We start from the raw sequence: 71212 nt of genomic DNA, 5'->3' as shown, positions 1-71212 counted from the left end.
CAAAGTCCCCTCTGGTACCCACTGCACAGATGGTGAAACTGAGGCTAAAAAGAGGGTGACACCCACCCCAAGGTGTGCAGCCAAGCAGCTCCGTTCACATTCTCTAACCTGCCGTGGTAGAGCAAGGGTAGGTGCTTGGAGAATTCATTCTCCCAGGCCTGGCCTTCAGAGGAAGGGGAGTTAGGAAACTCCCCCAGGTACCCCCGCGTGTGTATCAACGGGACCTGGGAACTGGGAGGACACAGGTGCCACAGCCCCATCCCCAGGGGAAGCCAGGGACCTTGAGGCTGTGGATGGGATGCCCCTGGGACCTGGGCACTGGGGATTTAGCAGGCCCCGCCCCCCTCCCACGGGGGACGTGGAGGGTGAGTGGCTCAAGCTGTGTCTGAATCCAGCCTATCATCAGCTGGGATTTAGCAGGCCCCGCCCCCTCCCCCCTCAAGCCCAAGGTGGAGGGTGAGTGGCTCGAGCTGTGTCCAAATCCAGCCTATCATCAGCCGGGATTTAGCAGGCCCTGCCCCCCCCCCCCCCCCACCACCGCTCAAACCTGACGTGGTGAGTGAGTGGCTCGAGCTGTGTCCAAATCCAGCCTATCATCAGCCGGGATTTAGCAGGCCCTGCCCCACCCCCCCACCCCCCCCCCCCCCCGCCTCTCAAGCCTGACGTGGTGAGTGGCTCGAGCTGTGTCCGAATCCAGCCTATCATCAGCCGGGATTTAGCAGGCCCTGCCCCACCCCCCCACCCCCCCCCCCCCCCCCCCCGCCTCTCAAGCCTGACGTGGTGAGTGGCTCGAGCTGTGTCCGAATCCAGCCTATCATCAGCCGGGATTTAGCAGGCCCTGCCCCACCCCCCCACCCCCCCCCCCCCCCCCCGCCTCTCAAGCCTGACGTGGTGAGTGGCTCGAGCTGTGTCCGAATCCAGCCTATCATCAGCCCGGATTTAGCAGGCCCCGCCCCCCCCCACCTCTCAAGCCTGACGTGGTGAGTGACTCGAGCTGTGTCTGAATCCAGCCTATCATCAGCCGGGATTTAGCAGGCCCCACCCACCCCCAAGCCTGACGTGATGAGTGAATGATTCAAGCTGTGTCCGAATCCAGCCCATCGCCAGCCTCAGAGGCCGAGGCGTCACCTCACGGCCACGCGTCTCCCCACGTGTCGGGAAGGGCCTGTCCCCTTCCCACCCCATCCCCACCCCGCTCGCCTTCTCGACGTTCCGTTGAGTGGTTTCTAATCCCTCTCCCGTGGACCCGGCGGCGGGCGGATGTGCCTCCAGGGAGCGGGCGAGGGTCCCAGCCCGGCTGCCCAGGGGCGGCCTGGAACTCAGCAGCCTTCTGTGAGGGCCCCGGCTTGGCCAAAGACCAGGTGGACGGTCTGAGGGGAACGTGCCGCCACCTGTGTCTGGGGATGTGGACCCCAAGCCTGGCACGGGTCGTGACCTGGAGCAGATCTGAGCTCCATGGGCTTCCTGCCCGCAGCCCGCCGTTCCGCCCCGGCCCGCCCTGGCCTCAGCTGCCCCTTAAGCAGGGGGATGCCCATCCTGACCTCCGGGTTCCCTGGGACAGAATGAGAGCGCGAGCGTCATCGAGGGGCAGCTCGCGGGAACTTGGCAGGTGTCAGGCCTCACGCCAGTGCCGCCCCGGTCAGGGTCCCAGCCACGGCCGCCACACTGGCTTTGGGGCCGACAGGGGCCCTGGGCTGGGGGTCGTGGCTCTGCCGGGTCCCTCTGCTCATCCTAGGCCCGCACATCCGCCAGTCACACTCATCACACTCATCCCCGTGGGCCCAGCAGGCCTCCCGCAGCCCCACCTGAGAGTGGGCACCACAGAGCCCAACCCGGGCCTCTTCTCAGGCAGAGCCCAGCACGGGCAGAGGCGAGCATAGCAGGGCAGGCCCCTGGTGCAGCCCGTCCCCACTGTGGCCACGCAGGACTGACTGGCTTGGAGAGACATGGTCGGAGACAGAAACCAGGAGGCGGAGGGAGAAGCCGTGTTCCTGAGCCCGTCGTGGGTCTCCCGGGCTGGGCCTCCGTGTAGGGCCCCTCCACAATTATGTACAATTCTATTTGCTGAGTGGAACCAGCAGCCTACAAAACAAAGCCCAAGTTTTCTAACATGTGGAGGAGATGTGGATGCAAATGCTGGCCCCAAGTAACTATTCTGGACCTGGAGGCCTCCGGTGCAGGAGAAGCAGGCAGCGGGCAGCAGGCTGGGCTTGCCCTGGGACAAGAGGAGCTCCAGCAAGGTGGAGGCCGGGGAGCGTGACCATCCCATTGTTCCTGGGGCTGCCCTGCATCCACGGCCCTGCTGCTGTAAATTCCTTCCTTCCTTCCTTGCTCCTGGGGAAAGGCAGAGGCCCCAGAGCCTCCAGTAGCCCAAGACCTGGGACCTTGGCCTCCTTGAGAGTCTCATTCCTCCTCCTCCGTGTGAGGCCCCCAACCAGAGCCCAGCCCCAGGGTCTCAGGGGTCCCCTGCCTGGTGCATTATTTTTTATACCATTTAAGTGACCACTTTCTTCCTCAGGAAGGAACTTCTAAAGTAAAAGCTGGCAAGACTCAGCAGAAAATAAATATCAAAGCTGCTTCTGCCGCCCCAGCTTCACTCAGGCCCTGGCCACTCCTTCACCGGTCTTCACTGCTGCGTCCTAGAACCACCGGGTCTGCAACCAGGTCTGATGTCTGGTGTGGACGTTCAGGGATGAGGTCCCCTGGGGCTAAATGAATGAACAGATTCTGAAAAGCAGAAGCTACATCCGAGGGGTCTCTGGGCCTCAAATTGTTCTCTGACCTGCAGCCATGAGGCGTGATGCTCACTCGGAAGCTCCCAGAACCTGGAGGCTTCCTTCTCTCAACACGTGAACAAGCAAGGGGCCAGGTTCAATTAAGCACCTGCCTGCCCAGAGCACCAGGCCCAAAAGCAAGCAAACAACAAACAAAATCAAATCAGGCCTTCACAACTCCCCAAATCATGTGTAAGTTTCTACAGAGCAGAAGCCAAAAATATATGTTATTTAACTGGATCCTATTTACATATATTTTTATGGCTGCTCTAAAAAATTATCACAAACATAGTGCCTTCACCCCATTTCCCCTGATGTGATTATTACACATTGGATGCCTATATCAAAATATCTCATGGACCCCATAAATAGCTACACCCTCTATGTACTCATGACACTTTTTTATAAAGAGAACACTTAGCTTCCAGTTGTGCAGGTTAGACGTCTAAAATGGTCTCCCTGGGCTACATCAGGTCTCGGGAGGGTTGGTCCCTTCTGGAGGCTCCAGAGGAGAAGCCATTTCCTCCTTTCCAGCTTCCTGAGGTGCCCAAATCCCTTGGCCCTCAGGCCCATCCTCCGTCTTCAGAGCCAGCGGTGTCTTGTCGCTGAGACCAGCTCTGCCCTGCGCCTCTATGTTGAAGGGCCCCAAGATTCCACTGGGTCCCCCCAGATAATCCAGGGTCACCTCTCCATGTCAGGTGGCTGACTGGCAGCCTCAATTCCACCTGCCACCCTCAGACCCCCTGGCCAGGGAGCCCATGTGTTCCGTTTCTGTGCACTGTGAGGTGGGCATGTTTAGGGGGCCCCCTTCTGCCTCCCATGGGTCTGCAGGGCCTGACTTTGTAACTTGAGATTATGCTTAGGGTGCCCAGATGCAAAAAACAAAAACGCAGCACACAAAAACACAGGGCGCCCGGCTCAACAGGAAGTTTGGAGAAGCGGTGACTGATTTTTTAGTGTAAGTCTGTCCCAAATATCGCAGAATCCATCCAAACGCTGCCGGACACCCTGTGTCTCAGCCGCGGGATCGCCACGCTGCGCTCTTAGTGTGCCTCAGCCGCGGGATCGCCACGCTGCGCTCTTAGTGTGGGCCCAGAGCTGCCGGTGCAGAGGAGGGTTTCTGAGTTGGAGGAATGGAGGTGCGTTTCCCCCGCAACTTCCTCGGGATGCCCGGTGTGGACATGCAGGGATGAGGTCCCCTGGGGCTAAATGAATGAACAGATTTCGAAAAGCAGAAGCTATGTCTGGGGGGTTCTGGGCCTCGAATTGCTCAGAGACTTGCAGCACTCGGGAGATGCTTTCCCTGCAGGCAGCAGGCTCTGAATTGTCCTTTAGCCCCTGACCTGGGATGCGCCGAGAAGGAGATGGAGGCAGGCCGGCGCGGCGTGGTCACAGACGGTGGTGCTGACGCACGGCTGCTCAGAGAGGACTTGGAACTCGAGGCCCAGCTCGTTATTCTGGGGGTGACTGGCTCCCAGTGTCTGGATGGGTCGGAGCCCCACCACAGCCGGCCTGGACTGGACTGGAAGCGGTACCCATTAACAACCCCTGGGCCACCCGGAGCCCCCAGCTCCCGAGACTCTGGGGTCTGGTTTGCGACTGTTTGTCACCCACGGGCCCCTCCACCAGTTCCTTTCGGTGAGTGTTGATTCAGGCAGAACCAGACAACCAGGCACTAGTTTGCTCTCTGGAGGAAAGCAGGAAGCTGAGAAAAGCACTTTGCCGCTGCCACACTGAGTGTGGACTTATTTCCTAGAGAAGCCTGTGTGTGCTGGTGCCAGCCAGGCCTCGGAGCAGCGCAGCCTGGGGGTGAGGCACCCTCCCCTCCGCGCGCCTACGGGGCTCTCCTTCGGAACCTCAGACCAGGGGAAGTTCTTGTCTCCAGAGCGGCCGTCTCGGCCTCCAGGCTGGAGTGTGGCTCACAGAGGCTGGGCAGCCAGGAGACAGCAGCCCTGGGATATTCCAAACATTCCTGGAGAGCTCCTGTGTGTTTGCAGGGAAGGACGGCCGTGAGCTTGAACCGAGGGTGGAGTCACCAGCCAAGTCTTCCAAGGAGGCTCCCTCCAGATCCACACCTGGGTGCAGCTTGTGATTTTTTGATTTTTTGATTTTTTTGAGACGAAGTCTTGCTCTGTCTCCCAGGCTGGAGTGCAATGGCGCCATCTTGGCTCACTGAAACCTCCACCTCCCAAGTTCAAGTGATTCTCCTGCCTCAGCCTCCCGGGTAGCTGGGATTACAGGCCCGTGCCACCACGCCCAGCTAATTTTTATATTTTTAGTACAGATGAGGTTTCACTGTGTTGGACAGGATGATCTCAAACTCCTGAGCTCAGGTGATCTGCCTGCCTCAGCCTCCTAAAGTGCTGGAATACAGGGGTGAGTCACTGTGCCCAGCCAGCTTTCGATTTTTCAGAGGCATCTGAGTTCTCCGGCCACCACAGCCCTCATAAAGAGGGGGGTTGAAGCTCCTTTGGCCACAGGGCATTGGAGTGTAACTGTAAGAAGACCTTCTCAGGGAACCCCCTAGTCCCGAATTCTCTCCCCTGATTCAGTAAGAAATTATAATTAATTTCTTTTTCAGTAAAAGGCAAAGCTATTTTTAAATTACAAGCCTGATTGAATTAACAAAACGTTAGACAATTAGCAGTCCTTTAAAATTTTTTTCATGTTGTTTAAAATGCATCTTGAATTTATTTATGTGTTTTTTTCTGTTTCCATCCTTTTCCTGTGTCCTGGATGTTAGGTAAAGAGTGTGGCCTCCCATCTACCGACCTCGTGCCATAAAGATGCAGTCAGACGGGGGCTCTGGCAGTCCGGAGCTCAGCTCTGCACCACATCCTCTGTTCCCCGTTTCCCAAGATTGCTTCTGAACACACCTTTCTCTCCCGCCCTATGGGGTACACCGCACCCATGACGGCTTCTGTGGGACCAGAAATGCAGGGGCGAGGAGGGCAGGAGGTGGAGGAAACAGATCTGGGTCTGGGTTCTATTTGTGGGTCGGCAATGTAAGAACCAGGCGAGCTGACCGGGTGGCTGGGCCATGTGGACGCAGGTCAGCACTGCGCCATGGTGCTCTCGGGAGCCAAAGATCCAGCCCACCTTGCAGGGCTGGGCCCGTCTGTTCCAGAAAGCACCTCTGCAGCCACACGGCAGCAGCTGCACATTGATGGCAGCGTCAGATCCTCTGACCACAGCTGAAGCTTTGACCAACAAAAGTCCCAGGGAGCTGCTCAGGGCAGGATCAGAAAGGAGGGTGCTTAGCAAGCCACGAACTGCTGACCCTCCCTGGGAGGCCCCGAGAGCTCTTCTCTCCTTCACATTTTCGCTCTGGCAGCCATCGTGGCGCAGACCTTGGAGCAGGGGCAGCTCTTCCCCCTGGGTCTGGCATCAGGAGCGTGTCCCACTGGCTCCGTTGCCGCAGACTCGAAACCCCACCTGGGGCAGCAGCCGGATCAGCACTGGGGGCACCGGAGTCCCTCAACCTCGGCCTCAGATCAGCATCCACCCAGCCCTCCTGCCCCACATCCGAGCCATTTCAAAGCTGCAGGGACATTGGGACGATAGGGAAGTGGGCCGAGGACAGCGCCAGGGAAGGCTTGTCTGAACTCCTCAAATCACGGGGTGCTGACATTTGGGATTTTTGCCTTCCTGGTGCAGCCCCGCCCCACATGCACACTCACGTGCGTGGCGTCAGCAGGATGTGGGTGCTGCTAGCAGGATGTGGGTGCTGCGGAGCTGCCCCCACTTCTGTGTCTCCCACACAGCCCCAGGAACCTGGGCGCCCACAGGAGCCAGGAGCTGCAGCACAGGTCGGGAGGGGCCCTGCAAACCTGCGGGGAGAAGGGAGCCGCCCCTGGCTCCCCTTCTCCAGAAATCCCAGACTGGGGGTGAAGGCGTCCGGTGTGAGTGGCCAGGAGTGGGTGCTGCACATTGAACAGTGTCATTTGGTCTCTGTCCGCTCATGCAGCCAAGGATCAGATTTGCACACCCCGAGTGCAAGGGGACACCTGGGGCACCCTCCGCAGTGCCTCCCTGTGGGGCAGCCCTTCTGTGGGGTGCTCTGTGAGGAGCTCTGTGAGGAGGGCCTGGGGTCCAGTCTGCAGGAAACTGGATGGAGCCGGCCAGGACCTGGCCATCTCCCCAACCACAGCCCCAGGCCTTCCCCTCCCCGTGCCTGTATGGGTGATCCCACCCGGCCCACCTGCCTTGCCAGTGAGGTTTGCACGGCCTTCTCTTCAAGCCTTTGAGTCGACTAATTTGTACAAAAAAGCCAGAATTGACAACCTGCAAGTGTGAGTTCCAAAAATTTCACTGGCTTTTATTACCTGCCCTAGGGCCGAGAAGCTTGACCTTTTATCCCCAACTGCTAAATTGCCAGTCCTTCGGAGCGAGAGTGTCCTCTACATAAAGGAGCAGTTAGACTAATTTGAAACAGTATTGACCTTTCCTTCCTGTCCTTTTCATTTTGACTAAATTACAGGGTGCGGCCCTGCAATTCGCCTTCTGGTCTGTGAGTGACCCTGAGTCAGCACCCACCTTGCTGTGCTGCTTAATCAAGGAGAGCGCTGCTGCTGGCGATGCAGGGCAGGGCACCATCCACCAACGTCCCGACCCAGGGTCTCTCGCGGGGTCAAGGTTGCAGGGAAGGCAGGCCGGGGCGAGGCCTGCCCCTGCCTCTGTCCACAGGCAGACACAGATGCCACGGCTGGGAGGACCTTCGTGGCCCTCTCCTAACCGAGGCCCCGAGAGAGGCGGAGGCTGCAGGGATCACCCAGCCCCTCAGGGCAGCACTCAGGCCGGCCTCGGGGCCGTCAGCCAGCCTGGCGGCATCCCTGAGTCTTACTTCAGGTCCCAACACTCCATTTCAGGGGGACGCTGGGCCCTCCCGACAACTCCCCGCCGTGTCCCAGGAGAGCCCCCGGCTGGCCAAGGAGCCTCACCTGGCTCACAGCTTTGTTCCCCTTAAGCTGAATTCGCAACAGGCCCTGGTGTCAGTGCAGCCTTGGCCCCCAAGGGTGACACGTCCGGGCCTTTCTGTGGATCCCAGGCTGTGTGGGGATGGTGTCAGGTGGGCAGCTTGGGCTGCCAGGACGGCTGGCAGAGGGCCTGGGACATCTAGGGATGGGAACGGGCAAGTGTCCTGGGGAAGGGAAGGATGGCCCGAGTGTCACTCAGGCCTTGAGAATGCCCTGAGCAGAGGGAACGAAGTGTCCTGGAGGGCGGCCCAGCCAATGCCTCCCCCAAGGGTCCAGTGGAAACGTAAAAGCAAGGCAGGGGGCTGGGCGCAGTGGCTCAAGCCTGTAATCCCCGCACCTTGGGAGGCCGAGGCGGGCGGATCACAAGGTCAGGAGATCGAGACCATCCTGGCTAACACAGTGAAGCCTCATCTCTACTAAAAATACAAAAAAATTAGCCAGGCGTGCTGGTGGCGCACTCCTGTAGTCCCAGCTACTCAGGAGGCTGAGGCAGGAGAATTGCTTGAACCCGGGAGGCAGAGGTTGCAATGAGCCGAGATCATGCCTGCACTCTAGCCTGGGTGACAGAATGACTCTGTCTCAAAAAAAAAAAAAAAAAAAAAACAAAGCAAGGCAGGGGCGGGGCGGCCTGAGAAACATGCTCAGCTCATGACAGGGCCTATGAGTCTCAGTGGCCTGGCATCAGCATCTACTACATGCCTGAGCATTCTGAGTACCTGCTGTGTGCCTGAGCGCCTACTGTGTGCCTGAGTGCCTACTACATGCCTGAGCACCTACTGTGTGCCTGAGCGCCTACTGTGTGCCTGAGCGCCTACTACGTGCCTGAGTACCTACTGTGTGCCTGAGCACCTACTGTGTGCCTGAGCGCCTACTATGTGCCTGAGCGCCTACTGTGTGTCTGAGCACCCACTGTGTGCCTGAGTACCTACTGTGTGCCTGAGCGCCTACTACATGCCTGAGCGCCTACTGTGTGCAGCCCCCTCAACCCCCAGGCATTTCCCAAGCAGAACATGTGATTGAGGGCTCCCAGATGTGGCCCCCGCTGCCTTGGCAGCTCACTGATGGCTTACAGAGCACTCCTGGTCTTGGCGTTTAATGTATGTAATGAATTCATAGCACCCAGTGTATATTGGAAATAGTTAAACTTATCAGATCCCTGAGTCACTCACAATCCCCTTTTTCAATTTCCTGAAGCTACTTGGTTTGAGCCAATACTCCAGTCGTGACCCAGCATGGGCAACCTTTTCCTGTGAAAGCCAGATCACCAGTCAATGTTTGTCCCCAGGGGACATTTGACAGTGTCTGGAGATATTTTTAATTGCTCTAATTAAATATTATAGGGAGAGGATGCTACCGCCATCCCGTGGGTGAGGCTGGGGAAGCTGCCACGGTGCCACAGTCAGAGCAGCCCCCACCAAGACCCCCTGTCCCAGATGCCGGCAGCGCACGACCGAAAGCCTGGCCTGCGGTCCTGAGGGCACACTGAGCTGGGAGCTGAGTGTTGCGCTGCAAAACAACAGGGGCTTTGGGTAAATCTCCCCAGCCTCTGTCTGGTGACCTGCACCCAGGGACGACCTCCCCAGCCTCTGTGCGGTCGCCTGCACCCAGGGACGACCTCCCCAGCCTCTGTCCGGTGACCTGCACCCAGGGACGACCTCCCCAGCCTCTGTCCGGTCGCCTGCACCCAGGGACGACCTCCCCAGCCTCTGTCCGGTGACCTGCACCCAGGGACGACCTCCCCAGCCTCTGTCCGGTGACCTGCACCCAGGGACGACCTCCCCAGCCTCTGTCCGGTGACCTGCACCCAGGGACGACCTCCCCAGCCTCTGTCCGGTGACCTGCACCCAGGGACGACCTCCCCAGCCTCTGTCCGGTCGCCTGCACCCAGGGACGACCTCCCCAGCCTCTGTCCGGTGACCTGCACCCAGGGACGACCTCCCCAGCCTCTGTCCGGTGACCTGCACCCAGGGACGACCTCCCCAGCCTCTGTCTGGTGACCTGCACCCAGGGACGACCTCCCCAGCCTCTGTCTGGTGACCTGCACCCAGGGACGACCTCCCCAGCCTCTGTCTGGTGACCTGCACCCAGGGACGACCTCCCCAGCCTCTGTCTGGTGACCTGCACCCAGGGACGCAGGCGGCATCTTGGACAGGTGTGGGTCATTGCAGCACGTGTGTGAGTGACTAAGTTCCAGGAGGATGCGGGCCTGCCTGCCAGATGCTGATATTTTCCTGGGCCTGGGGGCGGCATGACTGACACACAGGTGCCTCTCGCTCTTGTGGTTTCCCGTAGGGTCGCCATGAGGCCGAAGTGACAAGTGAGTTGAACAGCCTGGGGCACAGGTGTGGTGCAGGTGGCCCAGCCTGCAGGCCAGGTTGTGACAGAGGCAGTCTCTGCAGCCAGTTCTCACCCTAATGTGCCGGCAGCCAGCCCTGCTGAAATCCCAGAGTGTGAGGAAAAGAACCAACTTTCTCAAAATGTGCTTCATGCTCAAAAACGGGCCCCATCAAGCAGGTCCCCTGGTGCAAGGTCTCCTGGCGCCCTCCCTCTGGGCTTCCGGTGTTGCTCTCGGGGTCTGGCTGTGCTCGTAGGGAAGTCAGGGTCAGCTGTGGTGGGAGGCTTATCCCACAGGAGGCCAGCTACTCTCCCATTAATGGATAACTATGTGGTCACAACGGCTCCACGTTTGTATAGTAACTACCCATCCTAGGGTTTACCTGATGATTCTACTCGGAGTTAGCATGTGAATCAGGGTATAATTACCCTGCCTAATTGTTCAATCTCATAGTAACACTTTAATTTGCAAAGCAAAAATAACCATGTGATTACCCTGCAATTACATGATAGTTACTAATCAATTACTTCTATAGAGTTTGCGGCGTGTTTACAGACTGGCTAATGCCCATGTGCCCTTCCCTGAGTATCATGTTCTCAGGTGCCTGGGTGACTATTGCCTGATGAGCTGTGTCTGTCACCAGCAAAGCCCAAGTCAGCTCTGGGTCCCCGGCTTGGGACCGTCTCCCGGCAAGCTCCAGGGGCTGCCTGAGCCTCCAGCCTGCAGGTGCTGCCGCCTCACCCACACCGCCGCAGGCCTCGCCACCCCTCCCGCTCTCAGGATGCTCCGAGCCTGAGCCCGGTGCTGGGCAGGTGCTCTGATCTCACCTACTACACCACAGCTGCAGCCCAGGTGCTGGAGATGCTTGTCATTGCAGCAAAAGGAACAACGGCAACCTCTGCTTGGGGCTCCACGTGCCTGGTCCTATAAGGAAAGGCTTCCCCTGCAGGGGCTGCTTCATCTTCACTGACCTGTGATCACGGAGCTGCAGCCATTCTCATATGAAGGTGAGGAAACTGCGTCCAGACATGCACGCGTCTCCCAAGTCTACTTGGCTGACGCGAGGAGGCCCATGCCTGTCTAAATCCAGAACCCACACCCTGGGCCCCTGCAGGCTGAGGTTGCAAGGGGTTCCCTGGAAGGCACAGCAGGTAAACCTGGGGCTGTGCTCCCTCCTGTTGGGCAGGGGTAACCTCTGCACACCTTTGCCCATTTCTCCAGGGCATTTGGCTGCGCTGGCATGGAGCCACCTTGTAAGAAATGGAAGAGGACGCTGCCCAGGGGTCAGGCACAGGGCCCCGACGGTGACTGCAGCCCATGTGGACAAAGCCTGGGAAAAGCAGCTACAAGAGGCTGTGAGTGCAGAGTCGCCTCCTTTCCACCCTTCACTGATTTAAAAAACGAGTGGTACAGAATGGGCTCTGGGGCCGGTGGCACATGGAAATGGAACATGCGTGTCACGCACGGGCCTGGAACCACACAAAGGTGGGAGGGGGTTGGGCTGCACCAGGCCGAGGAATGACAATGGAGGGTGAAGGAGCAGCAGCGAACTGTGGGCTCGCGGCCTCGCCAGTTGGGATAGACACACCACACCACACAGACGGCAAGGGTGCAGGGACGAAGGAGCGGCACTTCCCCTTCCATGGGAACCCGGCTGATTCCGGAGAGGTGTCCGTGGGGCCCTGGCGCAGTCCCTGGAAAACAGCTCGGAAGGAAGAAGGGCCCCGTCCCGAGAGCCTGGTGGCAGCCAGCCGGAGGAGCAGAGACGTGAGGAGGGGCCGCAGGGTGGGGAGTGGGGACCCCCCCACCAGGAAGCCCACTTCAGACACGGAGATGAGGCTTATTTTCCTGCTCGCTGCTTCCTGGGCCCAGCAGGGTCAACCCCGGAGTCACATGGGTCCTGCGTCTCTTCACCTAGTGGGCTCGGACGCGTCTGCACACCCTTCCTGAGCTCTCGGCCCGATTTTTTCTGCCCTTAGGAATCAGTGCCTCACTCAGCCCGGTGTCTGCACTTGGCAATCAGAGTGAGCTCCGGATGCCACAGACAGGGTCATGCACCTGGTGCAGCCGGAGCTGGGCTCATCCCGGCCGACAGCATCCCCCCCTCACGTCCCTCAGCCCCTCTTTCTCCGCATGCAGCTGGGGCAGGGGAGGGAGCACTCTGCTGGCTCAGGTCTCCTCTAGAAAGACCCGGACGCCCACTGCAGGCTGTTAGAACAGCTGAGGGGCTCGGTGTCAGATTCACGCACACGCACACACGTGTGCACACACGCCCAGAATTGTGCCTCCTGTGGACACAGGCCTTCTTAATAAGTGGACGTCCACCCACGGGAACGCGGCTTGGCTTGGGCCCTGTTTTTGGCCGGTCCGCAGAGACAGGGCCTGATTCTGGTAAGGACCACATGGGCTGCAGGGCCCGGGACCCTCCCTGAGCAGTGCCAGGACCCCTAGCTCCTGCCAGGCCCTACACGGGCCCACGGTGTTGAGGCAGGTGCATGTGTCTTATCTGGGAGCAGAACGCCCTTGGCTGGACATGTGGTCTGAATGGAAACACTGGGCTGAAGTGAGTCAGGACGCTGTGTGGGTCCCCCCAGAGAGGCCGACCTGCAGACGTGAACGCAGGTGACCAGGTACCATGGGAGTGCGGGCAGAGGCAAGGGGGCTCTCGGTGAGAGGGAGAGCCGCCTTTGGGAAGGGCCCGGGGCACCCGGGAGAGGACCAGGGGAGCCTTAAACACGGCACATTCCCAGAGGGCAAGGCTAGGGTGCTGCATTCACCTTAAACCCCTGTCTCCACGCAGCCTCACAGGCAATCCCGGAGCTCCTAGCGGCTTCGACCGTCCTGGGCTCTCACAGCCCCTCAAGTGATAGCCAGGCACCTCTTTCTAGAGCCCCCTGGTTGAGCAGCTAGACTTGCATTTCAAACCATCTGAAATCCAAAATGAGAAATAATGATCTGTAGTCAGACTCAAAATAAATGACAGGATGAAACTCCGCGTCGTTCTGTTTTATCCGGTGGTTTCCTGCCTCTGCATCCAGGGCGGCAAAGCTCAGAGACTGTCTAAATCCTCACTTTAAATGAAGGCCGAACTGACCACAGGCTCCCACAGATGTTTCTTCCAATTTGTAAAAGGTAAATGTTCTGTGCAGTAGGAACACACACACACACACAGGCACGCATGAGACGCAGACACGCGCACGGGTACACACACACACACACACACACACACACACACACACACACACGGCGGGGAGAGGCTGCAAGGCCCTCGGATTCCAAGAGAAGCACATCCTTAATGATACAGATGATAATTAAAGAATACAATAAACACAATTAGCATACGTTTTAAACAGTTTATTAGTGAAGCTTACCATAAAATCAGAATAGAGTGCTCCAGGGTGGGCTGGGATAACAGCTTCTGATCCTTAGAGTCATAAAATCCCTGGCTTGGAAGAAATGGGCGTCTTCAAATGATGGAATCAGCAGGCCTGAGCAGCACTGCCGCCTGAATGTTACCATGCAAAGGTGACGTCGCTGCAAATCCAGGCGGGACGAGGGTGTGACCACAGGGCTGGGCTGGGCTGCGCCGTTCGCGGCTGGGGGCTGCAGGCAGCACGCATAGGGGTGCTATCGCAGGGTGGCAGGAGAACCATGAGCCCATGAGGGAACCAGGACACAGGCCTGGCTCAGTTTGCTGATGGCCTTGGCCAGGTGCACCCAAGGCGGTGGAAGCGGGTGAGGCAGAGACCCTGGTCCTCTGCCCGCGGGGTCTGCCCGTGGACACTGTCAATCGCCTGCTGCTCAGATGTCCTGTCCAGCCTCGGACTTGCTGGCTCCATGCTGAGACCCCCGTGGCCACACTCCCTCTGCTGTGTTTTCCTGAGATCCAAGTGACTCCAGGCTCAGCAGAGCGTCCGAGAAGGTGCTGGGCTCTGAGATGCCCTGCGGGTGAGGGCTGGGTTGGACAGGCCGAGGACAGACGAAGATTTGCCCCAGCTCAGACCAGCGTGGAGTGGATTCTCATCAGACACCATGAGTTCCTGCTTTGCAAAGCAGAGAGAGAGCAGCTGTGGAGCGCACGTCAGAACTCATTTCTGTAGGAAAATGGGAGCTTCAGGTGGGAAGGAGCCGCTCCGTCTGGATGAGCTTTGTGCCGGGCACAGCACTTCACACCTTCACTCCGGGCCTCCTCGCTCTACTTTCTGGAAAAGGCATTTTTGTTGTTTTCTCGTTTTGTTTTTGGCCCATCTTGGGATCTCCTGGAATTTCGGGTCAGTGGGACGCTGAGGGAAGAGAGAGCCGAGGAACTGATGCTGCAGATGTTGAAGCCTCTGGTGTTCAAAAATGGGTGTGGGCCGGCGTCCAAGCCTCCAGGTGTCTTCCAGGAAGCGGTGTGGGCCTGAGAGGCAGTGGGTGTGGCCAGGCCAAGGTTGAGCCCTGATACCTGCCAGGCACCGAGAAGGGACATGGGCAGCTGCATGCAGAGCTCATGACTGTCCCCAGACCAGAAGCTGCTTCCCCCACGGGGGTTCGTGATTTTAACATCTCTGGCTGAGGCTCGGTGATGAGGAACATCTCAGTGAAGGGACCCCCTCGGCTGGGGGTCCGAAGCTGCCAGGGCTCCAACCCCACACGTTGGGAACCATCCAAAAGGGCAAGGAACTGGCGCTCTCTGGCGTGGCACACGAATGTTTGGAAACGCCCAGGAGGCAGCTCTTAGGGCTGTTTTCTCCTGGCAGGAGCACAAAGTCCCTTCAAGAGAGACCCCGCTGGGGGCGTCCAGGAGACACAGGTCCGTGAGCCCGGCCACCAGACGGACTTCGCAGGCCGGCTCCAGCCCATCACACGCCACCTTTCCCGCAAGTGAGACTCCTCAGCCGGGCCACCCCCCGGAGCACCCCCACCCTGGGCGAGGAGGGCACTGGGGGAGCCTCCGGAACGGCCGCTGTGGCCCCATGGCAAGGTGGCCACCCACGGAGCTGAATGGTCCACACACAGAGCAAGAGGACTGCAGCCCTCACCTGGGATTGGGGTCCTGAGAACAGCCAGGTGGTGGCTGCCACCTAGACCAGCTGGGCAGTGACTGCCACCAAGACACCACACGCACCAGGCACCCACCCCATGGGACAATTGGCCTCATGTTGAGGATCCGGGAACAGAGTGATCACGGGAGAATGAGCAAGCCTCGGGCTGCTCAGGCTTCAGGCTCCCAGCCTGTCCACCTCCCTGGCCTGCCCACCTCCCTGGCCTGCCTGTGGGGGAGCAAAGGCCGCTCCCATCCTGCCCTCTGGGCTCCAGGGTTTGAATGACTCCTGTCGTTCCTGCTGTCAGGAACCCCCTGGGCCCCGGTCTGGGTACTCAGTGGCCCGTGGACTAAGATGGTTTCCGCTGTTTGAAATACAAAGAGGAGGATCTAGTTCACAAAACCTCAGCCAGAACCCCCTGAGCCCAGTCTGGGTACTCGGTGACCCAGGATCCAGTTCACAAAGCCTCAGCCGGAACCCCCTGAAGCCCTGGTCCGGGCACTCAGTGACCCACAGACTAGGGCAACGTGCCTGTTCAGTAGATAACCTCACCTGTTGGGCCTCCTGGGCTCCTCCAGCTGGTGTTTCTGTGTCTTGTGTTCGTAGATCCAACCTGCACAGCCAGAAGGAGTCTGAGAGTCCGGCCGGGAGGAGGAGAAGCGTCGGGCTCACCTCCCCCACCCGCCTCAGTACCATGCCTGGTTTTCCCACTGGAGCCCCGCTCGCCACCCTCTCCAGCCATGCCTGCTTCTCTCCTTGTCTAGGCACCCCAAATGGAAGCCCTGGTGGAGACAAGGACTTGGACGAAGGTAGTGTGTTTGGGGTGTGAGACCAGGAAGCTGAAATGAGGGACGGAGCGCACAGTGAGACAGGAAGAGAGAGCACCCATGGAGGGCTGGAGTCCTGGAAGGGCGGCGGCGGCCACTGTACATGGAGCTGTCTGCCTCCCTGGTGCTGAAGCCCAGAGAGCGAGGTTGTGCCGCGGTGCACACACAAGCAGCTCCCTTGATGTTTTCTCTCAATTTTTGGGGTGTGAGTTTTATCCCTTCAACCAGCCTCTGAGGTCTTTAAAGCAAGGGCCCCACATTCTGCTTCCACATAGCCAGCCCCTTCGTGCCAGCGCAGAGGTGGGCACACAAATTCGAGTTCAGTACCTGACACTAGTGATTCCTACTATTGAAGGTGTCCCCAGAGGCTATGGATGGGTGAACGGGCAGGAGGCTCTTATGGATCAGAGAAACACCTGACGGAAACAGGAAACAAAAGCACACTTGGCTTTTTGACACTTTGTGTCTCTGCTGGGCGATGACCTCTCCCAACTAGAGGGGCTGGAGGAGCCCCAGGAGGAGGCTGGAGCGGTGGGGAGGCCACAGGAGTCCCACGGTGGGAAGAGCAGGGCTCCTGGCCACTCGGACTCCTGCAGGCACCACATCCCTTCATCCCACGGCTCACTAAGCTCCTCCCTCGTGCCAGCCACAGTTTCTACGTCTCTAGCCCTTTATCTGCCGTTATTGCTGAATTTGCGTAAGTTTAACTGCAGTGGTGCCATTACTGGGGGATGTAGTTCATTTCCATTGAGGCGAATTCTGTCCAGTGATCTTAGACACAAGTGACATCTGTGGTTCAGCATATGTGGGTTTCAGGAAGGTCAGGCCATGGATGGGGCTACATGAGACCACACAGCACATCCATAGATTGCACCTTGTTCTGCTACAGCTGGGGACAGAGCCACACTCAAGGTCCCAAGAAGAGGAATGGCACTTCTTACCTTCTTCTCACCTGGCCCTCAGCTGCATCACTTCCTCTAGGAAGGACTTCCTGCCCTGACCAGTGCCCCTCACAGCCTTCCCAGGTCAGTGACCCCCTTGTCCATGTGTGTCCACATATGGTGAGCTCAGCCTTTGAGGCCATGACCATGCGTGTGTTTCCCATGCCTAGTTCCTGAGCCCCTAGCCCTGTGCCCAGCACAAAAAGAATGCTTAAAGGAATCACTCACCCTCATTCGCTTTAGCGCCCCAGGAACAGGAACCACTCCACAGGGACCAGAGTGCTCTGAGCAGATTTTGGGCACCTGTGTCCAACAGGCCAGGCCTCGGCAGGGCTGTTCAGGACCCAGACCAGGTTTTGCAGGGCTTCAGAGGGGACTCACACAAGGAGGGGTCCCCCAGGAGGCAGAGAGGAGCAGACCTCGTCCCATGGCAGGGTCCAAGTGCAGCCCCTTAGGTGGGCAGAAACAAGAGGGAAATTTGTACTCCCGGAGAGAACTGGGAAATGCCCCTCGATTTCACCCCAGGGAAGCTGAATCTGCTGTAAGGAAAAGGGGTCAAGTGGAGTGGGCTCCCTCTCAGAGCTGCTCCGGCTCCTGCAGGCACCACTCAGAGCTCAGATTTCAGCCACAGCAGCCCCTCCAGCAGCTTTGCCTGGGACACCAGGAGGGTGGGCGTGCTGGTCCTCACCCTAAGGTTTTCAAGCACACCCCACCTGGTTGTGCTCCCAAAACTCCTGTGAGAAGAACGCTGTGAACAGCTCTAGCTGCTGAAAACGCAAGGCCGGAGTCTGTAGGAAATGCTAAGCTTATGGCCATGACACCAACACTGCCGCGTGGACACGCCCTCTGATGCTTGCAGCCTCTGTCCGCGCTGGGTGTGTCTCCATCCACCAATGGGATGAGTTTCTCCCACCGCACTGAGACCCTCCTGGACCAGCAGAGGAACTCGGACCTGGGGAGATGGTTTGGGGCGAAGCACAGGAAGCCTGCAGGGAAAGCATGCACCGCGCCTCCCACCTGTGCCCAGAGCTGGGTGAAGATGGACCCAGCTGCTCCCACCACCGCGTCTGTGCCTCCCGCATCTGTGCCTTGCCCCCAGCCTGTGAGCAAGTGCCCACACTCCAAGGCAAGCCGGCCCACCTGTCCTTAAGGGATGGCCCCCTGGTTGCTGTGCCATCAGTGGCTCCTACTGCTTGTTCATTCCCATCAGGATACAAACGTGCTCAATCTCCCCTACCTGACAAAGCAGCAGCCCCTTGACCTCATGTCCCCCTCACTGTGCCCCCAGCTTCTTGTCTTTACTGCAAAACTCCAGGAAGAGTTGTCTGCATTTGTTCATAGATGGGGCCCCTGCAAACAAGGGGGAAAGACGCTGAGATTTGCTGCAGGGGCTGCTGGGGACTGAGTGTCCTGGGGTTGTTGTAACCAAGGACCAAACCAGGAGGCTTCGGACAACAGATTCACGGTCTGTGTTCTGAGGCCAGAAGCCCAGGACCAAGGTGCCGGCAGGCTGGTTCCCTCCACAGGCTCTCCACAGAATCTGCTCCTCACCTCCCCTGGTTCCCGGTGGCGCCACACACCCTTGGCTTGTGGCTGCATCTCTCCAGTCTCTGCCTCCATCTCCTCTGTGGCTGTGTCTCTCTTCTCTCCCTATGAGGACACCAGGGATTGGATCAGGGCCCATCCACTTCAGTACAACTCCATTTCAGTACAACATCTTCACTAAGTACCTCTTCAAAGGCCCTATTTCCTAATAAGGTCACATTCCGAAGTTCCGGGAAGCTCATCAGTTTTGGTGGACACCATTCAATCCAGTGTAGGCAGGTTCTTTCTGGCACTACCCTTTGTTGGAGGGTGGGGCAGGGGAGAGGGTTGTCCCAGCTGAGACAGGAGGCAGGGCTCCATGTCCTGGGATGGAGGCTGACCCTCAGGAAGACGGCCCCAGGAAAGGGACTCAGCTGTGAGCTGCTAGCAAACCCCTGTGCTGAGAGGGGTCTGGGCAGCCCACTGTGTCCACCCACATGTGCCCTCCACACTTCACCTCCAGGTGGACTCTGGAAGCTACAGTGCATGGAAGCAGCCTGTGCCTGGTCTCACTGATCTCCAGCTGCTGAATCCAGTGGTCAAGTCTCAGGCCCCTCTGCCTCAGTCTCTCTGCAGGTGACACAGCTGGTCGTCCTGCTTCAAAATATCTTCACAAAGCTCCCAAGACCCTGCTCCTACCTGTGCAGCCTCTGCCTGCCATTCTGAGGTCTTCTGCGTAGTTCCTCCCCATTTCCTGGACCTGCAAATGCTGGAGGATCTCAGGGCTTAGCCCCCAAAGCTCCAAGATCCAGTGTCAGGTTGCCCAGGGCTGGAGGCAAATAATTTGGAGTTGGTTGTAGACAGAGGGTTCGGGAGGGGAGGCTAAATGTTCAACTGCAGGCCCTACGGTATGTGTGCAGGTGGGAGAGCAGCCGTTGTTAACTGGCCATCCTTGGAAAAGGGACCGGACGACCATGTCATTGGGATGTGGAGACCCAGAGGCACACAGGGGGAACCCCGCTTCCATCTTGGCAAGCCAGCATTGTGCACCTTTCATCAAAAAGACCTCTCTTCTGCCCTCAGAAACACCAGGGGTTGGAGGAAGCTTGTGGAAAGGGGCAGGGTCCCCATTGCGGTTCTTCCCCCCAAAGAGGCTGGGCGACAACAGCCTCCTCTCTCCTCTCCCCCATGGATCTGTAGGCAACTGACCCATCTGGGGACCGTGTCCGGGACACGGTGTTAGTGTCTTCAGGAAACCCAGCTACTGAAGACATTCATTAGACACACAGCAGAAGAATCCTCTCCGTTCCCCAGAGAGCCCACACACAGCCAAAATTGGGATTCAGAGCAAGCCCTGGAAGTGTCAGTTTTTACCCATTCCTGTGTTTTGAGGAGGAACAGAATCACTTGATAACATTCATTCCTTGTCACTCTCACTAATCCCTCCGCCTGGAGACATAGCTTTCTCCTTCACATCAAATTAAGAAATGGCTTCATGACAAAATCAGATTCAGTGTAAGACTATAAAACCTATTGTCAAGACCTCAGACAGGTTTAAAGTGGTGCTTCATAGACAAAGGGCCCTCTAAGGATCTTTAGATGTGGCTCACAGATCCAGTCAACTAAAGGATCTCAAGGGTATTGTCCCCACCTCATGGGGCCCATGATAGAGAAGAGCCCATCTCCTAGAGGTCTATGGTTTATCTCTGTTTAATGGAATGAATCCCAATAAGATTCATAGAAAACCCATAACATTTTAAAATAATTCTGGTGGAAGCATTACTGACTTGAACTAAAATACAAACAAACAACAACAACAAAAAAAAACAGAAACTGTCCAAAATGGAAACAGGCAGGAATCAGGCTGAGAAAACTACCCAGCTACAAACATAGGCTACTACTTACACCATCAAATGGGCCAACACATGCATTGTGGGAATCCCAGAAAAAGAGAGAGAGAAAAAGAGAAGATTATTTGAAGAAATAATGGCTGAAAATTTCCCCAGTTTGATGAAAGACAGGAATATAAACATCCAAGAAGTTCAACAAACTGCAAGTAAAATCAACTCAATGAGACACAGAGTTATTATCAAATTTTATAATAGTTAGGACGCATTATAATCAAATTTTCAAAATGACAAAGAGCAAGAATCTTGAAAGCACCAAGAGAGAAGCAATTTGTCACATACAAAGGATCCTCTATGATATTGCAAGCCAGTTTCTCATCAGAAACTTTGGAGGCCAGACAGCAGTGAGACAATCTATTCCAAGTGCTAAAATAAAATTTAAAACAAACAAACAAACAAGAATCCTATACCTGGCAAAACTGTCTTTCAAGAGTGAGGGGGAAATTAAGACATTCCCAGATAAACAAAAGCTGAGGGAGTTTGTTATCACTAGATCTTCCATGTAAGAAATGCTAAAGGGAGTCCTGCAAGATGAAATGAAAGGACACTAGACAGTAACTAGAAGCTGTATGAAGAAACAAAGATCTCAATAAAGACAAATACATGGTCAATTATAAAAGTTAGCATTATTGCCACAATGCTTTGTAACTGCACTTTTGTTTCCTACATGATTTCATATAGTAATATATTTTTTTAAAGTTATTAGTCTAAAACTAGCACTACTGTAAATTTGGTTTGTAATTCCACATTTTGTTTTCTACATAATTTAAGAGACTAATGCACTTAAAATAATTATTAGTTTAGATGTAATTTTGTGACATTAATAACTGAAAGGGATAGGGACAGAGCTATAAAGAAGCAGAGTTTGTGTATGTTATCAAAGTTAAGCTGCTATGAATCCAAATTAGAAATTAAATGTGCTAAATGTAATGCCATGGTAACCACAAGGAAAATAGCTATAGACAGTATACAAAAAGAAATGAGAAATTTATTTATTTATTTATTTATTTTATTTTATTTATTTATTTTATTTTTTTTTGAGACGGAGTCTTGCTCTGTCGCCCAGGCTGGAGTGCAGTGGCGCGATCTCGGCTCACTGCAAGCTCCGCCTCCCGGGTTCACGCCATTCTCCTGCCTCAGCCTCCCGAGTAGCTGGGACTACAGGCGCCCACAACCGCGCCCGGCTAATTTTTTGTATTTTTAGTAGAGACGGGGTTTCACCGTGGTCTCGATCTCCTGACCTTGTGATCCACCTGCCTCGGCCTCCCAAAGTGCTGGGATTACAGGCGTGAGCCACCGCGCCCAGCCTAGAAATGAGAAATTTAAACGTTTCACTAAAATACGAACTAAACACAAAAGACATTAATGTAGGTCTAAGGCATATACGCTTATGCTATATGCATAACACTATATGCTATATGCTCTATATGCACTATATGCTCTAAGGCATATAGAAAACATAGCAAAATGACAGAAGCCAGACCTTCCTCATCAGTAATTACTTTAAGTCTAAATGGGTTCAACTCCAGTCAAAAGACAGAGATTGAAAGAATGAATAAAAACATATGATCCAACTATATGCTATCTTCAAAAGACTAACTCTAGATCCAAAGACATAAATAGATTGAAAGTAAAAAGATGGAAAAGATATTCCATGCAAATAGTAACCAGAGTAGGGGTGGCTATACTAATATCAGACAAAATGGAATTTAAAATTTAAAAAGAGACAAAGAAGAGCAAAGACAAAGGCATCCTATATTAATAAAAGGTTCAACACAGCAAGAAGATATGATTATAAACATTTATGCACCTAACAACGGATAATCAAAATGTATGAAGCAAAAAACTGACAGAGTTGAAGGAAGAAACAGACAGTTCTATTAATACAGTAACAGTTACAGACCTCAATATCCTCTCTCTATAATAGAGAGAATAATCATACAAAAGATAAATAAGGAAACAGAAGAGTTAAACAATGCAATAAACCTACTAGATATAACAGATATATACAGAAAACTCTACCCAACAGCAACAGTTTACGCATCCTTAAGTGCACATGAAACAATTTCTAGGATAGACTATATTAGTTTACAAATTAAATTTCAATAGATCTTAAAAAGACAGATATCATACAAAATGACTTCTCTGACCAAAATGGTATGAAATACAGACCAATATTTTAAATAAACATTGATATAAAAATCCTCAATAAAATACTAGCAAATCAAATACAGCAGTATATTAAAAGGATTATGCTCCAGGACCAAGTGGAATTTATTCCTGGAATGCAAGGATGGTTCAACATATGAAAATCAATCAATGTAATACACATTAACAGACTGAAGGAAAAAAACCACATGATCATTTTAATTGATACAGAAAAAGCATTTAACAAAAGCCAATATCCTTTCATGATAAAAACCATTCAACAAACTATGAAACTATGTCAACATAACAAAACTATGAATGAATGAATGAAACTATGTCAACATAATGAAACTACGTCAACATAATGAAATACATATATCAGAAACCCACAATGAACATCATATTCAGTGGTGAAATAATAAAAGCTTTTTGTCTAATATCAGCAACAAGGGAAGGATGCCTGCTTTCACCACTTCTATTCAACATAGTACTGGAAGTCCTAACCAGAGCAATTAGACAAGAAAAATAAATGGCATCCAAATTAGAAAGAACAAACTAAAAAAAAATCTCTGTTTGCAGATGTAAAATACACTACAGATGACACACACAAAACTGCAGGAACTAATAAATGAATTTAGTAAAGTAACAAGATGCAAAGTCAACAGATAAAAATCAGTTGCATTTTTATACACTAATAAGCAATCTGAAAAGGAAATTAAGAAAACAATTCCATATATAACAGCATAAAAAAGAATACTAGGAATTAACCTAAGGTAACCAAAGAGGTGAAAGACATACAATGAAAACTACAAAATATTGCTGAAAGAAATTAAAGAAGAGATAAATAAATTGAAACAAATCCCATGTTCATGTATTGACTTAATATTGTGAGAATGGCAATACTATGCAAAGCAATCTACAGATTTTGATGTAATCCCTATCAAAATCTCAGTGATATAATTTGCAGAAATAGAAAAACCCATCCTAAAATTTCTATGGCATCTCAAGGAATACTGAATAACCAAAGCAACTTTGAAAAAGAAAAAAAAAAAAAAAAGAGCTGGAGAACTCATACTTCCTGATTTCAAAACTTGCAAAAAAGCTACAGTAATCAAAATAATATGGCACTGACATAAAATCAGACATATAGACCAAATAAAATAGAATGGAGAGCCCAGAAATAAACACTCACATACATGGTTAAATGCTTTTTTTACAATGGTGCCAAGACCATTTGATGGGGAAAGGACAGTCCTTTCAATAAGTGTTTCTGAGAAAACTGGACATCCACAGGCAAAAGAATGAAGTTGGGCCCTTACCCAACAAGATACACAAAAACTACCTAAAATGGATCAAAGGCCTAAATGTTCAACATAAACTTTTAAAAGAAAATGCTGTGGTTGGATTTGGTTGGTTTGGTCCCACCAAGCATCATGTGGATCTGATCCCCAGTGTTGGAGGTGGGGCCTGGTTGAAGGTATCTGGGTTGTGGGGTGGATCATTCACGAACATTTTGGTGCTATTCTTGGGGGAGTGAGTTCTTACTCTTAGTTCCCACAGGAACTGATTGTTGAAAAGAGCCTGGCACCTGCTCCCCTCTCTTGCTCCCATGCTCTCGCTGTCTGATCTCTGTGCACTGGCTCCCTTGCCTCCCCTTCGCCTTCCACCATGAGTGGAAGCTTCCTGAGGCCCTTGCCAAAAGCAGATGCTGGTGCCATGCTTTCTGTGTAGCCTGCAGAACCGTGAGCCAAACAGACCTCTCTTCTCTATAAGTGACCCAGCCTCAGGTATTCCTTTATAGCAACACAAATGAACGAAGACAAACACAGGGCAAAAGCTTCATAATATTGGATTTGGCAATGATTTCTTGGATACAACACCAAAGGCACAGGCAACAAAAGAAAAACCAGACAAATTAGACTTCATAAAAAGTAAATATTTTGTGTATCAAAAGACTTTTTTTTTTAAGAACCAGGGTCTTGCTCTATCGCCCAGGTTGGAGTGCAGTGGCACGATTACAGCTCATTGCAACCTTGAACTCCTAGGCTCAAGTGATCCTCATGCCTCAGCCTCCCAAGAAGCTAGGACTACAGGCATGGAGCACTGTGCCAGTTTTTTTTTTTTTATTTTATGTTTTTGTAGAGACAGGGTCTCACTATGTTGCCCAGGTTGTTGACTCTCAAGTGATCCTCCTGCCTCAGCCTCCCAAAGTGCTGGGATTACAGGCAGAGTGACCATGCCCAGCCAAAAGACAATATTAACAGGGAAAAAAGGTAACCCAGAAAATGGGAGAAAAGATTTGCAAATCATATATCTGATAAGGAATTAATATCCATAATATACAGAGGACTTCTAAAACTCAACAACAGAAAAACTAACTCAGAAATGGGCAAAGGACTTGGATAAACATTTCTCCAAAGGACACATACACACATACACTATGTGTGGCCAATAAGCACGTGAAACATCGCTCACTGCGAGGAAAATGCAAATCAGAACCACAGTGTGATGCGCTTCACACCACTGGGATGGCTACTGTGAGAAAAAACTGAAAATAACAAATGTTGGTGAGGATGTGGAGAAACTGGAACCCTTGTGCATGGCTGGTGGGGGTGTAAAATGGTGCCACCACTGTGGAAAACAGGATGACACTCCCTCAAAAAACTCAAAATAGAATGACCATGTGATCCAGCCATTCCACTTCCGAGTGCACCCCCAAAAGAATTGAAAGCAGGGTCTCAAAGATAACCCATAGCAGATGTGCATGCTGTGAACCCACATTTATAACAGCTAATATGAACCCCATATCCACTGAAGGATTAGTGACTAGACAAAATGTGGTCTATCCACGCAATGGAATATTATTCTGCCTTTAAAAAGGAAGGAAATTTACCCATGTTACAATGTGGATGAAATTTGAGGGCTTGATACTAAGTGAAATAAGACAGTCGCAAAAAGGCAAATACTATATGATTCCACTGGTATGAGGTACTTAGTCAAATTCATAGACAGAAAGTAGAATGATGGGTGCTGAGGCTTGGGGGAGGGGGGATGGGAATTGTTTAATGTGGACAGAGTTTCGGTTTTACAAGATGAAGAGAGTTCTGGAAGTGGACAGTGGTGAGGACCGCACAACACTATGAACAGACTCAATACCACTTAAAAGGGCTAATAAGGTAAACTGTGTTGTGCATATTTTACCACAGGCCCAGGCCTTAAGGAACTGGCACTTCCTGTCTCCTGGGGCACTCACTTTCAGAACCATCACCACGCCACGTGGGAGCTCAGGTTGCCTGCGAAGACATCCATGGAGAGGAACTGATGGCTGTGCCAACTCACCATCTTGGAGATGGGTCCCACACACAAGAGTTGAACTGACCCAGCGGACACTGTGGAAGAGAGGCAAGCTGACTCCTCCAAGCCTTGCCTTAATCAGTGTTCTGATACCAAGAAATTACCACTTTTTAAGCCATTCACAAGTTACATCAAACTTCAATATCTGCCCTGTGGTCCCACTATAAGCTGTCCACAGGAAATGGCAAAATGTGACACTCAAAAACATCTTCTGTTCTCAAAGTGTGCCTTTATTTTATTGTTATTATTTTGAGATGGGGTCTCACTCTGTCACCCAGGCTGGAGAGCAGTGGCGTGATCACGGCTCACTGCAGCCTCAATCACCTGGGTACAAGTTATTCTCCCACCTGAGCCTCCGGAGTAGCTAGGTCCACAGGTGCACACCACCACGCCTGGCTAACTTTTTTGTTTTCTTTGTAGAGATGCGGTCTCACTATGTTACTCAGTCTGGTCTCAAATTCCTGGGCTCAAGTGAGATTGGTCCGCCTCAGCCTCCCAAAATGCCGGGATTGCAGGTGTAAGCCACTGTGCCCAGCCACGAAGTATGCCTTTCTTTAGATGTGTTACCTAGGTACCAATGACTTTTTGAGTAGACCAGAAAAACAAAAACAAAAGCATTAAAAAGGTGTATATACCTAACTTTCCCACCTTCCCACAGGACTCCGAATTTAAAGACTGTTAGCATATAAACCTCCGTGGGGGTGGCCCCCTGGGGAGGCTTCAGGGAAATCGGATGTGGTGACCAGAGACTCCGAGTCTCCTCCTTTAAAAAGAGGAAACCGTGCAAAATGCAGCTCCAGATAAAAAGTCCTGATCTTCTAAAGCTTCCTGATGATAGGTGTGGGACAGATTCCTGGGAACTGGAGAAGCCTCCGGGGAGGAAGTGTCCCTGTGTGTCCAGCCCATGCAGGGAGGGGAGGGCACATCGTGGGGCTGCAGCTGGCCCCAGAGAGAGCCCCTGACCCGCAGGGAGCCCCTGCACCCTTGGACCAACAGCCCCCAGGGTGCACAAGGCCACCCAGGTCCTCCCGAGAGTCCTGTGAACACGGGGACCCAGCCCAACTGGGAGGGTAGCTGACCAGTCCTGAGGGACATTTCAACCACCCAACTCAGTACCAGCCACACCCCACAAAGTGCCAAGCAATCTCAGGAATTCCTGCAGAAATGGGCACTCAGGCGGACACCAGACTCCCACGTGCCAGGGCCCAGGGTCCGAGCCTTGCCCTTGGATTTGAAATGCACATCTCCTTTGTAGTATCGTTTAGGACCCTCGATGAGGCCCCTCCAGTTCAGGTGGGGGCTGCATGTCACCAAAGTCCACCCCCAGCTGGGACCCAGGGCCACTGGGACCTCTACATTGGGAGGTACCCTCCCTCAGAGCAGGCCAGCACTCTCTGGGCTGGGCTGCCCTGGGACCAGGCCCTCTCCTGGGGTCCCGAAGGCCTTAAACCATCCCAGGGCCTCATTCCCCATCCCTGTCCCCCTAGAGAGGAAGCCGCGAGCACCCCAGGGGCGGGTAGGCTGGGTTCCCTAGAAAACACAGACTTCCCCCCAAGGGACACATCCCCCTGAAGCCTCTCCTCTGCAGCTCCCAAGGGGTCCAGGGGGCTGCCCGGTGGTCCCCGCTCAGGGCCTCTTGCAAAGGAACAGCTGAGCTGCCAAGAGCCCGGCGACCGTGGGGAGAAGCGGCCTCCAGGCAGTCAGCACGCCACCTTATCATCATTATGCTGCTAATTAATTCCCAGCTCATTGCATTTCCTGTGGCTAATTTGCACTCAGGCTGATTTGATTAAACTCATCTCTATGCTAATAAATGTGTTTTCCATTTGTTTTAGTGACTGAAGGAAGAGGGTCTGATATTTACATGTTTCGAGGTTTATCAGAAAAAATTGCAGCATCTGAATTAATTTCTCTCTGATTTACAGGTTTGTAAAAAGGATCATGGGGTCAACAGCTTCCCCCAGGCCCCTCTCCCCGTGCCCTGTACCGACCCCTTGGGTCCTGCCTGGCACGGGGGTGCCCGTCCCTGCAGCCCCGCAGGCCCTCCGTGGAGCGGGCGCCTCCCTTCCTCTGTGGGAGTGCGCTGCCCCCAGCTCCTCTTAGCTGAGAAGTAGCTGCGTTCTGGTGGGGGGTCGAGGGGCAGACCCCGACGTTCACATCGCCCCAAGCCTGAGCGGGCAGCTAGAACCGCGCTTTTCCCCTTCACTCATCCACCCAGCTTCCCGACCGCGAGCCCCGGCACTGGGATCCCGGAGCCTGGGGGCCGCCCCCGCACCCCGTCCCGGCCTCGGGCGCCCTCGAGTCTCGGCCCCGCGTCCCCAGCACTGCCCTTGCGGGGTCTCGGGGCGCGCGCCGTGGCGGAGCTGAGACCCCGGCGTTCCACGGCTGTGGGTGGGGAGCGGGCGCCCGTTTCCGCCGGGCCTCCCTCCGCCCCGCGCCCCGCGCCCCGCTGCTACCCGCGGCCTGCGGTGCCCTGGGAGGGCGGGGACCACCACCGGCCCCGCTGCGCCTCGGGGCGGGCTCTCTCCCCGTCGCCCGCAGGAGGGGTCGGTGGGCGCGCGGCTCCACACGCCCGGACGCGGCCCACCCGGAGGAGCCCCGCGTTCTGTGCGGCGCCCGCTGCGGGCTCTGGGGCACGGCGGGGCCGGGGGGCGGGGCGGGGCCTGGGGGCGGGGCGGGGCCTGGGGGCGGGGCGGGGCCTGGGGGCGGGGCGGGGCCTGGGGGCGGGGCGGGGCCTGGGGGCGGGGCGGGGTGGGACCCGCGCCAGAGCCCCGACCGGAGGGTCCCAGGCGCGTCCGCAACCCCCGGCGGGAAGCCGCGGGGCGGGGCCTCGGGGGCGGGGCCTGGGTGGGCGGGGCTGAGAAGAGTCGGCGCCTGCGGGGTCGGGGGCCCTGAGAGCAGCGGCTTTGGGGGCGGCGGCGGGGAGGAGCGGGTCCTCCGAGCGGGTGGGGACAAGCGGTGGGGTGGAAAGAGGCAGAGCCTGTAGCGTACAGACGCGGGATGGGCGGAGCTGGGAAGGGGCTTTGTGGGCGGAGCTAAGAGGGGCGGGGTCTTGTGGGGCGGGGCTTGCGGGGCTTTTCCAGACCGGAGCACGTGGGTCCACATGGTCAGCGCTAGACCAACCTTTAAGGCTCCAGCTGTGAGTGGGCGCCAGCGTTTTCTCAGGCGCATTCTGCAGGGAGGAATCAGGGCTTGGAGGCAAATCACTGTTGATCTCATCCGGCCTGCCTGGCCTCTGACTCAGTCTCCTGTACTTCCAGTGGGGTGGGCTCTGAACCCAAGGATCTGTCCAGGCCCCTGTCACCGAAAACAGCGTGGGGCTGGACAGGGTAGCATGCGAGGAAGGCGCTCTCTGAAAGGGGAGCTGGGCCTCCCACCCACCCGCCTCTGGAAGGAGAAGGAACCAAGTGAGATCTTCTTAAGATGGCTTCGTTGAAATTTATGGTGCGAATTCACGGGCTGAGCTGCAGAGAAGGGGAGGTGTCCTGGGTCACCGCCCTCGCAGAGCTGCTGCGTCCGGCGAAGTGCCCTCTCACCAGCCCAGGCACCCGAGAGCTGGGGACCGAGACAACACCTGTGAAGGTGAACACCAACCAAGAGGCCAGAGTTTACATGAGACCCTAGTAACATGACCCCTTTACAGATGAGGAAACCAAGAAAGGAATGAGGGTTCAAAAATGAGCTCTTCAGTCTTCCCAGCTCCCCAAGGTCACACCCTCAGTGCAGAGCCAGCACTCCGCCAGACAGGAGCTGTCCAGGGTCCACGCCCTAGCCCACCATGCTGGGCTGTTTCCCCCCACCCAGCCTCCCTGTCTGGCTCCAAATCCTTCGGGCATCTCTGTTTTACCAGCAGGGTTTGGCAGCTCAAGCACCCAGCAGAGTGTCTACTTGAGGTTGCCTCCACCCCTGCCCACACTCAGCCCTGGCAGCCTGCTCTCATCCCCCACCTGCATCTGTCCCCTCTCAATGACAAGGGCTGAATGCTGGGCAAAGGGGACATAGTACTGGGCACATGCTCGTCTAATGTGGCATGAAAAGCTGAGTAGCAGAGCCATGTTGACCAACACGGGCTCACAGTTTTGCATCCTGGTACTAGAATGAATTCCAGGTATTTGCAAATAGACTTGTGTTGATTTCAGAAAGTGAAAGAATTGTTATTCAGCTAAATATTTTGTTTCATTAAGTGGGACAGGAAATAGGGACCAGGAACAGTGGCTGAGACCTGTGATTCCAACACTGTGGGAGGCCGAGGCAGGAGGATCACTTGAGCCCAGGAGTTCAAGACCAGCCTAGGCAATATAGTGAGACCCTATGTTTAAAAAAAAAAAAAAAAAAAAAGGAAACAGAGGGAAATGGCCCAGCCTCCTGGGACTCCATATTTTAGCATAAACACAGTCAACAGCCCGGGGCATGCAGACCTCCTCCTTGGGTGAGCAGAGTTTGGAATCACACCAGGAGGCGTCCCGAGTGTGTCTGGCCTGCCTGCCTGCCTGAACTACAACTCTCAGGAGAATCTCTGATGTTTCCATCCTCTTCTCAAGGGACAAGCAGGGGAAGGCTCTCCCTCTGCCTCTGCTCCTTTGGGGAATTGCTGTGGGTGGGAGAGTGGGGTGGGGAGGAGAAGGAGCAGGAGAAAGAACAGAGAGACTGGATCAAGGAAGGCTGAAGGTCTAGCCGAAGTTAATAAAAAGACATGTGTTCCCAAAGACACCCAGACAGAGCCATTGTCCAGGGCTGTGTTCAAGGTGAGCCCGGTTGCGCTGGGGTTTGTTAAAGCTGCTTGAAGGCCTCCCAGGCTGGCAGGAGTGAAGGCTGGAACATGGTGTCATCAGCACCTTGGAGAGGGCCCCTAGGCGCAGAGCTGAGTCCTGGCCTGATCCCAAGGACAGCAGACCAGGCCAGCTCAGGCCGCCCCACCCTGGGGACTGGCGGGCACAGGGCCCGGTCCCTCTCCAGACAGTGCTGCCAACAGCCCGGCACAGACGCTGGTCCCAGCCTGCCTCCCTGTGCTTCCCGAGTTGGCTTTCCTCCACCAGGGCTTTCTGACACCAGCCTCTGATGAGAGATGGCAGCTCAGCTCTGATGGGGGAACAGGAGCCTCTCTGGGCCAAGCATTCTAACTGGCCTCTAACCAGCAGTTTCAGAAGGCCAAGAGCTCATGAACAGAGCAAGTCCAGCTGCCCTGAGAAGTCGCATGTGCACGCATGCAGGGCGAGGGGCCCCGTGTCTCCCAGACCTGGCACCTCCACGGGGGAGCAGGGACCTGGCCCTCCCTCCCAACCCCGCAGCATCTCCTTGGATGGTATTGGCTCTGCACCCCAAAAGCAGGAAGAGGTCTGACCTCTTTAAAAACTCCCTCTCAGCCAGGCGCAGTGGCTCATGCCTGCAATCCCAGCACTTTGAGAGGCCAAGGCAAGCTGATCACCTGAGGTCAGGAGTTTGAGACCAGACTGGCCAATATGGTGAAACCCTATCTCTACTAAAAATACAAAAATTAGCCACATGTGGTGGTGCGTGCCTGTAATCGCAGCTACTCAGGAGGCTGAACAGAAAAATCGCTTGAACCAGGGAGGCAGAGGTTGCAGTGAGCCGAGATCACACCACTGCACTCCACTCCAGCCTGGGCAACAGAGCGAGACTCTGAAAACAAACAAACAAACAAACACAAAAAACTCCCTCTCCATTGAAAAATCCCTGAATGACGTGGACAAGGAGCTCCTGTTTTCTCTGGGAGGGAGGAGATGTGCAGATTCCTCTCTGGGAGGAAAGGGTGAAGGTCCCTGTGCTGTCTGCGGGATGGCCAGCCTGCTACTTCTGTAGAAACACTTCATCGCGCCTTCTTGCTGCCCACCTCGGCAGGCCCGGGCATCTCTGGGCTCCAGGATAGCAGGTGGTTTCAGTGGGGTGGGCACTGAGTCCATATCCCCAGAGCCGGGGGTGGTGGGTGGCAGTGCTGCTTCCTCCCATCCTGGCCACGGCCCCTGATGCCCTCACCCTCAATGCCATCCTGACCAGGGCTGGCAGGGCAGAGAGGAAGTGGGAGGTCTAGTGGGGCTGTTGCTGGCAGAGGCTTCCTGGTGGCCCCTCCTTGTCTGGGGTCTGTTCAGCCCCCACTCCTGGGTGTCAATGCTGGGGCTGCCTTTGCTGCTATGGGAGTGGGGACTGGGGTGCAGGGAGGGGATAGGTGAATAAACAGACACGGGTGGGCAGAGGCAGACAAAAGGCCATGAATTCAGCGTGAGGCCCTGTTTCCATCTCTGCCTCTGGGCCTCACACACGGCAACAGCCTGGCTGGCACGTGGCCCAGGGGCTGGTGCTCAGTGGTCAAGGGGTGTGTGGCCATCAGTGCTCCACAAAGCGCTGTGTGGTGCTGTATGCCCAAGCCCTGCCCCCAAAACGTCAGCCAGGTGTTCAACGCATGAATGAGTGAATGAGTGAACGAATGAGTAATTTGGCAGCTGAATGAGTAAATGAGGGAATAGGCAAATCCGTGAGCAGCTCTGAGTGAAGAAGAGTGAGCCTCAATGGAGAGTGATGTCAGGAGATCGCAAGTGCTGGCGATTCGTCCCCCGGCGGCCAATGTGGGATGTTTCGCACTGGAACCACGGGGCAGGCATAGGCTGTGCTCGGGCACACGGGGTCTCAATGCCCCCACCTGCCTGGTCACACTGCCCCTTTGCAGGGAGCCCCTCCTGCTCCTCCCTGTTTACAGCTGCTCTCCCCTTCCACTGGGTGCTCCCCTGGCCGTGACCTCACCACCAGCCAGGCTGACTTTTGTTCTCTCGAGCATCTCTCCTCTCCCCTCACCCACCATGAGCTCCACGGGCTGGGGTCTCGGCCCACCCCTCCTCCCTCCCACCTCTTTCTCTCTTTCTCCAGGTCCTCATAGGTGCTTGGTGAGTTTCCTCATTCTGCAAGGCCAGACATTCATTCATGTGTGTGTGACACGCTTAATATCCAGTCCCTCATTGTGCTGAACCTACACAGGGGCATTCATCTTGACATCAAAAACAAAACGCTGAGTGGCCCCAGGTGGACATGGCAGTGCTGGCGGGCTCTCTATCCCATAGATGCTCCCGTGAGAAGGGCCCGGCACAAGGACTGTCCGTCCGGGTTGGGGTGGGGCAAGTGGGTGAAGTCCCAGCACCAGCCTGACCACTTGAGGCAGGAAGGGGACACGGGCACATCCCCCTGCAGCCCGAGGCCCTGCCTCCTGCACGCACTGCCCATTCACACGGCAACTTTGTCATTGTCCTCTTCCCCCACCAGGTCTTTCCAGGACTGGTGAAGCCAAAAGATTCACATATCAACATCTCAAACCTGGGAACCTTTGAATTCCATATTTCATGATCACGCCATGCCCACAAGGTCGCAGGCGCTCTGGGATCAAAGCCCTTCCCCTAACTGAAGGACACCCAGGCCCTTGTGCTCCAAAGCTGAGACAGAAGGACCTCCGTCTACACCCAAAATAGAAAAGGCATGGGCCTGGGCGGTGCCAGGCAAATGAGCAAGAGAAACACGGTTACATAACCTGGTGCAGCAGGGGACCATGGAGAACCGCGACTTGGCCTCTTGTTTGACACTTTAAATTAGCATAAAATTTAGCATTATCTAATCTGAGCCAAAAAAAATTCAACTAAAAATGGCCTTGGTGGTGAGCATGTATTATTTTACTTAAAATAACAGATAAGTGTCAGGGAACTCACCGTTCCAGGCCCTCGGAATGTCGTATGGCCTGTGGGTCCCCACAAGATCCCTGGAGAGGTCAGGGAGGGGCCTGGGAGGGGCCTCTGGGGCACTGCAATGTGAAACCAGCTGAGACGGCTGTGATCTTGCCCCGTGAAGTCTGAGGGCTGAGACAGGCTCTGTCCGGGGGCTGCCCAGGCATGGCTGCCCTGGGGACAGCAGTCGCAGCCTCGTCCTTTCCTTCCCGGGCCTGACCTAGGACAAGGCTTTGAGGAGCAAAGGGCCGCCTGGCTCTGCCACTGAGCATCTGCTGTTGGCAAGGCCCAGGCGGCTGTGGTCTCGTTTGCAGTAATTCCCACAAGAGGAAGAGAAGCAGGGAAAAAAGACTGAGCCTCAGGCCTCTGTCTCCATGATGGTGACTGCTGGGTGGGAAAACGGAGCACCTCCTGGAGTGTCCGCAGCCTGCACGGGGCAGCAAGGGAAAGCTGACCCTAGCCTCTGCTTTGCCTGAGGTCCCAGTGAGGCGTTGGGGGTTTGAGATAAACCAGCCTCCATCCCAAACCCTAGAGAAGCTGATGTCCACGAATGCACAACCAGGATCCACCCCTGCCCAAACCAGAGCCGCCCAGCGCATGGATGCTGCAGACCCAGCGTCCCTACAGTTAGAGGACAGTGCAGAGAACAGAGCGTCTTCACCAGAACCCACTCTGGGGTCTCTGTTTAAAATGCCGACCTAAGGAAAGCCTGTCGAGGGCCAGTGGCATGCATGGCTGAGAGCAAGGCCATGGCTACCTGGATGTCCCTGGTTCCCAAGGGCCACTGCCTGGCGAGCCCAGCTGGAGCCCTGGTCAGCCAGTGGAGCTCAGATGTGAGCCCTGGTGGCCTCAGGCAGGAGGTTACTGTCCTCCCTTCAGCGCTGCCATGAGCCTCTGCAGCCAGTGCTTGGTTCAGGCTGGGTCCTCTGTTTCTGTCTGCATCCCGGCCTCCCGGTTTGCGTTGTTATTTTAGCACCCTGACTCTGACGACCATTTAGGACATTTTTAAGCCGTGGAAAAACAGAGCTAGCTGTTGAACAATGACTTCTAAAATTACTTCAGTTCTGAAGCTTGGAAGAGAATTAAAGTCTTGGCAGAAGGTGCGGAGTCTCATTTCCCCTGTTTTTCTCCAAGGCGGCATCAGCCTCGGCTGATTCTCCAGAGACAATCAATCGGCTCCCGGAAGACACCCAGGTCGTTCCATCATCCTCGGTGGCCGGAGCTAGACCCAGGTGAGGCAATGTCACCTCTCAGAGCCTGGCCCCGAGCACAGCCTCCGCACCTGCGATGTCCGAGCTCCCAGGGGCACCACGGCCCAGGCAGGCAGATGCAGCACTTCCTGCGGGGGTGGGGGATGCGGTGTCTGCAGTACGAGGGATTATGCCGGAGCCCGGACCAGCAGGGACGTGCCTAGAGCCATGGCAGAGGCGGCCTCACGCACCTGAAGGACAAACCGGAGCCCAACCAGGCCTCGAACGCCACCTCCCATCACCCCACCCTGGCAACACCTGCTGGATCCCGGCTGGTTCTGATGCACATTCCCACTTGCAATTTGGTTTTTCGTTGACTTGGCCGCGTGGTACGCCCTTGAAATGTCCTTTCCCAGCCAGCGGCTGTTTAATTCCCCTCTCTCTGCCGAGCCCTGCGGCTGGCGCCAGGCTGTGCCGCCTCCTTGGGGTGGGCGCCACGTGTGTACGGAGCTGAGGGTTCTGTGGGTTCTGCTTCTAAAAACTGAATCTGACCCAGAAACTTTTCTGGACAGACTGAGGAGAAAATGCCTCAGGCTGCACCAGGAGGCAGCTCCGTGTTTGGAGGAGGCACATGGAAGTGAGTGTGAAGAGCCGTCTCTCATGAGCACTCAGGGAACTGGAGAGGAGTCCAGGGAACCCGCATCGAATTCTGACATCACCAGCCTGAGTGCCATCGGCCGGAACCCTGCCTGCCCAGCCCTGGTACCGGGAGAACGGGAGGGGACCTCAGGGGCCTGCTCAGTGTCGGCATCTGCCTCTCAGAGGGTGTCTCTGTCCCAGCAGGAAGCCACGGAGGGCGCTTAGGCCCTCATAGCAGCTGACGGGCAAAGAGAAGCCGAAAGCACCCAGCTTGCTGGGACTTGGCTGGGTGCCGCCCCTCACATCAGCCCTGTGCTCTGTCGAGGTGCCAGCGGCTTCCTGCCTCTGCCCAGGGCCTGAGTGGCCTCCAGCCCCACCCCACCCCTCCTCCTGGCACCACCCTGCGTGCCATGCTCACCACTCCCCTGGCCTTGCCCTCGGATTGCCCTGCTCTCGGGGCCACATGGAAGCCGATACCACACCTGTGAGGTATGAAGTCCGGCGGCCTCTGGGGTAAAACGGCATCCCCAAGATTGGAGGCTCCGTCTGAGGCACGGCGTGATCCCCAGCGCAGGCATCCTGGCCCTCGGATGCAAATGGAGCCCGTTCTCCTGCAGGATCCCGGCCCACGCAGGTCAGTGGGGGCTGTGCCGAGGTCCACACCCGCACTCAGGGAATATGGCCTTCGGCCCTCAGAGCCCATGGCCCCAGAGAAGACCCCAGGTTGTGCAGCTCCCTGGAAATAAAGTAGAACAGCCTCACGAAGCTTCATGACCCTGGATTGGGCAACAGTTTCCTGGATACGACACCAGAGGCACAGGCAATAAAGGAGAAAACAGACACGCCGGACTTCGGGAAAACTTTAAATTCTGCACCTTAACAGACAATCTCAGCCGAATCAAAGGCAACCCAGAGAACAGGAGAAAGTATTTGCAAATCATATATCTGATAAGGAATGAATATCCAAAATGCACAGAGAACTCCTAAAACTCAACAAGAACAAAAATCCCGACTCAAAAATGCACAGAGGGCATGGCTAAGTGTTTCTCCAAAAAGACACACACATGGCGTGAAACATCGCTAACCATGAGGAAAATGCAAACCAGAACCACAGTGAGATGTACCTCACACCTGCTGGGATGGCTACGGTAAGAAAAAGCTGAAAATAAGAAATGTTGGTGAGGATGTGGAGAACTGGAACTCTTGTGCACGGCTGGTGGGGATGTAAAATGGTGCCGCCACTGTGGAAAACAGGATGGCACTCCCTCAAAAACTCAGAATGGGCCGGACACAGTGGTTCACGCCTGTAATCCCAGCACTTTGGGAGGCCGAGGCAGGCGGATCACAAAGTCAAGAGTATGAAACCAGCCCAGCCAACATGGTGAAACCCTGTCTCTACTAAAAATACAAAAATTAGCCAGGCATGGTGGCAGGTGCCTGTAATCCCAGCTACTGGGGAGGCTGAGGGAGGAGAATCACTTGAACCCAAGAGATGGAGGTTGCAGTGAGCTGAGATCGTGGCACTGTGCTCCAGCCTGGGTGACAGAGCAAGACTCTGTCTCAAAAAAAAAAAAAAAAAAAAAAAAAAAACTCAGAATGACCATGTGATCCGGCCATTCCACGGCTGAGTGCACCCCCAAAATAATTGAAAGCAGGGCCTTAAAGAGACACTTCATACCCACATTTGCAGCAGCATTGTTCATAATAGCTAAAACACGGAAGCAACCGTATCCATTGGGAGATGAATGAATAGACGGAATGTGGTCTATCCATACAATGGAATATCATTCAGCCTTTAAAAAGGAGGGAAATTGTGACAGACACTGCAACATGGATGAAGCTTGAGGACATGCTAATAAAATCAACCAGTCGCAGAGGACAATACTGCAGGTGTCCAGTCACAGGCGGTCCCAGAGCTGCCACATTCGTAGAGATAGAAAGTAGAAAGGGGAGGCCGGGGGCTGGGGGAGGAGGCATGGGGAGCTGTTTAATGGGGACAGAGCTTGGGTGTGGGAAGGTGAAAAGCCTTCTGGAGATGGACAGGCTGATGGCACAACCATGGGAATGTCCTTAGTGCCACTGAACTGTTCATTAAAAATGGCTAAGATGATAAAATTTTATGTGTATTTTACCACAATAAACAAAACTTGGAGAAAAAAGTAGAACAGCCCTGAGTCCAACCAGCTCGAGACCACACTCCCTCAACCCTGGATGACACTCCCAATTACACCCCAGAGTGACAGGGAAGGGCCAGGGGCGTCAAGGGGCACCCAATTGCAGGAACCCCAAATTCAAGCCCACCAGCTCCAAGGCTCACACAAAAAATCCCAGGAATGAGACAGCCTGGCAAACCTCTGCGCTACTTTCTTATCTTCTTTAAAACGCCCCAGAATGTACTGTCGGGCTTAGGACGGGGCTCCCTTCAGGGTCCAGCTGTACAAGTAAATGCTAAGTGGTTGGGGAGGCGGGACAAGGTGGGGCCAAGCTCTCCCGGCTCTCTGGGCAGAGAGGGCCTTGAGCCTCCTGGGACCTGGGGCAGTGGCGTTCGGGGGCTTCACGCTCTCCCCCATGGAGCACAAGGGGCTTTTGTTTTTGTTTATTTTTTCTGGTCAAGAGATGTGCCTGCTTTTTCCTCTCATTTTTCCTTTTCAGGCTGCAGTAAAGCAAAGACCGAGAGAGCTCCCCGTACATCAGGGCGAAGAAGAACACAGACAGGACACGGACAGGACACGGACAGGACACGGACAGGACACAGACAGGACACGGACAGGACACGGACAGGACACAGACATGGACACAGACATGGACAGGACATGGACATGGACAGGACACGGACAGGACACGGACAGGACACGGACATGGACACAGACATGGACAGGACACAGACATGGACAGGACACAGACAGGACACGGACAGGACACGGACAGGACACAGACATGGACACAGACATGGACAGGACACGGACAGGACACGGACAGGACATGGACAGGACACAGACATGGACACAGACATGGACACAGACATGGACAGGACACGGACAGGACACGGACAGGACATGGACAGGACACAAACAGGACACAGACATGGACAGGACATGGACACGGACACGGATACAGACACAGACATGGACAGGACATGGACACGGACACGGATACAGACACAGACATGGACAGGACACGGACAGGACACGGACAGGACACAGGACATGGACAGGACACGGACAGGACGTGGACAGGACACGGACAGGACACGGACATGGACACAGACATGGACAGGACACGGACAGGACACGGACAGGACATGGACAGGACACGGACATGGACACAGACATGGACAGGACACGGACAGGACACAGACAGGACACGGACATGGACACAGACAGGACATGGACAGGACACAGACATGGACACAGACATGGACAGGACACGGACATGGACACAGACATGGACAGGACACGGACAGGACACAGACAGGACACGGACATGGACACAGACAGGACACGGACAGGACACAGACATGGACACAGACATGGACAGGACACGGACAGGACACGGACATGGACACAGACATGGACAGGACACGGACAGGACACAGACAGGACACGGACATGGACACAGACAGGACACGGACAGGACACAGACATGGACACAGACATGGACAGGACACGGACAGGACACGGACAGGACATGGACAGGACACAGACATGGACAGGACATGGACACGGACACGGATACAGACACAGACATGGACAGGACATGGACACGGACACGGACACGGACACAGACATGGACAGGACACGGACAGGACATGGACACGAACACAGACAAGACACGGACAAGACACAGACATGGACAGGACACGGACACAGACAGGACACGGACACGGACAGGATGCAGACAGGACGTGGACATGGACAGGACACGGACACGGACAGGACACGGACATGGACAGGACACAGACAGGACGCGGACATGGACAGGACACGGACATGGACAGGACACAGACAGGACGCGGACACGGACAGGACACGGACATGGACAGGACAAGGACACAGACAGGACACGGACACGGACAGGACACAGACATGGACAGGACACGGACACAGACAGGACACGGACACGGACAGGATGCAGACAGGACGTGGACATGGACAGGACGCGGACACGGACAGGACACGGACATGGACAGGACACAGACAGGACGCGGACACGGACAGGACACGGACACGGACAGGACACAGACATGGACAGGACACGGACAGGACATGGACACGAACACAGAGAAGACAAAGACAGGACACAGACATGGACAGGACATGGACACAGACAGGACACGGACATGGACAGGATGCAGACAGGACGTGGACATGGACAGGACACAGGACACGGACAGGACGCGGACACGAACAGGACACGGACATGGACAGGACACAGACAGGACGCGGACATGGACAGGACACGGACATGGACAGGACACAGACAGGACGCGGACACGGACAGGACACGGACATGGACAGGACAAGGACACAGACAGGACACGGACACGGACAGGACACAGACATGGACAGGACACGGACACAGACAGGACACGGACACGGACAGGATGCAGACAGGACGTGGACATGGACAGGACGCGGACACGGACAGGACGCGGACACGAACAGGACACGGACATGGACAGGACACGGAGGGCTTAGTAAGGAAACCAGCCTCTTCCTCTTGGGAAAAGCGCTGGAAGGTGCTGGGTGCCAGAGGAGGGGCCAGGGAGTGCCAGGAGGTCCTCCAGGTCCCCTCCCGGCCCTGATGGGACATCTGGGGTCCCTTTTCTTACCCAGGCCCCTAACCACTGTGGTCACCCCCTGCCAAAGACCCCCACCCCCAGGGCCTTCCCATGAGTGATGGATCCCTGGCAGCCTGTGTCAGGGCCACCTCAAGGGCTTCAGAGGGCAACTCTCTGATCTTTCTTGTGATGAAGGCCCCCACCCACCTGGTGGGGTTGTGGCTCGGGCGGGATCCTTCCGCCTGCCGGGCATCCTGCCCTGGGCCAGGGCTTCTTCCTGCTCAAGGAAGCCGTTCTCCTGCAGCTTAGGCCCTCGTTCTTGCCAGGGCCCCGAGGCAGGAGGCTGGGAGAAGGGAGGAGGGGGTGTCATGCACGGGATGTCCCCCCACTTCACCTTTTCCCGGATCGGGGACAAAGGGCCAGGCACTGCTGGGGGAAGCAGGACTTCCACAGAGCCCCAGGGCCAGCCAGGAGGGGACTGGAAGGTTCTGAAACAGCTTCCCAGGCAGCCTGAGGAGGGAAGCCACAAACAGCTGGGAGGAGGGAACAGGGCAGGATGCGTCTCCCTCACTGAACAGGGATGCGCACCCTCCCAGGCCCCCCGCACTCTGTGGACGGCCACCTCCCCCTTCCAGGGCCCCCCGCACTCTGTGGACGGCCACCTCGGTGCCCTCTGGAGCCTGAGGCTGGTCAAGCCTGCCAGGCCCCACCGCCTGGGAAAGGGGGAAGTCACCTGTGGCCCTGGACTGGGGGATCTCAAGCCATCTGCCAACAGGGGAAATCCAAGGCCACCCACAGGCCATGCTGACCACAGTCTGGTCACTGCTGGCGCAGAAAAGGGGCTTCGAGTCCTAGGACTTCACCGCAAGCACCATGGGGAGGCAACGCCAGGACCCTGTTGTGTGGTGAGTTTGAGGATGCACACGCATGTACATGCACACACAGAGCACAGGTGTGTGCACACGTATGCACACCCCCATGCAGGCACTCACACAGAGCTGGTGCACAGAGGGCAATCCACACACATGTTTACACACAAAGCAGTCAGCCCTCTCTCTTGAAACTGTATCCAAATCTGCTTCCCTCTCACCCACCACATCCCCCAAGGCAGGGGCGTGGGGGGTGTTTTCTGAATCACAAGCCTCTCAGGAGGGAGGACAGTTAACTTGGTTTCCCAGCCCTGTGTCTCAGCTGGATCCACAGACTTTAATAGAGATTTACAAGAACTCTGCCCTGATCTATGCTGGCAACCACAATTCAAACATCACCCATTACACACGCCTCATGAAAATGTTCAGTGTGAGTGACTGACAGGGTTTGGGGTGCAGCGTTGCCTCTTCTTGCATTTTTTTTTCTCTTCTCACCAGATGGATTTCTTGAATTGGAAAGAAAGTCACAGAAGTATTTTGTCTTATACTGGTAGTTAAGATATGAGATTAGCCATGAAAGAGGGGGAAGAAACTTCAAAAAATGAAGGACAAGAATGTTGGGGCCAAGGTATGTCCCTTTCAGAGAGAACAAAGGAGACGCTGCAGCTCCAGGGGCTGCTGAGCTGCTGCAGGACCTCGAGTCCTACTTAGACCAGGAGAACTGGACACTGCTTCCGGCAGCAGCTGAACAGGAGGAAGAGGTACCTTACTCTTTCCCTGTGTACAAACGAGTGAATGAGTGAGCAATCAAATGAGTGTGTGAATGAATGAGTGACTAAAGGAATGAGTGGGTGAACAAATGAGTAAACAAATGAGTGTGTGAATGAGTGAAGGAATGAGTGAACAAATGAGTGTGTGAATGTGTGAGTGAAAGAGTGAGTGAAGGAAGAAATGAGTGAGTGAACAATTGAGTGTGTGTATGAATCAGTGAGTGCGTGCATGAATGAGTGAATGTGTGTGAGTGAATGAGTGAAAGAAATGAATGAGTGAACAAATGAGTGTGTGTATGAATCAGTGAGTGTGTACCTGAATGAGTGAATGTGTGTGAGTGAAAGAAATGAATGAGTGAACAAATGAGTGTGTGTATGAATCAGTGTGTGCATGAATGAGTGGATGTGTGTGAGTGAGTAAATAAAGGAATGAGTGAATAAACAAATGACTGTGTGTGTGAATGAGTGAAGGAATGAGTGAGTGTACAAATGAGTGTGTGTGAATGTGTGAGTGAACAAATGAGGAGTGTGTGAATGAAGGAAGGAAAGAATGAGCAACTGAACAAATGAGTGAATGTATGTGAATGAATAAGTGAACAAATGAGTGTGTGCGAATGAATGAATGAAAAAAGGAGTGAGTGAACAAATGAATGTGTGTATGAATCAGTAAGTGTGTGCATGAATGAGTGGATGTGTGTGAGTGAGTAAATAAAGGAACGAGTGAGTAAACAAATGACTGTGTGAATGAATGAGTGAATAAGGAGTGAGTGAACAAATCAGTGTGTGTGAATGAATGAGTGAAAGAAGGAATGAGCGACTGAACAAATGTGTATGTGAATGAATGAGTGAACAAATGAGTGTGTGAATGAATGAGTGAATGAAGGAATGAGTGAACAAATGTGTGTGAATGGGTGAATGAATGAGTGAATGAGTGAGTGAATGAGTGAATGAACGAGTGAATGAGTGAGTGAATGAGTGAGTGGATGAGTGAGTGAATGAACGAGTGAATGAGTGAGTGAAAGTGAGTGAATGAGTGAGTGAAAGTGAGTGAATGAGTGAGTGAGTGAAAGTGAGTGAATGAATGAGTGAATGAGTGAGTGAATGAGTGAGTGAATGAACGAGTGAATGAGTGAGTGAAAGTGAGTGAGTGAATGAGTGAATGAACGAGTGAATGAGTGAATGAGTGAGTGAATGAGTGAGTGAATGAGTGAAAGTGAGTGAATGAGTGAGTGAATGAACGAGTGAATGAAGGAGTGAATGAGTGAATGAGTGAGTGAATGAGTGAATGAGTGAGTGAATGAGTGAATGAGTGAGTGAATGAGTGAAAGTGAGTGAATGAGTGAGTGAATGAGTGAGTGAATGAGTGAAAGTGAGTGAATGAGCAAGTGAATGAGTGAATGAGTGAGTGAATGAGTGAATGAGTGAGTGGATGAATGAGTGAATGAGTGAGTGAATGAACGAGTGAATGAACGAGTGAATGAGTGAATGAGTGAGTGAATGAGTGAATGAGTGAGTGAGTGAGTGAATGAGTGAGTGAGTGAGTGAATGAGTGAATGAGTGAGTGAATGAGTGAAAGTGAGTGAATGAGCGAGTGAATGAGTGAATGAGTGAGTGAATGAGTGAATGAACGAGTGAATGAGTGAATGAGTGAATGAGTGAATGAGTGAATGAGTGAGTGAATGAGTGAGTGAATGAACGAGTGAATGAACAAGTGAATGAGTGAATGAGTGAGTGAATGAGTGAATGAGTGAGTGAATGAGTGAGTGAGTGAATGAGTGAGTGAATGAATGAGTGAATGAACGAGTGAATGAGTGAATGAGTGAGTGAATGAGTGAGTGAATGAGTGAGTGAATGAGTGAATGAGTGAGTGACTGCATCAGTGAGAACCTGGGAGTGCAGGCGGGGCCGAGCCCCCGCGGTCACAATGGCACCGGGGGCGGTGGGCTGGAGACCTTGTCCTTAGAAGCCCCCGTGCTGGACCCCTCAGCTCTGCCAAAGATGAAACGCCCCCAGACGGGCCAAGGGCTACCCCCAGTGGTCGCAGTGGTGATGGCGCCTCCCCGTCCGTGTGGCTGTCGCCTGTCTGCTGCTTTCCCCAGAAGACTTGGGGGGCCCTGGAGACCCCAAAGTGTGGCGTCGCCGGCCCCTCCAGCCCCGCCAGCGGCCGGCCCTCTGCTGCCCTCTGCTGGCCAACCCGACCCACAGCGGCTCCTGGCAGGCGAGGGGAGGGGACCAAAAGGGACCACAGGGGCGAATTGGGACGATGTCAGCTCCTGCCAGCATCACGGAGCCGGTTGCCACGGTGACAGGCTGCTGTGCGGGCCCTCTGCAAAGCAGGGAGTGCAGCCGTCCTCATTCCACCAGAGCCAAATTCCTCACGCTCTGCCTCCCGGCGAAACCCATGTGGCCACAGGCCCAGTGAAGGGGGAAGGGGTGTGGGAGCAGCCGGGCCACCCTCTGCCCTGGGCACCCTGGGCACCGCAAGCCTGGCTCTGCCTGGGACGCCCTCAGCTGGCCCCTCGTTCCTTCTCCCAGGTCAGGCCTCCAAATGCTCTTGCAGCCATGTCCCCTCCAGTGAGATTCGGAGGATGCCAGGGGTCGCCGGCGCTGCCCTACCCAGCCCACAGCGGAGATGATGTACTCCGCCAGAGTGGAGGCTGGGGGCTGACAGAGGCAGGCAGCCCCAGCCAGCCCCCAAGCCCTGTCCTGAGGCTGCTGAGCATGACGCCCACTGGGGAGGCGGGCAGCAGACCCAGGACCTGGCAGGGAGCCGGCTGTGGCACTGCCTGAATCAGGACCCAAGCTGCAGCCACTCCTGTTCCAAGCAGCCCCTGGCAGCTCTGCCAGCATGCAGGGCACAGCCATGGGGAGGGGACACCCACATGCACTGGGCCAGCTGCAGGCCTGCAGGGCCACTGGGCATCTCACCCTTCCTGCCACCCAGTGAGGACAAGGGGCAAAGGACGAGGCATGGCGTGAGGGAGGATGGGGGGACAGAGGGGAGGAAGACCCCATGGCCTGGGCCCCAGCCCACCCCCAGGCCCAGAGCTGCTGTCCACATGGGAGCAGGACTAGAGCCCCTGGAGGGCAGAGGAAGACCCAGCCCCCGTGGGAGGCTCCCAGGGACTCCCCTGCAGGTTAGGAGCCCCCAGATGTTTCTGCAACATCAATCGTTCCCATTTCTCGAGTTATTACTTTATGTAAACAAACACAAGAGTTGCTGGTTCTAAATAAAGTTACTTGTCTGTGTAAATTAATATCTCATATTCTCTCCTGAAATAGAATTATTTGTCTCTGGAGGAATCACGTTAAAGATTGACATAGGGTATAACTGTATCATTTGCATATGCAGATATGTCTAATTATTCAACTTGCAATTAAAGGCTTGTGTGTCAGCAAATGAGACTAATTAGATACATTTATCTATGATAATCAGCTTTTTACAAACAACATAGATCCCCCTTGGTTGATCAGGGAAAGCTGCTGGACCAGGGCCCTTCTCCCCTCGGGCACCTCTCACCAGCCTCACTCCACACCCCCGAGCTGCACCCCAGCCCTGGTTTGTGGGGGACAGGGAGAGCTCAGGCTTCCCACCTTTCAGAGGTGGTGCTGAGGCAGCAGCCACGAGGCCTCTCAGTCCCCACTGGGGTTGGGCCTGCCCCGGCTGCCCAGCCCTCCCACTGCCCTGGCCCCTCTGGCTGCCCCAGCCCCTCCAGTGTGCTCCTGGAACTGCCCCTTATTAACTCCACACACAAACCCTGGCGGGGCCTGCCCAGAGGACTTGAGGAGCTACTACCTTGCTTTCAAAGCTCCGTGCCTTTGAGACCGGGACTGTGCAGTTCACAACCCCATCTTCAAGGCTGGACTCTCCTTGCCCATGGACCCCGCTGGTGCTCCCCTTCCTGGGCACCCCGACTCCACAGCCCTGTGCCCTTTGGCCAGGCTGTTTCTGGCCAGGGCGGACTGACATGCTGGGGACTTGACGTCCCCAGAGCAGTCTCCAGCCAGGTCCTGGGTGAGACAGCCCTGGGCAGCTGAGGACCTGGCGAGGCTGAGCCCAGAAGGCTGGCCGTGGCCTGCCTGATGGCCGCCCTGGTCACGGGGCATTTCACCTCCTACTTACCTGCTGGTGTGCCCTCAGAGTCACCTCCAAAATAAACAGCTTTCCCTCCTGAAGTAGGATGAACAGGGCCCCCCAAATATGTCCACCCAGAACCACAGAATGTGGCCTCATTTGGAATAAGGTCTTCGCAGATGTAACTAGGGTAAGGATCATGGATTAGGGTGGACCTCAAATCCCAGGAAAGGTGCCCTCATAAGAGACGGAGAAGCTGAGACAGACAGATTTGGAGAAAAGCGCCATGGAAGACAGAGGTAGATTGGAGCGATGTGGCCTCAAGCCGGGGACACCAAGGAAGGCCTGAAGCCACCATAAGCTGGAAGAGATCAGGAAGAAACCAAAACCAAACCCCCTCCCAGAGGCCCTGCAGGAGCCAGCCCTGCCCAGAGCTTGCTTTCAGACATCCAGCTCCAGAACGGAGACGGAATGAATCCTTGTTGTTTAAAGCCACCCAGTGTGGAGTAACTTGCTGCCACGCTAGGACACCTCCCATTCCTGCTTCGGGATCTACTTCTGGGGAAGCTCAACCTAAAACCATCATATTTTTCTTTAGGTTAAATAAACAAATGGATTTAAATACCTGTTTTAGCCTTTGACCTAAGCAAAAACGTCTGTGAAATCATGGGCTTCACATACAAACTTAATTTTTCCAAATACACACTCAAAATAAGTACTCATAAAATGCAAATGGTCATCGAAGCCTCAGCCACCTAATCTCCCCTGGGTGCCTCTGGCCACAGTCGCACCATCCTCCGGAGGGAGGAATCTCCATCACCGTAACCACCACAGACCAGCGCACACAACAGTGCACTTTCGGATATCATTTCTGGGGTGGCTTCTAGAACCTGTGGATTCGAGAGTGGTGTGCACACTGGTGTGTGTCTTTGTGTGTGCATGCACTGTGTCTGTGTACGCCTGGGCTGAAGGAAGAAGAGCGTGTCTGTGGAAGATGAAGAGGGCAGGGAGCCTTCTCTTTACAAAGGCTCTCAGTTGCTTGGCGATGACTGAACCGAGAGCTGAAAGGAGTGGGCGTCAGCAGAGCACTTCTGTCGTGCGTACCTGCGCACGGGCTCACAGAGCTCCTGGAGGCCCCACGTCCTGGCTGTTCAGTCTAACAGGGGACACACCGGGAGCTCCACCACTGTGTCCACTGCTGTATTTCCGGTGCCTGAAGCACCGACCGCCCCATGGGAGGGCTGAGAACTTGTCTGTGATGAGGTCACTAACAAACAAGTGAGCTGGACCTCTGGGGCGCATCAAAGAAGGAGCTCTGACAAGGGGCAGGGGATGGGGTGAGCCTGGCACTGAGGACAGGGACCAGCAGATGTAGGGCCCCTGATCCTCAGACCTGGTGGGGAGGGCCCACTCCCTTCCCACCTCCGTGTCCTGGATGACTTCATTGGCCAAACCCACCCAGAGGCCAGAGACAGAGAGCTGGGACGTCCATGGAGGTCAGCCTCCTGGGGTCCAGAGTGGGGCTGGAGGGGTGGGGACGGCTGGGCTCCCGGGGTCTTGCTACAGCCTCTGTTCCGGGCTCTGGGCTCATCCGTGCCGGGGCGTGAGTCACTGGTGCATGGGCTCGGCTCTCATGTCCCGGACTCTGAGCAGCAGAGCGAGGGTCTCCACCAGGGTTGCCCCCCAGGGAGGCAGCAGACCCCTCACCCTGGTAGACACTTTGGGCCCTGGCTCCGCCTTCATGTCCTGCTCTTTTTCTAGCAAGTCATTAGTATTTTAAGTGCCTTTCAAGAGGCTGAACCTAATTAATTAGCGGTTTCTGAAAAAACAATTAGGGTTTCTGATAGGCATCGTCTTGGAAAACAAGCAGAGTGCAAAGGCCAGGCTGAGGCCGGGAACCCCAGCAGCAAAGAGACACTCGCGTCCCCCAGCGTCAGGGAAACTAGGACATTTGTGCCCGGCTGCCTGGCTAATTAGATTTCCATCAACTCCAGAGGGACCCGCTGAGGCAGCATCTAATTTAAAGCAGCCTCAGCCGGGCTTTGAGCTTGAGCATTCTGCAAAAAGACAAGATGGAGTTGGGCTGTCCCTGTGGGTGGGCTTCTGTCCCCTCTGAGCTCCAGGACTCCAGGCCCTGCCTGTCTGTCCACCTGCAGTTTGCCTCCCTGCCCGCTCCCTCCTTTCCGCCTCCTCCTCTGCCCCTGGCTCCCAGGCGTCCCCTTCTACCCAGAGGAAAGGGAAGTGACCTCCCAGCTCCTCACAGGGTCTGCAGTCGACTTGGCCTCCCTGCTCGGGTTGATAATAATTTGCTGCTTAAAAATATGCTCAGCTGAGGAAATGTGGTTTCTGTCTTTTCCAAATAAACGCTTCCATTGCCCCAAAATGAGCGACTGAAGCGGGGTCTTGCAGGGGAAGGAAGGGAGAGCTTGGTGCATTTCTGGGCACGCAGGGCTCTGTTGGCCTCGGTTCTCAGAGGCCCTGCAGGCGGGTGGGGGTGACCTCCCACGACTCCAGGCTGAGTGTTCTATAGGCACCTGCAGCGTCTCTCCGACCTGCGGTGGGGGTGGTCCGTGGTGCCCTTGCCAGCACTGCCCTCAGTCTTTTCACCTGAGGAGGTCATAGGGCGCTCCCTTCGAGAAGAGGTGGCATGAGCTCCCTCCAGGCCGCCACAGCTGGGAGAGGGTCTAACGTTTGCCGTCTTCTGTGCTTATGGTGCCAACTCGCTCTAAAACTGCCGCCTTTGAGGATGCTTGGCTCAGCCCCCTTGGAAATGCAATTCCCCTTGTCCCCCAGCCATGGAGTGGGGCAACTCCCACCCCCGCTTTCCTCAAGGGCTTATGAGGCCACCTGCCCCTGCCCCTGGCCTGCCCCACAGGATCCCGATGGAGGGCCCGTCATTGTGGGCCTGCGAAGCCCAAGCCCTGCCTGGCACCCCTTGGTCTCGACTGTCCTCGGCCTGCCCGTTTGCCCGTGTGTGGCCTCTCCATCCTGGGCACAGTGTCACCCGTGTCCTCTGAGTCCTGCCACATGGACAGGCAGTGCTCCATACGGCACATCAAGTCTTGCAAGTTGTATAAAAAGTTAAATTTCGGGAACTGAGTTATGTTTTGGATTCTCCAGAGGAAACAGCTGTTCGGAGGGATCCTATGACTTCAGACTCTTGAGAGCAGCATCATTAAGACTGGAAGGGACAAGCCTGCAGGGCAAAGGAGGAACCAAGGAGATGAGAGGCTGGCAGGAGCCGGCCCTGCCCAGAGCTTGCTTTCTACACTTGCCACGGGCCCTCAGAGGTGTGCAGGCCCCCTGGACATCTGCAGACTTTCCCAGAGAGCCTGGCCTGGCAGCCCCTCTAGATCCTGCACCGGGGGCAGGACAGTACAGAGCATGATTCTCAGGGGCAGCCACACCCGCCACCCCTGTGGGGGTCCCAACAGCCACACAGATGCCCCAGGACCCAGAAGAATGGCTGGGGGAGTGTGTGGTTGGGGAGCAGGTGGGGCCCAGCAGAGACTCCCCTTGGTGGCATCCCTCATGTACTGTCCCATTCACTTAGTGACACTGGACATGGCGCCCTGTGTACAGTAGAGCATTGGAGTCTGAAGGGGAGGCTCAAGGCCACGGAGGATTTGAGCCACTGGCCAGGGCACTCCTGGTGGGGGAGACACCATGGGCAGAGGTGCAGAGGGTCAGCACCTGCCCTGCCCTGGGCCGGGCTCCCCTGAGCGAGTCTTCTGCAGCCCAGTCCCTTCCTGGGGTGTCCCTGAGGGCTGCACACCTGCGTCAGCCACTTCCCTTCCCGGGGGTGTCCCTGAGGGCCGCACACCTCGTTGGCCACTTCCCTTCCCGGGGGTGTCCCTGAGGGCCGCACACCTTGTCGGCCACTTCCCTTCCCGGGGGTGTCCCTGAGGGCCGCACACTTGCATCGGCCACTTCCCCTCCTGGGGGTGTCCCTGAGGGCCACACACCTCGTCGGTTGCTTCCCCCGCAAGCCTCGGGGACGTGGAGCATTTCCACATCTCATGTCCGTGCCAGCCTCACCTCTGCTCTCAGGCTCCAGAAGGGCCGCCGGGCCAGGAGGGACTGTGCAGAGAGCAACGGAGCCTCCGAATCCACTTCCCAACAGCACAGACCAGGGCTGAGGGGGGATGGGGTCCTGGCCTCCCCTTCCAAGGTCAGGCCCACCACATGGAAAGGCATGTATGTCTCGAAGCCTGGCCAGAGTCCGTCCCACCAGTGACTTCTGGCCAAGCACAGCGACCATCCAGGAATAGCTGAAGTTTTACGGCCACTGTGGATGGGCCAGCCCTGGCCTCCCCTCTCCGCTGGTGTCCCTGTGTCACCCCCACCCCAGCGGCCACAGTCTCCCCTCCACTGTGAGGCTCCAGGCGCTCGCCTGGTAGGAACAGGGGTAGCCCAGGTGTGTCCCACACCTGGTGCCTGTGTCCCCTTGGCCTCTCCTCTGAGCCCAGCCTACAGGGTGGTCACTGCCTACAGGCTTCCTGTCCCTTCAAGCTGACCACACCCTGCCTCCCGTACCTGCCACACGTGGTCACTTTCTACCAGGCTTCTGAGTCCTGCCTGTGTCACCAGGAGGCAGCAACCCAGGGGCAACCCTTGCCCAGGGCAGTGGAGCCAGTGGTCAGTGTGCCTGGGGCAGACAGTCCTGGATGCTATTCCATGCACTTCTCGGAGGTCCTGGAAGTAGGGTCCTGGCAGAAGGAGGAAGAGGAGGAGGAAGAGGAGGAGGGGGAGGCTGCCTCCTGCATGAGCTTGCTGACCTCCAAAACTCTGACTTTTCCCACCCCCCTCTCCCAGGCTCCTCCTGGATAAGCCATCTGCACAAGATTCCTTGCTCAGGCTGGTCTTCGGGTCCAAACAAGCTTTTCACCTCCCTGCATGCTCTCTGGGGTGAATGCCTGGGTCAGGGGGAAGGGCTATCTCTGTCACTCCAGAGCCCTCAGTGCAAGAGAGAGGGCTCCTCCCTACCCACGCCCTCTGCTGGCCTCATACCAGGGGCCTCCCTGGGGGCCTAGGCACCCACCAGCCATGTCGTTTATACACACATGGAGGGCGGGAGGCCCGTGCTCACTCTGAGGCTGCCGCTGGGGTGGGCAGCGTGAGGTCCCTCCATCCGTGGAGTCATGACACTTGCTGACGAGGCCCCCACCCAGCGCCCAGGCCCTGAGCAATTGGACAGCTGTCCAAGCCCAAACAGAGGGGTCCAGGTCTCCTCCCAGAGCCTGAGGCTGATCCTGTGTTCCTCTTTCTTCTCCAGAACATCCCTCAGGCGCCCACCAGGGAGCTCACAGTCGTGGAAACCCCAGGAGTGAGGGCCAGATCGCCAATAGCCTGGAGCCAGGCCACGTCAGGGGCATGCAGTGAGGGTGAGCTCAGCAGGCCTGGGCTGTCCACACCTCACACATTCCAAATAGAAGTCCAGCCATTAACAAGCACCTGGAAAGCCACTCTGGGCCACTGGAACATTGTATTTTGGGGGCTTTGGGCCAGGTTGGGTAGTCTAAGGAAATGATGGGATTTCAGGTTGGGGCCACACAGGGTCAGCTTGAGACTAATTAGGGTCAGCCACACAGGGACTTCAAGTCTACATGACCGAGCCCCAGTAAAAACCATGGCCTCCAAAGCTCAGGCCAGCCTCCCGGGCTGGCAAGTTCCACGCGTGCTGTCACACGTGGCTGCTGGGAGAAACCGCGCTGTGCATACGGCTCCACGGGAGAGCACTCCCAGCAGCTCACACCTGCCGCCCATGACCGCCCCACAAGCGCCCCCTCTTCAGTGAGTTTCACGTGTCCTTTTGTTTTAATAAACCATAACCGGGACTGGAATTGCGTTTCCGAGGTCTGTCTTTCTAGTGAGTCATTGAACCTGACTTGAACCCAAACAGGGGAACAAATGATGTTTCCAAGGATGAAGGCCACACCCCTGAGGACAGGGAAGACGCGGTCACCATCACAGGCCCAGCATTCTCGCAGGCTCATGGGAAGCCATGGAGATGCCAAGACTCCTCGAGGCCAACATCCCACTGGAGCCACTGTGTGAATTCGCCTGCGTGGACGCTTGTGAGCTGCACCTTCCTGCTATCATAATGGCAGCTCAGTCATCAAACAATGAGACGTGCCATGCACCCATCCAACAGCTGAAGTGAAAGACGAGACACCTGGACAAGAGTGTTCAGGAAGCTGAGCCTAAAACACCCCAAAGCTGAGGACCACTCAAATGCCAACGACCAATGAGACGGCGGCACATCCACAAAACCCACCAATGAGATGGGGGCACATCCACAAAACCCACCAATGAGATAGGGGCACATCCACAAAACCCACCAATGAGACGCGGCACATCCACAAAACCCACCAATGAGACGCGGCACATCCACAAAACCCACCAATGAGATGGGGGCACATCCACAAAACCGACCAATAAGCAGGTAAATAGACGGCTCACATCCACAAAACCGACTAATGAGCAGGTAAAGAAACAGTGACACATCCACAAAACTGACCAATAAGCAGGTAAATAGACGGTGACACACTCACAAAACCGACCAGTGAGATGGTGGCACATCCACAAAACCAGCCAACGAGCAGGTAAAGAAACGGCAGCACACTCACAAAGTGGATACACAGCTTTGAAAGTGAACTGCAGTTGCACACAGCAATCTGACTACACCCCGACATGTGAGGCTGAGAAAGAAAAACAGAAAAACGCTCGGGGCTGCATGCCAGCAGCGTCCTCTTGGGTGGTGGTTCTTGCCCCAGATCCACGTATGACCCACTGGGAAAAACTGGACCTAAATCGTGCCCCTGCCCTCTGACCCCAGGTCACTGGCACAGATCTGGGGACACAGCAGGTGCCGAGCAAATGTGTCACCATGAAGAGCTGTCTGTGAGAAACCCCAGCCTGCATTGTCTTCCCAAGCCGAGGATTCTACCACCACTCAGAAAGGGAGGGGACACGTAGAATGTAAGAAAAGGCAGACATCCGGCTCCTCAGCTGGAGAGTCTGTCCTCGGAGAGGTGAGGGAGGGCTGTGCAGTGCGGCGCTCACGGCGGGTCTCTGGATGTCAGGTGCTTCCTCCCCCTAAAGGGAGACGCTGCGCATGCCTCTCAGCCCACCCTAGACACCGGCCCCCCCGCCAAGGTTCTGAGGATCCCAGACACCCACCCCCTCAATGTTCCAAGGACCCTAGCCAACCCCCTCCAGGTTCTGAGGACCCCAGACACCCACCCCCACCAGGTTCCGAGGACCCTAGACACTCCCCCCGCCAGGTTACAGGGACCTCAGACACCCGCTCCCCCAGGTTCCGAGGACCCAAGACACATGCCCCCTCGGTTCTGAGGACCCTAGACATTCCCACCAGGTTCCAAGGACACTAGACACCCCCACCAGGTTCCAAGGACCCTAGACACTCCCCCAGGTTGTGAGGACCCTAGACACCCCCCCCAGGTTCCGAGGACCCTAGACACTCTCCCAGGTTGTGAGGACCCTAGACATCCCCCCAGGTTCCGAGGACCCTAGACACCCCCCCAGGTTGCGAGGACCTCAGACACCCGCTCCCCCAGGTTCCAAGGACCCGAGACACTCCCCCAGGTTGCGAGGATGCTTCACGAACACACCAGGCACCTGCGCTCTTCTGCCTGGGGGTGAGCTCCCCAGGGCGTCAGTGCACTGGGAGATGGGATGGTGGATAAATGCCGGTGGGGCTGAGCCCCCTTTGTCCCAGCCTGGGCACTGTTTTCCTCCATCCCCTCTCCTCCTGCAATCACCTCTCAGATAAACCCAGCTCCCATTAGGTCAGAGTTGGCCTTGGGGGAACCCAGACCAAATTGACCCCTAAGAAATGAAAGTGCCCGGAACTATAAACCTGCCCACAGATTCCCAAAACCCCTCCCAGCAGGGCTCCTTTAGCACACCACTCCCTCTCAGACTCCACCTTTTCCCCATTGTTTGATCAGCAGATTGATAGCTTCTAGAAAATTCTACCAAGCTGTCTTAGTGTGTTTGTGCTGCTGTAACAGAACACCTGTGATTGGGTCATTTGTAAAGCATTGAAATATATTTCATGCAGTTCTGGAAGCCGGGAAGTGCATGACTAAGGCACTGCAGCCTCGCGTCTGGGGACAGCGGCTCCTGGCTTCTGCGAGGAGGGGTCCTCTGGAGGGGAGCGGCGCTGTGTCCTCACGTGGCAGAAGGGAGGGAAGGAACGGACTCATCCCTCCCGTCCTTGATCTATTGGTGAGGGCAGAGCCTTCCCAGCCTACTGACCTCCCGAAGGCTTCATACTATGGCACTGGGGATTGCGTTTCAATGTGAATTTTGGAGGGACACAAACATTCGCGCCATAGCACAAGCTCACGGGAAGTACTTCCTTGAACTGAGGGTGATGTGGCTGAAACTGATAAAAAGTGGCTCGGTTGGTGGATCCCAAAACTTGGGCAGCCAGGCTTGAATTTTTTTTTTTTTTTTTTTTTTTTTTTTTTTTTTTTTTTTGAGACGGAGTCTTGCTCTGTGCCCCAGGCTGGAGTGCAGTGGCCCGATCTCGGCTCACTGCAAGCTCCGCTCCCCCGGGTTTACGCCATTCTCCTGCCTCAGCCTCCCGAGTAGCTGGGACTACAGGCGCCCGCCACCTCGCCCAGCTAATTTTCTTGTATTTTTAGTAGAGACGGGGTTTCACCGTGTTAGCCAGGATGGTCTCGATCTCCTGACCTCGTGATCCGCCCGTCTCGGCCTCCCAAAGTGCTGGGATTACAGGCTTGAGCCACCACGCCCGGCCTTGAATTGGTTTTATGATTTTTCTCCAAATTGGCTACATGGCTCATCCTGAAACCATCTCGGGGCTGGGGAGCAGGTGAGCCAGGTGGGCTTTGCCTGGTGGTATGGGACCTGCTCTGTGCTCCAGGCTCCACGCAAAACGAACCCCTCACTTCAAAGAACAGCGGGAGGCGTGTGGGCAGTTTCTCAGCCTCGGGGACTGGGTTCCCAACACCAAAACCTGCCCCTTCTGCCCACTGGCTGCAGCCACCTCACGTTCAGGCTCTGCTGGGCTGGGACGGCCCACGTGTGTGCGAGTTCCCATCCGTCCCACACACTCCAGTCTGTCTCTGAAGCAGCCACCTCACGTTCAGGCTCTGCTGGGCTGGGACGGCTCATGTGTGTGCGAGTTCCCGTCCGTCCCACACACTCCAGTCTGTCTCTGAAGCACACAGTTATCATGTGCACACACGCGTGACCAAAATGCTCTTGTGTGCCCAGACGGCCGTGTGTGTGAGGCCCGTCATGAAGACGAGCGAGTCCCCCCGTGTTGCCAGGCTCGACCTCAACAGGGGGCCTTTCAGGCCCGAATCCCCACCAGGGCCACTGTCCCCCAAAGCCAGTCTGAAAACCAGATGGCAGGGATTTCTGAAGGGAAGGACCTGGGGTCTCCAGGCTCCGAAAGGACAGAGGGTTCCTGCCATGCTTGCCACCTCTGTGGAAGCTGAGGTGGGAGAGGGAGGAGGAAAGGGGGAAGAGAGAAAGCTGCTCTCTCAGCAAAGGATGCTGACCAAACAGGGTTTGGTAACTTTGCAAACAACACTGGAATCTGTTACGGGGTTCTGGGAAGAACTCGTGGTGTAGAGAAACCCTGTTCTCAATTCCACTCCTGGTTAGCAGGGTGTCCCAGCTTGGCCTTGGGAGTGGCATTTCTGCTGGGCTGAGTGCTCAAAACCCAGCTGTGGCCAAGGCCAGAGCCTCTGGGCCAGGGAGCTGCCTGCCTGCAGCCTGAGAGAGAGCCCCAGCCCTGGGGGTGAGGCTGGCACCCACTCCCTGAGGTGGCACAGTGGCCTGATCCTCGCCTGGGCCTGGGAGCCCTGTGCACCAGGAGCCGGGCACTGCTGCTGAGGCCAGGAGTTTGGGCCTGACAAACGCCCACACCACAAGTGTGGTGCCCCCAGGCCTCACGCCTTGCAATCAGCCAAGTTAGTATGTTACACTAAACAAGTTAATTACATTATTGCTTTCTGATGCTGCAATCAAAAGATTTTTGTTTTGATGCTAAATCTGGTGAAACTTTAAATTAGGGTAATTAAATAATTAGCTATAACATATGACAAGCCAGTAAACAACTTCCCTCTTCCCCTGACGCTCCCAGTCGGCAGTGCCCACGTGGAAAACGCCGCAGAGAGCGAGTGTGTGCACCACGACCCAGCCTGGTCCAGAGACTGCGCCTGTCCCTGAGTTAGCATCGTTGTCCCCAGAATCGCCAGCAGCCTGGGCTCTTCTTTTGGGATCAGGGCCTTGGTCGTCTCTATGTCTTTGGGATGGAAAGAAACAGAGCCCGACTCAAACTATGTTGCAAAGCCCCCTTCTTCCTTCAGGAAGCCTTGCTCTGGGGCCAGGGTGCTGCTGGTGTGGAAAACGGCCCCGAAACAGCCCCGCCCATGATGCACATCTGCAGAGCTGCTCAGGCAGCAGCCAGGTGCCAGCAGAACCGGAGAGCGCCCCAGCTGCCCAAGCACACCAGGGTCCCTGGCTGCAGGTCACGACAGGGGCCCATGGATTCCCCACACGGGGTCGCTGTGGCTTTGCAGGTGCTGTGGCCACTGGCAGGGACCCAGCCAAGCTGCACTCGGTCCCCACGCTCCACGTCTCCATTGCTTTCCACCTGTGGCCTCAGCCCTACGCTGAGCTTTGGACAGAAGGGGTCCTATGAATGATACGGTGTCCCTACCCATCGATTTTTTTTTTCACAGCCAAATCTCCGGTCATTGCTTTTCTCTCCTGGCAGCAGAGTATCTGTTAATGAACTTTTAATAAAGTAAAATTCCCCAGGAAAATCCACAAAGGGTGAGGGGAGGGGGAGCCTGAAGAAAGCCCGGGAGAGCAAGGGAGCTCCTCCCCAGGAATGTGCAGTGGAAAGAGGTGCCTAGGCCTTTAATCCATCCCCAAACGAAGCCCCTAAATGCCCCATGAACATCAAGAGGAAGGGGAGGGTCAGGGCCACAGCAGGTGGAGATGCCTGTAGCCATTGGAGTCCGTGGGAGAAAACAGCCCATACCCAGGGGTTTGATATGGGATGCTTGTTGAAGAGGTGTGAGAAGGTCCCCATGGGGATGAGGAGCAACTCGGAAAGTCTCAGCTACAGGAAGCCAACACCACCCTCAGGCTAGAGGGACACAAGGACAAAGCGGGGTGTGCAGTCACAATTCAGGGCGGGAACGGCTCTGTCCCGTATCAGAGGTGACATTCTACTGGAATTAAGTCAGTATTCACTTGACGTAGATTGTAATACATTAAGATGTACACTAATTTCCTGGACAATCACTAAGAACATAACTCAAAATGTGTTTAACAATTAACACAATCGACAGTGGAATTAACTAACAGGGTAACTAAGACATATTTGCTTAACACAAAAGAAGGGAGTAAAGGAGGAACAGAAACAAAAAAGACAGGAGACATGTAGAAAGCAAGGAACAAAATGTCAGAGACAAAAATGCCACCGCACCAACAATGACAACATCAGGTAGAGAAAGTATCGGACTGGATAAAATACTCCAGGCCCAACTGCATGCCGTCTATGAGTCATGCTTTAAGTTTCAAGATGCAAATAGATCAAAAGCAAAAGGACAGAAAAATACACACGATGCAAATAATAATTGCAACAGAGGTGGAACACAGACACTCCATCTGACAAAATAGACTTTAAGGAAGAAAACACTAGAGACAAAGGACATTTTATAAGGATAAAAGGGTCAATATTGACAGAAAGACATAAATGTGTATACATGCCTAACGAGAACTCCAAAATACATGAAGCAAAACGGGACAGAATGGAAAAGAGAAATATATTATTCAATAATTATCATGAAAGACTGCAATACCCATTCTCCATAACTAATAAAGCATCTACACAGAATACCAGTAAGGACACAGAAGACTTTAACAGCACTGTCAACCAACTTACCCAAACTCCTATTTATAAATCACTCCCCATGATGGCAACAGTCAGCCGCAGTGTCACACTTTCCAGGAGAGCCTGTAGGCTAGACCCAGAGCAAGTCTCACTAGTTTAAAAGAATTTAAATCATACAAGGTATGTTCTCTAATACAATGGAATTAAATTAGAAATCAAGAACAGAGATAGCCAGGCACAGTGGCTCGTGCCTGTCATCCTAGCACTGCGGGAGGCCGAGGTATGTGGATCACCTGAGGTCAGGAGTATGAGATCAGCCTGGTCAACATGATGAAACCCTGTCTCTACTAAAAATACAAAAATTAGCTGGGCATCATGGCATGTGCCTGTAATCCCAGCTACATGGGAGGCTGAGCCAGGAAAATCACTTGAACCCGGGAGGCAGAGGTTGCAGTGAGCCAAGATCACACCACTGCACTCCAGCCTGGGCAACAGAGTGAGACTCCATTTCAAAAAACTAAAATAAAATAAAAAAATAAACTAGAGAAATAAGTCGATATTTGAAAGCTAAACAACACATTTCTAAATAACCCACGAGTCAAAAAAGAAATCACAAAAAAGAAAATTAAAATTAGAAAACAATTTGAACTGAATGAAAACAAAACCACAACATACCAGAACGCATTAGATACAGCTAAGGCAGGAAATTCACAACTTTAAACACCTGTATTTCAAAGGCAAAAAGGTCAATAACATAATCATATTATATCAATAATATAATCAATAATATAGTCTTCCACCAAAAGAAACTAGAAAAAGAAGAATAAATCCAACCCCAACCAAGCAGAAGGAAGAGAAGAAAAAAAAAAGCAGAGTGAACAGCGATGCAACAGAAAACAGAAAGTCAATGCAGAAAATCAGTGGCATCAAAACTTGATTTTCTGAAAAAATCAACAAAATGGATAAATGTTTAGCAAAATGCCCACAAAAAAGAGAGAAGACACAAATTACTAAAATCAGAAATAAAAGAGAGAACACTGCTACTGATCCTATAGAAATTAAAAGAATTATAAAGGAGTATTATGAACCATTTTATGCCAACCATTTGACAACTTAGATGAAGTTGAGAAACACAAATTACCAAAATGAGTCAGGAAGAAAGAGAAAACCTGATGACACCCATAACAAGTAAAGAAATTAAAGCCCAAGCAGCACTGGCTTCGCTGGTAAACTCCATCAAATATTTTCAGAAGAAATAACGGCAATCTCACACAAAATCTTCAGAAGGTAAAGGATGAGGAAACACTTTCCAATTCATTCTATGAAATCAGAATTACTCTGGTATCAAAGCCAGACAAAGACATGAACAGACTATAAGATATTATCCCTCATGAACATAAACCAAAATATCCTTAGTAAAATTTAGTAAATCAAGTCATCTATGAAAAACCCACAACTGACATTACGGTCAATGGTACAAGACTGAAAGCGTCTCCCCAGGATCAGGAAAAAGACAAGGATGCCTGCTTTTACCACTTCTATTCAACACAATACTGAAAGTTTTAGCCAGAGCAATTAGGCAAGAAAAAGGAACAAAAAGCATCCAAGTTGGAAAGTAAGAACTAACATGGTCCCAATTTGCAGATGATACACACCATGTAGAAAAGCACAGAGAACCATAAAAAAAATAAAAATAAAAAAAACTGTTGGGCCGGGCGCAGTGGCTCACGCCTGTAATCCCAGCACTTTGGGAGGCCGAGACGGGTGGATCACGAGGTCAGGAGATCGAGACCATCCTGGCTAACACAGTGAAACCCCGTCTCTACTAAAAAATACAAAAAACTAGCCGGGCGAGGTGGCGGGTGCCTGTAGTCCCAGCTACTCGGGAGGCTGAGACAGGAGACTGGCGTAAACCTGGGAGGCGGAGCTTGCAGCGGGCCGAGATCGTGCCACTGAACTCCAGCCTGGGTCACAGAGCGAGACTCCGTCTCAAACAAACAAACAAACAAACAAAAAACTGTTAAACCTAATAAGTTAACTCAGCAAAGATTCAGGGTACAAAATCATTACTCAGAAATCAGCTGGACGCTAGCAATGAGCAATCCGAAAACAAAAGAAGCCCACTTACGTTAGCATTGAAACGAATCAGATGCTTAGGAATAAATTTAATCAAGGAAGAAAAAGACTTGTATGCCGAAAACTACAAGACATTGGTGAAAGAAATTAAGAAGACACAAATAAATGGAAAGTCATCCATGTTCACAGACTGGAGGACTTACTGTTGTTAAGATGACAGTACTACTCAAAACAATCCACAGATTCAATGTCATCCTTCTCAAAATCCCAACAGCAATTTTTGCAGAAATTGAACCTTCATCCTAAAATTCATATAGAACTTCAGGAACCCTAAATAGCCCAAACAATCATGAAAACAAAGAACAAACTTGGAGAACTCATACTTTCTGATTTCAAAACTTAACTCATAAAGCTACAGTCATCAAGACAATGTGCTGCTGGCAAGAGGATGGACATAGAGGCCAATGGAGTAGAACAGAGAACCCCCAGATGGACCCCCATATGAACCCCCATATACATGGTCCATTGAATTTCAATAAGGGACCAATACCAGTGGGGAAAGGGCAGCCTCTTCAACAAACGATGCTGGGAAAAAGGTATTTACACATGCAAAACAATGAAGCTGGACCTTTATCTTACAACACATACAAAAATTAACACAAAATGGATCAAAGACCTAAATGTAAGAGCTAAAACTATAAAAACTCTCAGAAGAAAACATAGGGACAAATTATCAAGACTTTTGACATGGCAATGGTAAATGGCACAGAAAGCACAGGCAACAAAAGAAAAGAGACAGGGCCAAGCATGGTGGCTCACACCTGTAATCCCAGCACTTTGGGAGGCCGAGGCAGGAGGATTGCCTGAGATCAGGCGTTCAAGACCAGCCTGGCCAATGTGGCAAAACTCTGTCTCCACTAAAAATACAAAAATTAGCCGGGCATGATAGTGGGCACCTGTAATCCCAGCTACTCAGGAGGCTGAGGCAGGAGAATCGCTTGAACCCAGGAGGCAAAGGTTGTAGTGAGCCAGGATTGCGCCACTGCACTCCAGCCTGGGGAACAGATCGAGACTCTGTCTCAAAAAATAAATTTTTTTAACAGAAAACAGATAAATTTGGAGTTCATCAAAATTAAAAACTATTATGCATCAAAGGACACTATTAAGAGAGTGAAACGTCAACCACAGATTGGGAGAAAATATTTGCAAATCATATATCTGATAAGAGTTTTAATATTCAGGATATATAAAGAACTGCTACAATTCAACAACAAAAAAATTCCATTTAAAAATAGGCAAAGGACTCAAATACATGTTTCTCCAAATAAGATATAAAATGGCCAATGAGCACATGAAAAGATGCTCAACAGCCCTCTCTGGTCACTAGGGAAATGTGAATCAAAACACAGAGACACTACGTCACATGCGACAGGATGGCCGCTCTCCAAAAAACAAAAAATTAGCTGGGTGTGGTGGCGTGCGTCTGTAATCCCAGCTACTTGAGAGGCTAAAGCAGGAAAATCACTTGAACTCAGGAGGCGGAGGTTGCAGTGAGCCGAGATCAGACCACAGCACTCCAGCCTGGGCGACAGAATGAGACCCTGTCTCAAAAAAATAAATAAATAAAAATAAAATAACAAGCCATGGAGAGGATGTGGAGAAGTTGGAACTGATGGTGGGAATGTAAAATGGAGCAGCCACGGTAGGAGACAATTTGGCAGCTCCTCAAAAAGTGGAACACAGAATTACCTTACGATCCAGCAATTCCGCTCCCAAGGGTATGTCCGGAAGAATGAAGACAAGCACCCAAGCAGACACTTATGCTCCCACAGCAGTGTTATTCACAGTGGTTGAAAGGTGGAAACAGCACAGGTGCTCCCAACAGATGAATGCAGGACAAAATGTAGTCCATCCACCCATGGGAGTATGATTCAGCCAGAAAAATGAAGGAAGTCTGACACTTGTTACCAGGTAAATAACCTTGGAAGGCCTACGCTGAGTGCCTTGGAAGCCCTGTGCTGAGTGACCTTGGAAGCCCTACGCTGAGTGACCTTGGAAACCCTACGCTGAGTGACCTTGGAAACCCTACGCTGAGTGACCTTGGAAGCCCTGTGCTGGGTGACCTTGGAAGCCCTGTGCTGAGTGACCTTGGAAGCCCTGTGCTGGGTGACCTTGGAAGCCCTGTGCTGAGTGACGTAAGCCAGAAACAAAAGGAAAAATGTTGTATAATTCTATTTGCATCAAATATCTGGACGAGCCAAATTCACAAACACAAAAAGTAGATTCGAGGTTAAGAGAGGCTGGGGGTGGGAGGGGAATGGGGAGTTATTATTCATGAAGACAGGGTTTCTGTTTGGAGTGATGAGTTGGGGATGTAGCTAGTGGTGACTATGACACAACATTGTGAATGTAATTAATGCTGCTGAACTGGACACTTAATCTTTTTAACTTAGCAAATCAAATTCAACTATTTATTTATTTTGAGACAGGGTCTCACTCTGTCACCCAGGCAATGGCAATCTCGGCTCACTGCAGCCTGGACCTCCTGGGCTCAAGCCATCCTCCCACCTCAGCCTCCCAAAGTGCTGGGATTGCAGGCATGAGCCACTGTGCCTGGCCAAATCTAACAATTTATTTTAAAAAGATAATACAAGATAATACTGTACACCATGATCAAGTGGGATATTTCCCAGGACTGAAAGATTGGTTTAACAGCCAGAACTCAATTAGTGTAATAAATCATATTAATAAAATAAAGGGGCCGGGCGCGGTGGCTCAAGCCTATAATCCCTGCACTTTGGGAGGCCGAGACGGGTGGATCACGAGGTCAGGAGATCGAGACCATCCTGGCTAACACGGTGAAACCCCGTCTCTACTAAAAAATACAAAAAACTAGCCGGGCGTGGTGGCGGGTGCCTGTAGTCCCAGCTACTCGGGAGGCTGAGGCAGGAGAATCGCTTGAACCTGGGAAGCGGAGCTTGCAGTGAGCTGAGATCCGGCCACTGCACTCCGGCCTGGGCGACAGAGCGAGACTCTGTCTCAAAAAAAATAAAAATAAAAAATAGAGGACAAAAGCCACATAATCATCCCAATTGATACAGAAAATCCATTTGACAAAATCTAACACCAATTTGTAATTAAAAAAAAAAAAACTTTCAACAAACCAGAAATGAGAGTGAACCTCCTTGACCTAGTAATGGAATCTACAGAAACCTATGGCACGTTTCCTGGGGAGAACCTGACCGTCTCTCCCACCGCAGGGAGCAAACCAAGGGGACCCTCCCCTCCCACTCCTCCCATACCGCACGGCGAGTTCCAGCCGGGGCAGTAAGGCAATAACATGGACCCCAAATCACCGGGATTAGCAAAAAAGACGTACAACTACGCCTCACACAGTAGGTGGGCTCGCCTGAGGAATCCACAAAGATAAAATGAAACGAAGTAAAACCTGATAAGATGAACGAAGGAGTTTAACAAGGCCACGCGGTGTAGGATCAAACACAGAGGGGTGGTATTTCTGCACTGACAGGGAACACCCCAAGATGAAATGCAGAAAGTGTCCTGGTCAAATAGCATCAGAAAGAATAAGCTACTTAGGAATAATTTCACAAGGGAAGTGTGAGACTTGTACACTGCAAACTGCAAAACATGGTTGGAAAAAAGACCCAAAGAAAACCTGAACAGATGGAGCGATTTCCCACACCGAGGCCGGAAGGCCGAACCCTGCGCAGACGGCGGGGCTCCCGCGGTGCTCCCCGTGGCCTTCGTCCCCCTCTGGCCATGTTCCCTCCCCGGCTCACAGCCCCTCCTCCTGGTTACCACCCTCGGCCCTCCCTCTGCAAGTGCAGGAGGCCTGAGCCACCCGCCGATGAGCTGGTGGTCCAGCCTCTCCTGGCGTTTTACCCGCATAGATTACAGCTGACGGCACTGGAGCGAGAGGCTGACTCTGCCTGAGGGAGGCTTGGACCCTGGGCTGGGGGGGCCAGGGACCCAGACCCACACTTGATTTAGAAGGACGTAGGGCTGTCAAACCTATGCGGGGTCATCACAACCAGCCCTTCATTCGTCCCTTTTCGACCAAGCTCAGGACACTGTAACCCAGGAAGATGAGCTCATGGTTCTGAGATGACCCAGGGAATCGGACAATCCCAGCCGAACCCCTTGTTCCTTCCTCTCATCATTGACGCTCCTCCCAGATGACTTCGAGAGCCCTGCGGATCCTTCTGCTACTCCCCAGCCCAGAAGACCCAGGCGTGCGGGAGACCCTGGCAGGGGACACACCCGCTCGGCTCTGGCCTGTCCTTTACTCAGAAAGACGGCCGAGGGGGTTTGGGGTGAAGGGGGCCATAGAGGGAGAAGGGTGGAGCTGCAAAGGGTGGGGGGCCAAAGAAAGCTGCACCTTCCGCTCCCGCCGAGCCAGCTGCCACCTTCTCTGTGTCCCTGTGTCCTCCCGTTCTGTCCTGCCCTCAGTCAGCTGCCACCTTCTCTGTGTCCCTGTGTCCTCCTGCTCTGTCCTGCCCTCAGTCAGCTGCCACCTTCTCTGTGTCCCTGTGTCCTCCTGCTCTGCCCTGCCCTCAGTCAGCTGCCACTTTCTCTGTGTCCCTGTGTCCTCCCGTTCTGCCCTGCCCTCAGTCAGCTGCCACCTTCTCTGTGTCCCTGTGTCCTCCCGCTCTGTCCTGCCCTCAGTCAGCTGCCACCTTCTCTGTGTCCCTGTGTCCTCCCGCTCTGTCCTGCCCTCAGTCAGCTGCCACCTTCTCTGTGTCCCTGTGTCCTCCCGTTCTGCCCTGCCCTCCAGGGACAGAAGCCCTCGAGGTTCTGGCTGGGCCCACGTGCTGAGATGCCTCCGAGAAAGCCGTCTTTCTGTGGTGGATCCCGCTGGACGCCCGTGAACACGGGGCCAGTTTGCAGAGGGCTGGAAGGAGGCCTCTGCACGGCACCCAGGCCTGACACAGGTGGCAGAGCAGGCTAATGGCTCAAGGTGAGGAGGGCGGCCTGAGGGCGGCTCCGGCCGGGGTTCAGAGCCCCGGTCAGTCTCTGCAATGCCGTCTGGATTGGATCGTCCATTTGTCCACAAGATGGCACAGCAGACGCAACCGTGGACCTGGCCGGTGGCCAGGAGAGGCGGCCAGAAGACACCATGGCTCCTGGGGACTGGTCAAAGCTGAGAGGCTCCCTGTCACGATGGCCAACAGCCCTTTCCCCAGGGACAAGGATGGGCTGACGCCACGACGCACGTGGGTCCAGCACACCTGCCCATGTACACACGTGGGTGTGCGTGTCCTGCTGGTGGTTGACCCGTGACCCTGCATGCGTGTCCTGCTCGTGGCTGACCCATGACCCTGCATGCGTGTCCTGCTCGTGGCTGACCCGTGACCCTGCATGTGTGTCCTGCTCATGGCTGACCCGTGACCCTGCATGCGTGTCCTGCTCGTGGCTGACTCGTGGCCCTGCATGCGTGTGCTGCTCACGGGCACACCGTCTGCCCACGCACAGGCCTCCGCCTGCCCACCTGGTGGGGTCCTGCCTGGGACTGGATGCTTTAGCGTCTCCAGCCTCTGTGCGCTTTGCTTCTTGGCTCAGATATCATTTCTGATTGTGGAATTTTACTCTCAAACCAAAAGATGCTACACACCGCTCCTGACGCCGTGGCATGGAATGACATGGCGCGTCCCGTGTTTCCGTATTTCTCTTCTGTGGCTTATTGGTGCCACTCAAGCACCGCACAACAATGACGTCTGTCCTAGCAGGGCACACGCACTCTGCATCTGAACGAGTACTGAGCTGATTCCAAAGGCCAGCGGACACACGGGCCGTGCGTTTATCTGGAGGAGACCAGGCGTGCCGTGGTTGGCTCTGGCTGCAGGACACTGGGCTGAGCACTGACCCAGGCCACCCCAAGTCACCAAAAGAGGGTAGGGAGGGGTGGACAAAAGTATTTATTTTGCTTATTTTCTTGCCAGTGTCCAGATTCAAAGGTACTGCTTTTAAACTATATTAGCACTTTCTGCCCTGCGGCCTGCAATGATGGTGCTGTGATTATACACTTCATAATAATAATGCAGCATTTTCCCATCGGGTGTCAGAGTGAGTGGCTGCTCCTTACAGCCGGAGACTCTGGACAAATGAGATGGCTGAAGACAGGCCTTTCCCGGGGTCCTCAGCCCCTCTGCTGGCCCCTGGAGACCAGGAGTCAAAGCCACCTCCAATGAAGTCCAGCACAGATGAGGCAGGCAGCGCCCGCCCTCCCCAGGGTCTCCTCTCCTCCCATCCCCTGTGTGAGCCAGGCTGTCCCAGAGCCTGCAGCCTCCCAGGCCACCCCTGCACTTCCCTACAGCCAAACTCCGTGAGCTTGAGAGCCCCCACAGGGTGACACACAAAAGGAAAGAAGCCCCAGACAGCAGGGCCTCCTGGGCCTGTTCCTCCATCATCCATCACCCGCGACCTGAGACCTCCACCTCCCTTCTTGGTCTCAGGTCACTGCCCACCCCCTTCCATCCCACCCCACCCGCAGCCCCATGACCCCAGGCTCGGGCCTCCTTTGTTTCAAGAAAGACCAACACCTTCCCCACCCCCAGCGGCTGGTTCTTCTCTGGGGCTGTCTCTCATCAGACATTCCTATGTTAGAGAACATGGCAGGGGGTGGGAACCCGTGAGCAGAGCTCCTCGCTGGGAGGGACCAGCTCTGCACAGCCCCCGGGAGACACCAGAGAACATTCTAGAGTCGATGGCAGCCGAAATGTGCCTGCCCCAGGGGCTTGGCAGAGTGGTGAGGAGGCCACGTGAAACACAGCTAGTTCACCCATTGCTGACGCTTGTTCCTCCACACCCAACTGTCACCTTCAAAGTGGGGGAGGCATGGGGGGGAGGGGCCCACAGCCGCTCGGTGGGGGTGCTGGAAAAGGAGCCCCAGACCCAAGGAGGCCAGGGTGGCTGCATGGTGCAAATCTGCACAGTGCAAAATGCAAATGCAAGAGGGAAAGCGCCCTCAGAGGCACAAACAAAGCCTTCTTCCTTCTGCATTCTCTCTCTTTTGACTTGCCGGCTGTCTTTCATTTGCTATTGAATGTCATTCTAAGTAATGCAAATATAAGTAAAGGCACACATGCACACGTTAACTTCAGTGCAGAACCACCGAAACCTCCACACGCGTGCTCTGCGGCTCCTGCGCCATGTGCATCTTGTTCCTGCAGCACGGTGGAAACACCGCACAGCCTCGGCGGTCCCCCTGGCCATTCACAACTGCCGGGATGCCCTCTTGGTTGCTGTTGGGTACGAAGGACTGAAGGCAAGAGCCACGGTCTCCTGTCTTTCTCTCTCCTTCCACATCCTCATCTGCAGCGCAGGTGGCCAGCTCACATAGGAGTCCCCGGGAGACTGGGATGTGTCCTTGGTTGTGTGTGCATCTGAGAGCAACGTCACCTCCTTTCTGCATCTGGGACCAGCTCTGAGCCAAGGGAAAGCCGTGGCCTCTCAAACCACTGGCTCTGCAGTGGACTCGCACACTGACCGTCTCCAGCCTCCATCATGCTCATGCCACCATCCTTAGATTGCACTTACACAGCGAGCACTCAAAGATAAAATGACTAAGAATTTCAAGATTGCTGCAGCAGGGCATCAAACCGCATGCAGGTACTTCTGAGCGGACCGCGTGGTCTCCAGGTCGCCCCGCTGAAGACGGCCTTGCCCCTGCCATGCAGACAGACACTCCCCCCATGCCAGGGAGGCCAAGGAGCACAAGGCTGGGTGCACCCAAGCCCCCAAGTCCAGCAGCACAGGGACAGTGTGGCCACCTGGACGGTGAGGAGCCTGGGACACAGGTGTGCACAGATCTGAGACCCCACCAGTAGCAGGCGCTTTCTGTGGGTCAGGTGCTGCCTCCCCCGATCACATACAAAACTGAATATCCCGGGCCCCCGAGTCAGGGGTAGAGCTCCCCACGCTCTGAGGAGGGCGGCGGAAAGGAGGCCCATCAGGACCCGCTGAGCGCTGGGGAGACGCCACGTTCCACGGGCACTCAGCAGGCAGCTCCTGAGGGCGGCTTCTTTTCTTTATCCCACGGCAGCTGTGCCGGGGCTGCTACTGGCTCCTGATGGGTGAGGGAAGGGTGGCTCCGAGGCAAACAGAGCTGGGATCAGAAGCCAGATCTGAGGTCCTGAGGTCCCCACTTCTGACCACACACCAGTGGTGAGTGAAGTGTGGATCCTTCTCCACACTCCAGAGCGGAGGCTCTGCACTGCCCACCAGGAGATCATCCTCTCACCCTCCTCTGATCCAGATGAAATCCAGCCAGCGTGTGCCCACCTGCTCTGTGCAGATAGCCTCAGGAACCAGAAAGGGACGAGGGGGCCACAGCACCACCCTACTCTCCATCCCAGTCTTTCCCTACAAACAACAAATCCAACCCTCCCAGGCAGCCCCGTCAGAGGGAGTAGAGCTGCTCCTTCCCTGAAAGAGAAGCAAAGGGCGTCCTGAAAACTTGGCCGCGGTAGGCCCAGGAGGTTGCAGCCCTGACGTCTTCATCTTCATGGCCCAGTTATTCAGGGAAGCTCTGGACGCCCCGGCCACTCATGTCTGCAGCATCACCTAAGATGCAAACCCAGGGCCCCTCAGTGACTCTTGCCCCCACCCTGCCTGGACCCAACGACCAGCACCCCTGAGTGCCCATGTAGCAGAGGAGCCCCCAGGGCAGCTGTATTCCTGCTGCCAAGGGCAGCAGGCCAAGCCAGGTGGCCCCGCTCCAACAGCCCTGTCCCTCCCCAGAGTCAGCAGCAGCCACACAAGGAAACTTCGAGCACTCTGGGCTCCCGCTGCACGTGCCCACTAGGTGGGGGGTTTATTCTTCCCCCCAGCCCATGGGGCATGAACTGCACCCCCACCCTAAGGACCAGAGAGCAGAGGCTCAGGGTGGGGCACCACCTGCCCAGGTGGAGCTGGAGGGACCCAGGCCTGGCTTCTGGGGCTGGGAACCAACCTCATCCACAGTGGCATCCTCCCTTCCCTCCCAGCCCCAGGCTCCCACACCCCCTCTCCCCTCCACTCAGGGTTACCTTCTGCCCGAGCCCTGCTGGCCCCTGGACAGGTCAGCCCTGCCCGCCTCCGGCTGCAGCACTGGCCACGCTGCCGGTGCCTCTAGTCCCAGCACTTACTCTTACTGCTGCAAGTTGGTTATGGTCCTGGAGATGGTGTTACTGAGGATGGGCTGATGGTTAAGCTTTAGAAACATGAGCAGGGAGCCACGCCAGAACATTCTAGAAGGGCTGCCAGGGGCCCACGAGACAGCACAGAGCTGGCACGAGGGAGGCCAGTGGTCTCCCTGCACACCCGAGGCCAGGGCACTGCCTGAGCTGACTTTAGAAGCCCATCCTGTGTGGAGGTCTCCAAGCCCTTTGGGTGACACGTTGGCAACAGGAGGGCTTTCCTGAGCCACAGGGTCCTTGAGCGGCAGCAGCTGGGACCCCTGGCTCCGGGTCCAGCTCCACGATGCCCGGTGATGCCCCAGCAGGCACTGGGCTCTGCCACCCCCAATGCTGAACCCCGCGAGTGGCTCCTGCTCCAGGCCGTGTTTCCCAAAGCGTGAGTGGCACACACGTCCTGCCGGTGACTGCGCCGTGAGAGAAAGGGCACGCCACCAGCAGCACTGAAGGAAAATTGGGAAGCGGGCAGAACACAGGACAGGGAAGGAAGACTTTGGGGGGATCCCCACACCTTCATGGCAGCACACGCGTGACGAATGCCCGGGACACCGCCCTGAATCCAGGGAAGGCGTGTAGGGGGTGGAATTTAAATGAATTCCCAAAGCCCAGTTGTCCAGTCCAGGCTGAGAGGCTGAGACGTGCATGGACGTTGGCAAACTTGAGCCTGCACAGAGACGCGGAGGCCCGGGGGACCCACACGCAGAGACGCGGAGGCCCGGGGGGACCCACACGCAGAGACGCGGAGGCCCCGGGGGACCCACACGCAGAGACGCGGAGGCCCCGGGGGACCCACACGCAGAGACGCGGAGGCCCCGGGGGACCCACACGCAGAGACGCGGAGGCCCCGGGGGACCCACACGCAGAGACGCGGAGGCCCCGGGGGACCCACACGCAGAGACGCGGAGGCCCCGGGGGACCCACACGCAGAGACGCGGAGGCCCCGGGGGACCCACACGCAGAGACGCGGAGGCCGGGGGGACCCACACGCAGAGACGCGGAGGCCCGGGGGACTCGGGTGCATTTGGAGCCATCATGGGAAATGGCACCAGCTGTGGCCTCGAGCCTGCAGGGCGGGCCCCGCTCAGCCTCCTGCGCCTCCCAGCTGGAGCAGCTCTTCTGCTCAAGCCACCTGTGCTTTGTAAGAGCTGAGCTGCTTTAAAAGGCAGGCGTTCCTTCTAAAAGGAAGGACTGCACCCTCTCTGAACAGACTCCCTCCCCCAGAACTCGACATGGGAACAGTTTGGGGAGCTCAGCAGAGTGTTCCGTCCCAGAAGAGGGAGGGGACTCGGCTCCCACACACCCAAGGAGAGAGCCCCACTGGACCGCCATCTTCCTGAGTCCCAGCCGCCACCCCACCCGCCCCGGGGGAAAGGCAGTGCCCAGAGCAAAGCCCCCATTGGGGAGAGGCTGCAGGAGGCCCCCTCAGGAAAAGAGTCATGGGCCGGGGTTTCCAGGGCATGAGAGGGAGGCAGGAAGCGGATCAGAGTGGAGACCCCGCTGCCCAGCTTCTGCCCAATGAAGGACTTTGTTGCCAAGAGAGGAGGAAGAAGAAAAATGGAAAATCTGCTGTCAGGAAAGGCTGAGCCTTAATTTCATGCCACATGAGGGCACTCTGGCAGGCAGAGCCCGAGAGCAGGCATGGCTAATGCCCTCCTCCACCGCCAGTGCCCTCTGCTAATTGTGAACCTGATGAAGCCACAGAAGGCAGGCCCTGGATCAGTTCGACTTGACTCACCGCTGCCAGGCCAGCACCTGATGCTGCTTCACCAGCCCCCTCCCCACCGGCCCCAACCCCACCGGCCCCCTCCCCACCGACCCCCTCCCCACCGACCCCCTCCCCACAGGCTCCCTCCCCAACCCGGCCCCCCCCACACCAGCTCCGTCCCCACCAGCCCCAACCCCACCGGCCTCCTCCCCACAGGCTCCCTCCCCAACCCGGCCCCCCCCCACCGGCCCCCTCCCCACAGGCTCTCTCCCCAGCCCGGCGCCCCCCCACCAGCCCCCTCCCCGCCCCACCTTGGTTCTTCACTCTTCACAGGGAACGGGGCGAGGACGGCTGGGACCCTGGAAAGGACAGGCCTAAGCACACAACAGACATCGTGAAATCAGGAAACGCAAAAGAGCCAGCCCAGCTCTCCACGGCCTCGGCCCTTCTGCCTTACAGGGAAGCCACGATA

The 71212-nt window shown here is 54.8% G+C and overlaps 1 protein-coding gene and 1 long non-coding RNA gene across 2 annotated transcripts in view; one reads left to right on the top strand and one right to left on the bottom strand.

Annotated features, from left to right (window-relative positions):
• LOC123567230 (uncharacterized) overlaps window positions 1-3603 on the top strand; it is a 9526-nt gene extending 5923 nt beyond the window's left edge. The window contains exons 2-3 of the long non-coding RNA XR_006690118.2: window positions 2519-2664; window positions 2789-3603. This is a non-coding gene — a long non-coding RNA (uncharacterized lncRNA). The remainder of the gene's footprint in view (window positions 1-2518; window positions 2665-2788) is intronic.
• A 29855-nt stretch (window positions 3604-33458) lies between these two features.
• Window positions 33459-35177, bottom strand: LOC135965683 (uncharacterized). Its single transcript, XM_065523393.2, has one exon. The coding sequence runs from the start codon at window positions 34128-34130 to the stop codon at window positions 33576-33578; it is 555 nt and encodes a 184-aa protein (XP_065379465.1). The 5' UTR covers window positions 34131-35177; the 3' UTR covers window positions 33459-33575.
• Window positions 35178-71212: the final 36035 nt, after the last annotated feature.

The sequence above is a fragment of the Macaca fascicularis genome, chromosome 10 (genome assembly GCF_037993035.2).
Source record: "Macaca fascicularis isolate 582-1 chromosome 10, T2T-MFA8v1.1".
NCBI lineage: Eukaryota > Metazoa > Chordata > Mammalia > Primates > Cercopithecidae > Macaca > Macaca fascicularis.
This window is presented reverse-complemented; position numbering and strand designations above follow the sequence as displayed.

Bases quoted from the DNA above. Each gene is read 5' to 3' on its own strand.
- LOC135965683 (XM_065523393.2), bottom strand. From the start codon at position 34,130: ATGCGCTGGGCGGCTCTGGTTTGGGCAGGGGTGGATCCTGGTTGTGCA.